At 34.2% G+C, this 72,089-nt stretch overlaps 5 protein-coding genes and 1 long non-coding RNA gene across 7 annotated transcripts; 4 read left to right on the forward strand and 2 right to left on the reverse strand.

Annotated features, from left to right (window-relative positions):
- Window positions 1-1,189: 1,189 nt before the first annotated feature.
- Window positions 1,190-8,309, reverse strand: LOC123908887 (protein CHROMATIN REMODELING 8). Of its 2 annotated transcripts, none has more exons than XM_045959622.1 (7): window positions 8,059-8,309; window positions 7,335-7,886; window positions 6,750-7,149; window positions 5,267-6,134; window positions 3,816-4,425; window positions 3,009-3,476; window positions 1,190-2,141 (listed from the first exon to the last, which is right to left on the reverse strand). In XM_045959622.1, exons 1-7 carry the CDS (start codon window positions 8,146-8,148, stop codon window positions 1,458-1,460), a joined length of 3,672 nt encoding a protein of 1,223 aa, XP_045815578.1. In that variant the 5' UTR covers window positions 8,149-8,309; the 3' UTR covers window positions 1,190-1,457. The 2 variants fall into 2 exon arrangements, with proteins under 2 accessions (XP_045815578.1, XP_045815572.1); XM_045959616.1 differs by having other exon boundaries at window positions 6,747-7,149.
- A 7,665-nt stretch (window positions 8,310-15,974) lies between these two features.
- Window positions 15,975-18,496, forward strand: LOC123902525 (ABC transporter C family member 5-like). Its single transcript, XM_045952287.1, has 5 exons — window positions 15,975-16,391; window positions 16,675-16,980; window positions 17,227-17,290; window positions 17,379-17,618; window positions 17,811-18,496. The coding sequence occupies exons 1-5, from the start codon at window positions 16,179-16,181 to the stop codon at window positions 17,921-17,923; spliced, it is 936 nt and encodes a 311-aa protein (XP_045808243.1). The 5' UTR covers window positions 15,975-16,178; the 3' UTR covers window positions 17,924-18,496.
- Window positions 18,497-19,483: 987 nt separating this feature from the next.
- On the forward strand, window positions 19,484-26,984 carry LOC123902514 (NADH dehydrogenase [ubiquinone] 1 alpha subcomplex subunit 9, mitochondrial). The gene is made up of 12 exons (XM_045952276.1): window positions 19,484-19,831; window positions 19,927-20,023; window positions 22,019-22,083; window positions 22,194-22,279; window positions 22,426-22,510; window positions 22,616-22,686; window positions 24,403-24,534; window positions 25,048-25,163; window positions 25,297-25,420; window positions 25,804-25,872; window positions 26,435-26,555; window positions 26,666-26,984. The coding sequence occupies exons 1-12, from the start codon at window positions 19,747-19,749 to the stop codon at window positions 26,803-26,805; spliced, it is 1,191 nt and encodes a 396-aa protein (XP_045808232.1). The 5' UTR covers window positions 19,484-19,746; the 3' UTR covers window positions 26,806-26,984.
- A 10,555-nt stretch (window positions 26,985-37,539) lies between these two features.
- LOC123902534 (xyloglucan galactosyltransferase MUR3-like) lies at window positions 37,540-40,335 on the forward strand. The gene has a single exon (XM_045952295.1). It carries the CDS (start codon window positions 38,189-38,191, stop codon window positions 39,956-39,958), a length of 1,770 nt encoding a protein of 589 aa, XP_045808251.1. The 5' UTR covers window positions 37,540-38,188; the 3' UTR covers window positions 39,959-40,335.
- Window positions 40,336-41,888: 1,553 nt separating this feature from the next.
- On the reverse strand, window positions 41,889-43,798 carry LOC123902541 (photosystem II reaction center PSB28 protein, chloroplastic). The gene is made up of 2 exons (XM_045952303.1): window positions 43,164-43,798; window positions 41,889-42,590 (listed from the first exon to the last, which is right to left on the reverse strand). Exons 1-2 carry the CDS (start codon window positions 43,234-43,236, stop codon window positions 42,118-42,120), a joined length of 546 nt encoding a protein of 181 aa, XP_045808259.1. The 5' UTR covers window positions 43,237-43,798; the 3' UTR covers window positions 41,889-42,117.
- A 1,186-nt stretch (window positions 43,799-44,984) lies between these two features.
- Window positions 44,985-47,307, forward strand: LOC123902823. Its single transcript, XR_006807747.1, has 2 exons — window positions 44,985-46,079; window positions 47,052-47,307. It is a non-coding gene; the product is annotated as an uncharacterized LOC123902823 (long non-coding RNA).
- The last annotated feature ends 24,782 nt before the right edge of the window (window positions 47,308-72,089 follow it).

Genomic DNA, 72,089 nt, shown 5'->3' on the forward strand with positions numbered 1-72,089 from the left:
GATATTTACCAGATACAACAAATATTTTTAAAAAAATTTAGGTGATCATAGAATTGATGTAAATCAGGGAACAATTGGTCAAATTAATGAAAGTCACAGACAATTTTGTTTAGTTGATGAAGGAGAAGTGTGTCGTTTGTTATCCGTTATTCAGTGGGTGCTTGAGACAAAACAACTAGTGGATAGTTTCAAAACCCCGTCTCTAAGTTTGGTGCTTTACTTATACTTAATTGCAGACACTTTTTCTTTTATCTTTTAATAACTCTATGTGTTGAGTTAACAGGGATAAAAATAAATGGGATAGCTTAGGCTTTAGCAAAGACAATCTAATTCAGCCTGATTTCATGAGTCAGAGCTTCGTGGATAAAAGGTAGTTGACAAAATTGACAATGCCAAGTCTGCCAACAACCGTAAGAAAAATTCTTGTCTACGTGAAAAATAAATAATACCCAGACTCAAAGTTTAACCATTACTGAAATAGACTGACCAAGATAGAAGGTAAAACCATAAATAAAACAACCCAAGATTATCTAATGTGCCCTCCACAAGTTGATATTTCCTAGAGTAATTTTAATGTCTTTACCTAGTTTTAGTGCAGAATCCTAGTTTCTTAGCTTGATAGGATTTATCTTCCTATAAGGGGAGGTCGATACCTTCACATTGATCTATTTTTTACACTCTTCCACTTGTGGTGGTGATGAACCGTAGTGAGGTACCTCTGCATATTACGCTCAAACCAACTGACGGTCTAAGAAAACAAGTCGATTTCTATCAAACCATAGTATGTTAAAGAACTAAACACATAAATTTTATCTTTGAAATTTGTGTTTAAAACTACTTTCAAAGAATTAAATACATAATTTTGGTCTCGTGAGTGTAGCATAATTGATAACTACAAGAGATATTATTGGAGGAATCAGGATTCAACCTTTGGATTTCTCATTGTGTAAGTCTAGTTATTAGGCTACTTAGAAAAATAAAAAATTACGTAATTTTAAAGATGAGTTTTTTATCTTTGCTTCTGTAACACATGCTCTTAGGGCACTTGACAACAAGACCCTAATTTAAATTGTAAAACCCAAAACTGTAGAGGTTCACATTCATGTTCCCTCCCTTTAAAAAGGTTCACATGAAACCAATAACAACGCAAGTTCTTTTTTACGCACACGCATTTTTTGTCTACTTAGAATTATCCAAATTAGAACCAAATAAATAAATAGAAAGAGGCTTTAGAAAACTACTATTTGCAGTTTGTTCTCCAGTACAAAATTGTGGCAAGAAACCACCAATGTGCATTCTTCTGACCGGTATCCCAACAAAAACTTAATATTAGTATACAAAAAGTCAACCTGTTAAACGCAAGGAAAGGCTTCAGACTACGTAATGAGTATTCCCTCAACTTATGTGACTTGTAGTGTGCAGTCAGCACTCGGCATCGAATTATTGCAAATAACATACTATTCTCGATAGTCTGGCTTCAGAACCCAATGGGAACCATCTGATCCTTTCTGCAACGTTGCTATTTCCTTTAACATATTCTTGAACAGGGCAAGATCTTTTGAGGGGATCCTGTCCTTGAAATGCTGAACTATGCTGTCTGAACTACACCTGCCACCTTTCTGTTCGAAAAAGGTACAGATTTTCCGTATCATTACTTCAGGTTGGAATCCAGATGAATTTTCAGGAGCCCTTGTAGTTCTAACATTTATAGATCTTGACTGATTTGTGGAACTTGACGACATACCAAACTGATTCTCAAGCCCGGCACTGATGGCTTTTTCTTGATTACCTCGAATTTTAGATAATATTTCAGCAGAAGATAATGCCTTACCAGAAGATGCCCCAGCAGCATATCCATTGAATTTGTTGGATCCGCTGCTTGGTAATTCATCAGATGCTTTGCTATTGTTTAGCAACAGGGGTTTCACAGTTGAACCAAACTTCCGCCGAACAGATGATGGTGCACCAGCAGTTCCCGACCTTCCAGTCCATGTAGGAACAGAGACGCTTTCATGGCTTCGGATCATTCGTGACTGACGTAAAGCTTCTGCAGCTCTTTGTGCAACCTGGGAAGCTTGCTCATCAAGTCTCATCTTCTCCTCATCATTGGCATTCATGATCAACTCATGGTTCATGGCACTCTGTCAAATCATATAAAGAGTTAATCACAAAGGAAAACAGTAAACAGACCAATATGTGCAATATAGTATAGTTTGGATATCTTGTATTTCTTGTACAAATCAACACTACCTTTGTCCTTAATTATTGTTAAGTGGACTTGGATCTCATCCCAAAAGCTAACTCAAAGGAAGAGGATGCCCAAACACATTTATACACCCAACAGCTCGGGAACCTGAGCAATGTAGGACTCCAAAAACAGACTACAAACAATCTAAACACCCACCCTCACGCCTAGCGTGGGCCTGGATCCAATTCCCACATTGCAATATTTAACCCGACTCTGATACCCTGCTAAATGGGTTTGGATATATCTCATCCCAAAGTCTAGCTCAATGGGTGAGGGGGCCCAAACACCAAACAACTATCAGACCCACTATTCACATTTGTAGTCCCGTAATGCGGGACTCCAAACAAACTACAAATAACTTCAACAATTATAAGACCCACTATCTACATTTGTAGTCCCGTAATATAAGACTCTCCAAACTTTCACATGTATTAATCACTTCTCAACAAAACTACCCCCATTAAATGTACAATTGGGAAACACAAGTTTATTTTCTCTCCCATATTATATTATTAATTGCAGGGGTAACTATTGTAAAAGTAACATACATTTTACAAATTTATTGCTACAACCACTTTTCTAAATATGGGTAAAATTCGTAGGTCTTATAATAAGGGATGGATATAGTATATGCTTGCATGTTTCATAATCATCTTAATTCTTGAATAACTACTCATGCAAAGACTGTTGTTTCCAATGATATGCTTGTAATGATGCATGATAATTTAGATGCAAGTTGAAAAATACTGAAGAAGCTTACATGTATCCCATTAGCATCAAAAAGACTTTTCAATATATCCGCTTCTCCATCAACCTCATTACTTTTGTCAACCTTTTCTTTCCATTTTCCTCTTGAAGATCTTGTGTGTGATTTGTCATCATTATCAACTGCAGCATCTTCAGAACCCAGTTCAGCAGTTTGACTATATTCAATCTTATCCTGGTTATCTTGATGTGTCCCAGTAATATTTACATCTTCAGATATTTGACTGAAAATATTTGATGTTTCTGTTGAGCCAGTTTCTCCATCCACATTCAATACAAAAAGGTCCTTCATATCTCGGGCTTTAAAGAACCTTTTCTGCTGTGGGTTCTTCAAGATCTTATTGGTAAGAAAATGTTTGTAAATCTGACGATGATACACTTTCTCCTCTATAGTTCCACGAGTGATTAACCTATATATTGTGACATCCCGTTTCTGACCAATTCGCCATGCACGCTCTCTAGCCTAGAACATTATTCCCCATGAGATTGAAGTTGATACAATTTCACAAACAAAAAAGTAATCTGAAAATTATCAGAGGCATTGAAATTCAGAGTGTATTTAGATTGATGGAAAAAGAAGAGGAAATTGAATGAGGTGATAAAGGAGGCCATTGTTCATGCCCCCTTCGATACCCATTCATTCCTCTTGTTTTTTCCTTCCTATTTTCCCCATTTTCGTTTCCCCTTAATAAAACATCCAGACACAACTAACAAACCGGTCATGAAAAAATGGTGAAGTAAAGGTTTTCAGTCATGTTTCAACCACTTAAAGAGCAAAACGACATTTTAGATACAAACATACCTGCATGTCAGTTGAAGGATTCCAATCAGGGTCAAAGATGATCACTCTATCTGCACCAGTAAGATTTGTCCCCAACCCCCCTACTTTGGTTGTTAAAATGAAAACAAAAATCTCAATCGAGGCATTAAATTCATCCATTAAAGCCATTCTCTGTTTTACAGGAGTGAGACCATCCATTCTCCGGTAAATATGACCAGAAGTGGTCAAATATTTCTCAAAAATGTCAAGCATTTGTTGGGTTTGAGTAAAAAGAAGAACACGGTGGCCCTGCTCCTTCCAAACATTAAGCACTTGAGCTACAACTTTCATTTTCCCACTACGTTCTGGATTTCCATAATCTGGATTGCTGAAGGCATGTTCCCTTTCAAGTAGGTCTGGATGGTTGCAGATCTTGCGCATCACATCAATTCCATAAAGCGAATTTCTGCCTCCATCCAATATTTCCTCCACTTCAGTGCTTGCTAAAAATGCTCTATAAGCAGATATTTGCTCTGATGTAAGGCTGCAAAACAGAACATGCTCGGTTTTCTTTGGAAGTTGGGCATTTACATCAGCCTTCATTCGTCGGAGAAGATAAGGCATAACTAAATCTCGTAGCATGACAGCACACCTGCAACATAACAAAATAATTAAATTATTTGGTAAATATATGGGGGTGACATAGAAAATAAACTCAATCCCTAAATGGAATATGCCAACAATCAAATTAAAAATATTCATCTACAACCCCTTCGTTTTTCCTGTACATCCTAAGATCTCAGTAGGTGAATATGTTGTTATTATAACCAATTAAATTTTATGTTTGAAGGATTATAATTTGATGTGTTTGGACTAATGTCGGAAAGTTTGAAACTTGTTTTGGTCCCTTAGGACTACGTAGTTGCTTTGGGGTTTTTCAACAGTTAAGTACAAACCAAACATACACATTATTGACTAAATTAAAGTATTTTGAGCAAGAAATATTTTTTATAGGAACTTCTAAGCTGCAGCTCTCCATTTTTTTTTTTGGACGGTATGCTTCTCTTCTCTCATAATCATTGTCGCTTGAACTATTGCTTTCAGAGTCTGTTCCATCGGATTCAGCTCTCTTCTTTTTAGAAAAACAACTAACCACCTTAACCTTTTTTAACTAAACTTTAAATTGGAAGATTTAACACCCCTAAATCTATCAGAAAGTGCAATTTATTTCTTCTAGCGTTATTAAAATTGGTTACGGAGTTCTATAGTTGCCACTTGGCAGGGTAAATACACCAAACAGAAAAATTATGGGAGCAAGTTTCTACAATTTTGATAGAAATTCTAACTGACTTCTGACAAATGTCTTGTACATATAAGACAGATCACGGGAAGATGCTACAATAAAACATTTAGCACCTAATTGCAAATGTGGTTAAGCTGATTTTTTTAATTTACCTCCCTCCCAACCCAAAATAAAAGAAATATTGCCCCACCTGTATGCTGTGGATACTTGTAATGGAGAAGCATTTGAATATCCGCCAACTGCTATAGGAACTGCAAACTCAGCTTCAAATACAGGCAAAACACCCAATTTTCCAGGGAAAACAAAATCAAACAACGACCATAACTCACTCAGTTTGTTCTGAATAGGTGCACCAGTCATTATGATGCGGTGTATAGTTTGTAGCTGTTTGCAAGCTAATGTAACTTCTGCATTTGGATTTCTTATTTTATGCCCTTCATCAAGAACAGCATAGCCCCAATCAATGTGAAGCAACTGGTCCCCCAATATCCTTAGCTGCTCATAAGTGGTGATGAGTAATCCAGATTCTGATCTCATGACACGATTTATCAGGGTTTCCCATTTTCTTGTGTTTTTAGACGGTACGCTTCTCTCATAATCATTGTCGCTTGAACTATTTCTTTCAGAGTCTGTTCCATCGGATTCAGCTCGCTTCTTTTTAGAACCCAGATCCCGAGCAGAATCATGTAAAAGTTCTACATGAAATTTAGGATACCACTTTTTAGCTTCCCTTTTCCACTGCCGCAGGAGTGTAACAGGACAGACAATAATGCTGGGTTTATACATGCCACTAAAATGCAATGCAGCCAGAAATGATAACACTTGTATAGTTTTACCAAGACCCATCTCATCACCAATAATTCCACCAGTATCTTGGCAGTGCAACTCCCACAGCCATTGAACACCAACCTTTTGATAGTCAAACAGAGCTTCAAATATGTTATCAGGGATTTTCAATCCACCTTCTAATGTTACATAAGATTCATGTTCAGAAAGTTCAACATCATGCACTTCTAAACTTTCACAACTGGAAGTGTCCAAGCAACCATTTGCATTTTCTGCAATAAATAAAATTAACTGAATTAATTGAATATGAGGACATAAACATAAATAAAATAATACTAAACCAAGCAAAGTGGTCTAGAGGAGTGACATGAACTGAAACCAGTGCATGATGGATCATAAGTCAACCTTCCCCCACAATGACAGACAGAGGGCTAATACATATCTTTCAATTTATCATTATTAGCTATCAACATGCAAATTACCGACTTACATATTACTCAGAAAAAGATCAGATACAAAACTGACATTTTAACGTTGCATTGCATGCATATACACCCAACAATAAAAACAGAGTTATAACAAAAGATGACATGTCCATATAAACAAACACCAATAACAAATAAAAGATATTTATGTGAACCATTACATTTTAAAATTATAACCAATTGCAACTATTAATGGTAAAGGCGTTGTAAACTTTCATATAAAGTAGATATATGAATATCCAGAATCAGTTTCACTTATGAATCCAGATATACCATCATGCCTGCAAATCTTTTACTTGCTAGGAAGTCTATTGGAGGTATAGGAACACAGAACACCCACTACCTCAATTTTTTCTATTACTATTCTTTGTGCCTTAGATAAATAAGAAATAGGCATACCACTTCCTTCCAGTTTTCTATCCTCAGAAGAAATACGCTTGGTCCATTTCCTACCAGGCAAAGGTCGCTTCTTTTTCCTTTTTGAATCTGTATTAAGATCCTCGTCACTGTCTATAGGTTGGGGTAATTGTAGTGGTTTTTTTAGCCTGCGAAAAGGAATAGTGGGTGCATCAAGCTTCGGTAACTCTTCAGGCTGAAGCAGCTTGGAGGTTGGGCGAGCTCTTGCTGCCTGAGAAAATGATCTGGCAGCTCTCTCAACACTGGGCAAAACACGATCGTCAGCATTTTCTTGCTCAGCTGCATTACGACTAGTTGATGCTTGAGGTTGTTGAATGCCACGCTCAAAGCCCTTTAACTTATGAAAAGGAGTGAAAATTCCTTTTCTAACCAATTCATCCCTTTCCTGAAAAACAACCGGTATAAATTAGTTCTTTTATTTACAACCACCAACTACATCCTTCAAATTTGATTCTTTCCTAGCACATTATACCATCCAATATATGAAAATTATTTTAGAACAACAAATAAGTAACATGATAGGACAAAAACCTGTAATAAACATTAATAACAACAATTCGTGTAACTTACAGTTTCTACAAATCCCGCAGAGGCAGCATCCAGAACAGCATCAAAATCAGCATCGTCATCAAATGAAACCGTCTTAAACCGCTTCGCAGGTCTTTTACTTAATTTCTTATCATCTTTAAGCTTCTTCTTTGGTCTTCGATCCTCCTTAACTAAACTAAAGACAACTTTTTTACGCTCAGTACTTTTCGAATCACCATCCTTAGAAAATCTCGAAAGCTCTTTCTCCAATTGAGCCTTTGTATTCTTCAAACTTCTCAACCTATCAGCAGCAAGAGCAAGCTGAAGCTCCGAACCACCACCCTCACCAATCCCTTCCTCCACATTATCATTCTCCTCACCAACATCGCCATTTTCTTCACCCTTATCAACATCTCTAGGCCGTTTAATGGTGGAAGAAACCGCACCAATTTCAAATTCGATCGCTCTCAACTTCTGATGAAGTTCAGCTTTTGCAGTAGATAACGGATCAACATTTTCAGGTAAAGTAGAACCTTCTTTTTCATCAGTGTTCCCTTCAGCTTCAGTAACAGTAACTGAATCATTCCTAGTAGCCTACAATAATCAACACTATCTTAAATTTAATTTCAACTTTTGCAAGTAAACAAAAACATTAAACAACACTATAATCTATATTATTGAACTTCAATTTAAATTTCAAGACCTAGTTGAAAATTAAATTGAATTGAAATAGAATAAGTGAAGTTGAATTGAACCTAAAAATTACCTTTTGGAGAACGTGGCGTTCGATGTCTTCAGGATTGGCGGATTTAACGCCTAAAGTAGTAAGCAAAATTCGATCCTGTTCTTCTTCCATTGAATTAAAGTGACGTTAATGGAAGAGAAGATTCTTCGATTGAATAATGTAACTCAGCGCAGCGGCATTTGATTTTTTTTCCATTCCAAGGTTCTTCGTCCCAGTTTCTCACGGAGGACAGGTTCTGGGTAATGCTTTCAATAGAATACCAATAACTTAACATTACAAAAGAGTTACTATATAATATATATAGGCTTAATTACTTAATTGGTCCCTTAAAAATATTTATAGTTTTAAATTGGTCTCTTAAAGAAAAAAAGGGCCAAATTGGTCCCTTAAAGACCTGCCGTTAAATATTTTGGTCCTTTCCGTCCAGAAACTGTTAATTTTTACAGGTGGCGAACTAGATGCTTACATGGCTGCTCACATGGGTGCTTACATGGCTGCTTACTAGGTAAATCATTTAATTTTAAAAAAAAAACTTAAAGTTAAAATTTTTTTAAAAAAAAAATGGCAAATTAAAAAACAAAAGAGATAAAAAAGAAAAGAAAACTCAGAAAGGAAAAAAAGAAAGAGCTTGCGAACTCAGAAGCTTTCGAACGGCGAACGGCGAACGACGGCGACGCGAAGGCGAATCGAAGGAGACAACGAATCGAAGGTGAATCGAAGGCTAATCGAAGGAGACACTACACATCCAGGTTACAAATCGATCCTTTTTATGTTTAACTTTGTGTTTCTGTGTTTACAAATCGAATCGATTTAGGGTTTTGTATTTGTTTCTTTTCTGTTTTAGATTTCGAATTGTTTTAGATTGTTATTGGAATTTTGTTGTCTTCTTCTTGTTGCTAGTTTATTTATGGTTTTAGTGTTTGTTTATGATTTAGGGTTCTTAGTTTGTTGTCTTCTTGTTGTTGTGGTCCGTCCGTTTATTTTGGGTGTTATTTTATTAGGTGTGGTGTGTATTATTCATGGATGATAGATTGGAGGTGGTGGTACATCATGGGGGTGGTTTGAAGAGTTTGATCACAATGGGTATGTTGGAGCAGATGTAAATTGGTTTGTTGATGAAGATTATTTTTCGTATTTTGAGTTTGTTGGAGAGATTAAGAAGAAATTGAAATACCCAAGTATAGTCACAATGTGGTTTTATGACCCACAAGATGTAAATGAGTTGGTTTTGTTGGAGGATGATATGGATGCAAATAGAATGAAAAATATAGCACGAATGGATGGAAGAGTCCACCTGTATCTTATGCATCCAATGGCTGAGCCTGAATTCATTGAAGCGATTGAATATGGGCCTATTGAGGGGGTAAATGAAAATGGGCCTGCTGAGGGAGTAAATGAAAATGGGCCTGCTGAGGGAGTAAAAGAAAATGGGCCTGTTGAGGGAGTAAATGAATATGGTCCAACTGATGACTTAAATGATAATGGGCCAAGTGAGGGAGTCAATGAAACTGGCCCAACTGGCCCTACTGAGGGAGATAAGGTTGGCCCAACTGCTGAAAAAGGGAAAGGTGTGAGAATTGATGATGATGTTATTGATGATTTATTAAATGAAGTTGAGTATGATGAAGACAGTGAAGATAGTGCCCTGGGAATATACTTTGATGATTCAGAAGAAGATTGTTTGCTTGAAGATAACTTTGACACTGTTGCGGATGAGACTGTTGTGGATGAGACTGTTGTGGATGAAAATGTTGTTGATGAACCTGTGACCAAGGGAAAGGGAAAGAAAGGTAAGAAAGTGAGGCAAGAGTGTAATGTTTGCAAACCAACAAGCAAGAAGGGAAGACCAAAAAAGAAGAATAATAACTCTAATATATATACTGTTGTTCAAAGTGCACAACAAACTGCACAAGGTGATGAGTTATTTGAAGAAGATGTTGGGAATATTGACAAGAGTAAATATAAAGCCTTTGTTGGAGGATTGAGTGATATTGAGGATTATAATAGTGAGGAGCTAGATAGTGGAAGTGATAGTGACATTGAGAATGAAGTTGAGGATAGTGAGGATGAGACCAAACTTCAACACAACCAACATGGAGAATTTGAAGTTTATGATGTTTTGTGTCTGTTATATTTTGTTAGCTGATATGTTGTAATTGAGAACCTAGTATATATGGTCTCGATCTTTTGTTTATATGCCCTCAATCTTAGTATATATTTAATCAGCTGATATGATGTAATTGAGAACCTAGTATATATGGTCTCGATCTTTTGTTTAATGGCTATCATGTATCTGAGAACCTTATTATATATGGTCTCAATCTTTTGTAGGATGGTTATCATGTATCTGAGAACCTTAATATATATGGTCTCAATCTTTTGATTAATTGTGCCTAATTGTTATGATGTATTTGAGAAACCAAATTAATGTAATTGAAAGTCTTTGGTCTCAATATTTTGCTCTCAATCTTTGGTCTCAAAATTTTGCGCACATTTGGTTACAGGTCTCAATATAAGCAATGTTTATTGAAGATTAAGCACTTCTATGGATAAGAGTATAGGAAGATACTGAAAACTACCATTTTTTAATTTGAATTCCATACATAAACCTCATTACATTATGCATAAATTACTTCATAAATTACACAAACTCCATTCATTACATAATGACATAAACTACCTCAAATACATAGATGGGTTGGAAATGAATCTACCACTAAACAAGATAATGGTCACTAAGACCAAGATAATTCCAAAACATAAACACCCAAAACCAGTTGAAATCTTTAGCCATTTTTGAGTTATGACCAATTCATTTTTGAGCACATAAACTTCATTCTTCAGCTTTCCATTTTTCTTCTTTTGCCTTGCAATCTTCAAATCACGTTCATCAACAATATCATCATCAAACCACTTAAAGAAGTTGCAACCTGCATCACCATCATGTCTCCAATTTCTACATCCCCAAAACTTTTTCCCAAAATTATGACTTGAAATGTCTTTAACAGTTCGTAATATAGCAACTTCATCACATTTGCAGTGTTGTGGTTGTCTCCTAATGACTGAACTTATAGATCCAGTGTTCCCAATTGAACTTCTTCCACTTGTTTCAACCTTCCTGCGTTGTGCAAACGAGCTATCACTGGTGCTTGTCATTTTTTTGTGGGTAACAAGTCAAGTTTCGATGAGAGAAGAAGAAGAAGAAGAGGATTGGAATGTAGAAGAAGAAGAAGAGAATGGATGAAGATGAAGATGAAGAGGATTGGAATGTGAAAGAACCCTAATTTTTTTTGATTAAAATCAACAAACAAAGTTAAATACACAATCACCCAATTTTTTTGCCTAGTCATAGCAGCCACATAGCAGCCACGTAAGCATCCAGTTCGCCACCTGTAAAAATTAACAGTTTCTGGACGGAAAGGACCAAAATGTTTAACGGCAAGGTCTTTAAGGGACCAATTTGGCCCTTTTTTTCTTTAAGGGACCAATTTGAAACCATAAATGTCTTTAAGGGACCAATTAAGTAATTAAGCCATATATATAAAATCGAATAGGTTCTGGGTAATGCTTTCAATAGAATACCAATAGTAATGCTTTCAGAGTAAATTTCGGTTTTTAGAAACCGAAATTTATTTTCAAGGCAAAAAAAAACTTCGATTTCTACGAACCGAAGTTTTCTCAAGGGCAAAATTGGAAATTCAAGGGGATAAAAGATTCATGGGGGTGGGAAGAGAAAACATCTATATATAAAACCTAATAGACTCTAAACTAACAGGCCCAATAACATAACCTATTATTTTATCATCTAACACCTACTCTCTCAAACTCATTATGCATCAACAAAAAGCATTATGAGTTTGTCAAACAAAATACGAAAATAAAATAAACTACCAAATAAAATAAACTTCTAACATCACCCCTCAAGCTAAAGCTTACTAAGCTTTAAGCTTGTTACAAATTAGCCCCGACAATAAATCAACCCAACTAAGATCATGATCAACTGAGAGCGGCCATTCACAGTCAACAGAGAAACCATCAAAGAGAAGAGCAGCCATAAGTGCATTCAAACAGAAGAATAAACAGAGGAAAGTGCAATAGGGAGAAGTGCAATACAATCAGAAGAGAAGTGCAATAGGGAGAAGTGCAATGCAATCAAAGAGAAGTGCAATTGGGGGAGAAGTGCAATACAATCAGAAGAAGTGCAATAGGGAGAAGTGCAATACAATCAGAAGTGCAATGCAATCAGAAGTGCAATAGGGGGAGAAGTGTAATACAATCAGAAGAAGTACAATAGGGAAAAGTGCAATACAATCAGAAGTGCAATAGGGAGAAGTGCAATGCAATCAGAAGAGAAGTGCAATACAATCAGAAGAAGTGCAATAGGGAGAAGTGCAATACAATCATAAGTGCAATAGGGAGAAGTGCAATGCAATCAGAAGAAGTGCAATAGGGGGGAGAAGTGCAATAAGGGAGAAGTGCAATACAATCAAAAGTGCAATAGGGAGAAGTGCAATACAATCAGAAGATATCAACCATTGTTACTATAATCCAGTAACCAAGAGCCTTCCAAATTCCCACTGAAATCCTTCCAAATTCCAATGCCATAATACCAACAATTTTCCAAACAAACTAATTTCTTGAAGAGAATTGAGAAGACTACCAACGCAGATGCAAGAAGGTATAATTAAACACAAGACCCAATTTTTTTCTTCTTTCAATAGAGCAAAGTCAGCCAACCAAATCCAACACAAAACTTACCTTAAAGTGGCATAACACCACGGTCCACACTACCCATTAAAAAGTCTACCTGAAGCAAACTATCATTAGGGCACACATTCAAAATTCAACAATATAATAAACTCTCCACTACAAGAAAATCTGGGGTTAGCTACGACTCATTCCCCAAAGACCAAATAGTACTCCAAAGACCAACCAAATTAAAGCTTCAACTCATTCCCAATTTTCTTGGGAACTCAACAGCGGAAAAGCGGCAAACCGTTTAAGGAGGATCGAACATAGCTCTAGATACCATGTTAGAATCAGAGATACAAATAGGAAAAGAGAAAGACGACTAGGGTTTCAATAGAATACCAATAGCTTAACATTACAAAAGAGTTACTAGAGACTATATATAAAACCTAATGGACTCTAAACTAACAGACCCAATAACATAACCTATTATTTTATTATCTAACAGATAATACTATCCTTTGTAATCCAGAGAGTTGAATTTCTTCTAGTACTAGAGAAGAGAATACTATCATTTGTAGCAGTATTAATAGTAACTTTTAGCACTACTATGATGAGGTGAATATTTGAATTTGAATCCAATCAGACTGTCCCCCATATGAAGCGATAGTTTTGATGTTACTTGTTACTCCTTTCGTTCCAAAATGAATGAGTCATTTTGACTATATGCACTATTCACATATCTTTGTTTTGATCATATTTTTCTTATTAATAAATAAAAATAAATATAATGTAACCAAAAAAAAAATTAATATATAAGATTTTGTTCGATTAATCCCGATGAGTATTTTTAAAATATCATATTTTTATATTTTTTACTATTATACAATTAAAAATATTAATCGTCAAAGTTATGTATTGACATGCGTGACGCAGTCAACTGACCTACTCATTGTGGGACAGGACAGAGGAGTACGACGAAACCATTTCAACCAAAACAAACATAAAAAGGAATTTGGTTAGGCTAAGTCTAGGGTGGGAAAGCAACATAGGTCTCCCACCATGGTTGACTTTGTTTTAGCCTTAGATTCATTTAAGGAGGGTGTATTGGATTGAGATTTTATGAGACAATTTTGCCACAAAAAGTCTTGATCATTTTAGATTTTTAACACATGATTTGAATGGATTTTGAGAGATTTTTTTCAAAAGACTTTTTACAATCAAGATTTCATAATACTTTATATATTAGGAAACTTTTGTATATTTGGAAATTTTTTAAAGAATCAATAAATTTTAATAAAAGAAATTATATTTTTTTCGGAATGCAAATATTTAAACAAAAAATAAAAAACCCTTACTTTTTTTTACGTATATGTTTCTGATCATCAATAAAAAGGTCACAACCACCACCACCATTGATGGGAAACAGAAGTAGATGAATGTGGCAAAAATATTCGTTTGCTGTAAAAAGTTGTAATGAATCAAAAGTTTGTAAAAAAAATGTAGAATTTGTTAAAATATTTTTTTTGCAAAAAAAGATATTTGATAGGTAATGAAGAAGAAGAAGAAAAAAAAACTGGTACAATGATGATGAAAGTAAAAAGTCTTGGAGAGTTTGAAAAAGTCTGAAGGCTTTTGAAAAAGTGAACAAAAAGAAAAGAAGAAGAAAATCAGTGATGATGAACCGAGAAAGTAATAAAGAAGAAGAAGAAATTTGATACAGTAATGATGAGAGTAAAAAGTCTTGGAGAGTTCAAAAAAGTCTGAAGGTTTTTTGTGAGATTGTTGAAAAAGTCTATCAAGTGTAATTTCAACTAAAAATTCTCTCAAAATTCATTCCAAAGAAGAATCTATCAAAATCGGTAGACTTTTGAATACCAATAGACATTTTAAAAGTAGTAACAAATCTCAATTGAATAACAACGAATTTTGTTGCTCTGGAAAAAAAAATCATGTTTGTCTTAATTGAATACCACAAGATTTATTGAACTTTTGTAAAAGTCTTGATTGATTACCTCAAGATTTTTTTGTCATAAAAAAGTCTTTTAAAATCCAATGAAATCTCAATCCAATACACCCCCCTTATATTTTCAACAAAAAAGTCCATCAAAATCCATTTCAAAGAAGAATCTATCAATATATATATAGACTTTTGAATACCAATAGACATTTTAAAAGTGGTAAGAAATCTCAATTGAATACCAACGAATTTCATTGCCTTAAAAATATCTTTTAAAATCCTTTGAAATCTCAATCTAATACACCCCCTTAATTTCGGTTACATTGTTTTGTTTCAACATTGATCCCTAGCTAGTTTCTTTAGTTGCCAAGTCTTATTTATCTTTGTCTATGTTTAATTCTTTCAAAGACTAGCAAAAGTCCTTTTATTATCTTAGGTCTTAAAAAATGTAGTTGATATCAAGTGAAAATAATTTTTTGAATAATTTTTTTCCTCCAATTTTACAGGTTCTTAAAGAAGGCCAAATCATACAGGCAGGAAAGTATGATGATCTTTTACAGGCAGGAACATATTTTAGAACTCTTGTTTCAGCTCACCATGAAGCAATAGAGGCTATGGACATTCCTAATCACTCCTCCTCGGAAGATTCAGATGAGAACGAGTCCTTGGATGCATCTATTATGACGATGAAGAAATCTACTTCTTCTGTAAATATTAACAGTTTGGCGAAGGAAGTTCACGAGGGATCATCATATCTTAAAGAAATAAAGGAAAAGAAGACAAAACGCTCAAGAAAAAAACAGCTTGTTCAGGAAGAGGAGATTTACTTGCCTAAGCAGAAAAAAACAGCTTGTTAGGGCGGGGTAGAGTCAACATGAAGGTTTACTTGTCTTACATGGCTGCTGCATATAAAGGCTTATTGATTCCCCTCATAATCATTGCACAAACATTATTTCAGTTCCTTCAGATAGCCAGCAATTGGTGGATGGCTTGGGCAAATCCTCAAACAGAGGGAGACGAACCCAAAGTAGCTCCCACAACTCTTCTTCTCGTTTACATGGCCCTTGCCTTTGGAAGCTCATGCTTCATATTTGTAAGGGCTGTTCTTGTGGCTACGTTTGGCCTAGCAGCAGCACATAAGCTATTTTTCAACATGCTTAGAAGTATTTTCCATGCACCAATGTCTTTCTTTGACTCTACACCAGCTGGAAGGATCCTGAATCGTGTAAGTTGTCTTGTTTTGTCCCCTCTCCTCTTTTTTTTGTCCTCTTGTTTTGTCCCCTCTCCTACGGTGTCTATACTATTTTGTTTCTTTCTTTACTGTTTGAATTTGTTTGCCATGTCGTGTGTGTATGGTTACTCTTGCATTTCAATTCTACTTAAAGCAGGTGTATACGGTATTAGATTGTGTTATAGGAAAGGGCGTAAGTGATGGTTTGGAACCAGGCAGTATCCAGTATGAAATATTCTTTACGTTACTAATCGCTGTTGTATGGCTGGACTTGCTGTGACATATGGCCTGAATTTAAATGGACGATTGTCTCGCTGGATACTTAGCTTTTGTAAGCTAGAAAATAAAATTATATCTATTGAAAGAATTTATCAGTACAGTCAAATTCCTAGTGAAGCACCACCAGTTATTGAAGAATCTTGCCCTCCGTCCTCATGGCCCGAGAATGGGACAATCCAACTAATTGATCTGAAGGTACCATCTCAGTTTCACATTAAATATGCTCTTTGTTCTTTGTTTAGCACCAATTAGTCCATGCCTATTCTACTGTGTTTAATTTCGATTTTAGTCATTTTATTGTTTTACTTTTTTTGAGGGGATAAAACTCTTATGTTTTATTGATGTTGCACAACAGTAGAATCTAATCCAAACTCTTAGTAATGTGCCTTGCATCAAAATCTTTATAATGATTTTTCTACTGCAATTACCTCTTTCCGGCGATGATCCATCTCATTTCCCTCTAATGTCTCTCTTGAAGGTTCGTTACAAGGAAAATCTTCCCATGGTTCTTCATGGAGTATCCTGCACATTTCCTGGTGGGAAGAAGATTGGAATAGTCGGACGAACTGGCAGTGGCAAATCTACTTTGATTCAGGCATTATTTCGATTGGTTGAACCAGAAACCGGGAGAATCCTTATAGACAACATTGATATCTCAGGAATCAGTCTTCATGACCTTGGCATCCATTTGAGTATCATACCACAAGATCCAACCTTATTTGAAGGCACCATTCGAGGCAATCTTGATCCTCTTGAAGAGCATTCTGATAAAGAGATTTGGGAGGTCAGTTTAGTAATATTCTTTCGATAGTTTCATTTAAATAATTGTGCGGAATTTGTGTAATTGTTAACCAAGTATTGCTATTTTATTGTTAGATGATTGATTAATTTCCAAAACCATTTTATATTTTCACTCCTTATCTAATATAAGAGAATAATTGAATAGTCCTTGTTATTTGAAAATTATGTATATCTTAAGTAAAAGTGTGGTGGTTCTCTTTTTGATTGCTTTGTGTTTAACTTCTATCAGGCACTAGATAAGTCTCAGCTTGGACAGATCATCCGTGACCAAGAACAAAAGCTTGATACACCAGGTAAGAATTCCCCAAAAACTGGAATATTCCCTGTATCTTTTCTTCACCAACCCCTCAAACTGGAATACTTAATATTTGTTTGACGCAGTGCTAGAAAATGGTGATAATTGGAGTGTACGACAGCGGCAACTTGTTTCTCTTGGTCGAGCCCTACTCAAGCAGTCAAAGATACTTGTACTTGATGAAGCAACAGCATCTGTTGATTCTGCAACTGATAAGCTTAACCAGAAGGTTATCCAAGAAGAGTTCAGAGACTGCACTGTGTGCACTATTGCTCATCGTATTCCTACTGTTATTGACAGTGATCTTGTTCTGGTACTCAGTGATGGTACGTATTGTTGTATGCTATTCTCATGGATTTATTTAAGTCTTTTCTCTAAGTCCCTATTTGATGCACAAAATGAAAAGGAAATAAAGCTCAAATGTGTTTTTAAATTGTGTGATTGGGATGGCTGGAAATGATTTATTTATGTTTCACTACTATGTGCTCACAATGTTATCTTTTGACATTTTTTTGCAGGTCTAGTTGCAGAGTTTGACACCCCATTGAGACTATTAGAAGATAAGTCATTGATGTTTTTGAAGTTGGTGACTGAATATTCATCGAGATCAAGTGGCATGCCGGATTTTTAAACAAGTTCAAAATGTCTCAAAACCTTCATAGTTAGCGGCAAAAAGAGATTAAGAACCTTCAGAGGTAGCGGCAATCAAAAGTTGAAACAGTGACGATGCTTGAGTTGCTGCCACTGCTGCATTGGCACACGCAGAGACATAAAATGAATAGACGTGCGTTGATCAACTTGATCAACCGCTCCAGTGGAGGAGTAAATGAGTTTCCTGTTTGAAAGTGTTATAAGTTGATACATCCGTTTGAGAAATTCATGCATGGTTGAGATGCTTGGTTACAAAAAAGATCGGCTGTTACAGTAAGGTAAACACGGGGCATCTGCATCTGAATTGATGGGATCAATTATGTACAATAAAGAGTTCTGAGAATGAGGTAGTAGAGTTTTTTGCTTAGAGAAGTTTAGAGTTGGAAATAGTCTTGTGTATTCCACGGTTTTCTTATAGCAAAGTAATTCAGAATCAAGGCTGTTCTAGGCTGAAAATTTGACTACATTTCATATCCCACAAGAATGATATCGGTTATATTTTTTATCTACCACATATTGATTAGCTTTCTTATATAATCTCTGATAATGTAATTAACTGTTTTGTACAATATATCATAATTCACTAGTGAAGTATCCTTTGCAATATGATATTATACACCGTGTTATGTACTAAGCCAGAATAGATTACCATGAAGTATGGCAGACACTTCTATGCTATGATCTCTTAAAATTCCCCTTGCATCATAGGGGGTACAGACTCTTTGCTGGTTTAAAATTAAAAAAACACCAAAAAGCCTCGTAACTGATCCTTTGGAACAGATCAGGGGGGAATGATTGTGTTATAGCATCTCCTAATTCTAAGTTCACTTCAAATATCATAAATCTTGTACCTTAAAGTTATGATTATCAACCACATCTAATTCTCTGCACAAAGGTTGTTTTATCACCTATTGGCTATGAAGAGGATATAACACGTCCTCTTCATGTAGTTACCATTGTTCAATAAGAATGAATGGTTAAAACTATTATTTTATCTACAAAAAGGAAATTGTAGTGTTCAATTATAGCAAGGGTTGCTCGCAGTGCGGTTTGGTTCAAGTTTGAGCATAAAAAGTCATCATAACCGCGAGATAAAGATGCATGTGGTTCGGTTGGTTTTTAAAAAGTCATTCAAACCAAACCAATGCGGTTAGGGTTGGTTCGGTTTGTGCCGTTTATCGCGATATATAAAATATGACGCTATTATCAACTTGTTATAAAATAAATATAGCAAATTTTAACTTATTTTATTGTTTACATGAAATTGCATATACATAAGAACTTATTTTTAACATCAACAGTATAGTTTTGGATCGCGTGAAATGATATGTTTTGACAGTCTACTGTTTTATGGACTCAATTTGGGTTGGGATTGCTAAGTTAGACAAGGTAATAGGTTGATTGCTACTAGTTGATAGAGTTAAGTTTAATATTGCGGTTTTGATTGGTTCTATTTGCGGTTTTACTTTTGAATTTGTTCGGATAAATCACCCCCTAATCTAAAGTAATTTAAGAATGCAAGTTGATTTTTTTTTTTTTTGTCAAGGAGTTCACCATAAAGTGGATAAAGTGAGATGACCTAAGCTATAAGAGATCTGTGAACTCCTGAGTGATGGGGGTGTATTTAAGAATTAATTAGTTGCTAATAGATTTAGTCCCGATACAAAACGAGCCCAACAAATGAAGAGTTCTCAACTCTAGCGTGCACCCTCCGGTCTCCATAATAGCATAACTTCATTTCTGTGTTCTCTCTTCTGCTTCGATTCTTCTGCGTCGTTGTTGTTGTTGTTCTGGAACGGTAAGATGCAAGCCATTACGAGACGCTTAGGTCACCAATCATTCAAGTCTTCAGCTTCGCTCAAATCTATCTATCCAATTTCCGATCACTGTATGTAATCTCGAATGTAATGCTTCATCTTTATATTTATCTCTCAATTCCCTTTTTCAATTAACTAATTGTAATTTTTATCATCGTAATTGCAGATTATGGAATAGATCACGAACGTTATGTATCAACCATAGCTACCAAGGGCGTTGGTCACCTCGTCCGCAAGGGTACTGGTGGAAGATCTTCCGTCAGGTTAATCCCATTCATCATTCTCCTCTTTTCTATCGGATAAATAACACTACTTCAAATTTTTTAGGTTTATTTATTTATTTAATTTTATGGCTATTTATGATAAGATTGACAACAAAAATGTTCATTTCTGTTGGTTTAGGACCTACATTTTCTAGGTAAAAATTTTAGGTTCTTCATTTTTAGTTTAGACTGTTGGGTATGAGTTTTGAGCTAGCTCTCAAGTGAGGTATTTGAATTTGTGTGTGGAAAGATATGAGTATGGTCTCAAGTCCTTCGATTTATTGAATCAGCTCCTGTAGAGAGATATATGAATGGTATAAATGGGGCTTGAGAATTCTTTTTCGCTTAAGGGCTATGAAGCACGGACACCAGAAACTGACACGTCGACACCGATAATAATTTGAGAAAATTTTATAATTCAATGGAATCATGTGTCGTGTCAGTGTTGGACACCAACGCGTGTCCGTGCTTCATTGCTTAAGGGTGTTGCTATAGATGAAGACCTAGTGTTTTGGCTGGGGTTTGATTTTGACCTTACCGGCCTTGCCTGATCAAGAAACAAAAACTAAAGCTGTAATCATGACTGGCAATTTGTGAAGCACAAACACCTCTCCTAAGTATTGTGGCAATGTGTCAGACACATTTCGGACACTGAGACACTGTGGATGTGTGTCATATACGTTTTAATCATGGTGTCCAATTGAAAAGAATTGGTTCGGACGCCTGTTAGACACTTCTTGGACAAATGGCAAGAGACTGAGCCGACACCTGCTCTCGGCCATACACCGACACTTATTGAACTCTCCTAAGTCCTAACCTTATATTAGATCTTTTACTTTTCGAGACAAATACCAAAATGATGTCTCTTATCCTTTTTTTATGCTCGTTATCATAGGATTAACTAGTTCTTATTAAAGACACAAATCATCTTCATATCTCAGGATTATTTATGTAAAGATTGCATTATAAATTATTCCTCCTAATCTTAATATTCTTGTTTGTGAGAGCCTTAATCTTAAATCTCAGTTTAGATTTTTTTGTCACTGTGTCTCCATGTTCTATTGTCGTGTCAGAGTTCGTGCTCCATAGCTGGCAAGTGAAGCCAACTGCTAATGATTTCACCATTAACTGTTAACTTTGGACCCTATAATTGTAGAGGGTGTTATATATAGGGACAAACTTTTTTCCGTAAAAGGGCCTTATAATTAGGGGACAAAGGGAGTAGCTGATATTTTCATCTCTTAACTTATCCATAGGAGAAGATTGGATAAATTTTTGTAATTCAATGTAGTTCCTGCACTAGAGAAAATCTCAAATAAAATTTTCAAGAAATGAAGTTGCATTGCTTAGTACGAACTGGCATTCATGAAATTGTGAAAATATTGTAAGATTGTTTGGATGAAACTGTAGGTTGATTTTGCATGTTTAGGAAGGACTAGACACTGTAAATAATCTTTTATATTGTCACCAGTTCATTGCTTAGCATGATATATGATGTTTAATATTATGTTTTCATGAAGTTATATCATGGATGTTTCTCGCTTATCGAATATAGGTCTGCAATTTTAAGGCTAGGGTTGCCTTTTCTTCGGGAGGTGTTCAATTTTGTTCTTTTGCATTCTGATTGAATAGAAAGCGTTATTTGAAATTTCTTCTTGTAGTATGAACTGTAGTTTATTAACCTCATTAACCTAAAGATTAGGATCATGCTGAGGATCAAAATCTTCTTTTGACCTTTTTACTTGGTTTACTTGTCTCTAAAATTCTCTTTTTTCTGTTGCTTTTTTTGAAAAATCTAGAGATTAGTGAGTTGGATAGAAATATGGTATATATAGAACATTATGGCATCGTTTGTTTCATCTAGCTGACCCCGCTTAGTGGGATAAGGCTTGGTTATTCTTGTATAGGGTTCAGAAGGTTTTGATCTGTGTTAAATGTTCTTATAAATGGCTCGTAGATAGTTAAAGTAATGCTTGAAAGCAATTCCTTGTGCAGTGGTATTGTTGCTACAGTATTTGGGGCAACTGGATTCCTTGGTCGTTATGTTGTCCAACAACTTGGTAAGTTTGTGGGTTATATAATTGTTTCAAAGACATTTTTTCCTGAATATTGTTAACAAAGCTAAAGTATTGTATTGCTTGTTTTTGGGGATGCCGTTCTCCTCTTCCAGCTAAAATGGGATCTCAAGTCTTAGTTCCATTCCGTGGCTCTGAAGATTGTCCTCGTCATCTCAAATTGATGGGAGATTTAGGACAGGTATCATTTGATGATGTTTTAATTCTTGTTAAGAGTCCACTTTTGGTTTTTCTTCCTTCCTGATCTAAAAAAAAAGTAAATAGTGCTATGTCGTTGGCTATTTCCATTCACTATTTTGCTAATCTTCCAGTGATTAATATGCCCAGATTGTACCCATGAAATTCAATCCAAGAGATGAAAGTTCGGTTAAGGCTGTAATGGCTAGGGCCAATGTTGTCATCAATCTTATTGGTATACATCTCACGTAATTCCGCAACTTGAATTTGAATATTTCTGACTGTTGGTGATTTTTTGTTTAAATCACATACTCATTTTGGTTTATTTGTTTGTTGGCAGGAAGGGATTATGAGACAAGAAACTACAGCTATGAGGAAGTGCACTATCACATGGCTGAGAAACTTGCAAAGGCATGTACTTTCACATTTGTTAATTTTGATCTCATCCTATATCACCATGTTAATATCTTAAATTATGAATCAGTCACTACTCTCTAAGAATTTTTTTTGCTTACATGTTTGTACATTGACATTTATTTTCAATAATAACAGAATATTCTAAATCTTAAAACAAAATGAATTTAAATGTAGCTTCCAATTTTGATAAATATTGCTATTAACTGCAAAGTTTGGGATGTTCATGAAGTTGTGAGAGAAAGGGACAAAAGAAAGTCAACTTGACTTGGTTACCGTAATGTTTTCTCAAGAGTTTGTGTTTTATGCAATCTGGTCAACTAAAAATAATACCGAGCATCAAAACTGTAGCATGTCCAAATTGTTCAGTGTCTCTCAAACTGCATATTGACTCTTACCTTTACTGACTGGGTTTCAATTATTTAAAAGAAAGTTTTCCAAAATGATTATTGAATCCATTAAAAACTGTATGGTTCACTTGGTTGAATTATATTCAGGTTAGAGGTTCAAAGCAGTTTCAATGGGCTCAGAAGCCTCTTTCAAACTTTAAGGCTCCGTTTATATTTATGGAATCTGATGGAATGGAGCGGAATGGAATAGAGTGGAATGGAGCGAAATATAATTTTTGTTCCATTGTTTGGATATAGTTTACGACGGAGCGGAACAAAGTTCTCATTTTATAACTTTTTATTCCTCTTTTGCCCTTATTTATTCTTATTTTATAACTTTTTATTCTTCTTTTGCCCTTACTTAAAAACACTACTATGTTAGATAAAAAAAAATATTATGCAAAATAACATAGCCTGTGTTTTATAAAATGATTAAATTTTGCAATTTATAACTTTCATCTCTTATTTACAACTGGTAACAAATTGTGGTTTGAACCCATGAAATATATAAAACAATTTACCAAACATAGCTTTGTAAAAAAGAAGTAATCAAACATAGCATGGAGTATAAATATAATTGTTCATATGAAAATGAAAACGATTTCAGAAAGATAAGAAATGCAAGACATGCACAAGAGGGGTAATAGAAGAGGGATTATTATGTGAAGAAACACAACAAGAGACGTAATGAAGAAAATAGGGATAAAAAAATGGACAAAAGAGTAATTATATAATTAATAAGTTTCGTTCCATTGCATATATCCCAAATTGGATGGAATGAAAAATAGAGAGAGATAGTGTTATAGGACGGAATAGGTTCCATCATGTTACATTCCACTCTATCCATTTTTAAGAAATCCAAACAATAGAATTTAACTACATGTCATACTAGTCCACTCCATTCCATCATGTTCCATCAATCCAAACATAAGCGATATTTCCAATGGATTTGAGTATTGGTTTAGTCATATGACAATGTGAGGTTTAGTGCATGAAAAGTGAGCTAATATGAAGCCTTGCAAAGCTTAACTTGGCTTGGCTTAGTTTGAATAATTTTTATTAGAGTCATGCTAACAAGTTCCCTAAGGGCACTGTTTAAGGAATCCATAAAAGGAAATTTTATCTTGAAAATACAAGGCAAACACTTGTCAAAGTAATAAATTCATAATTATCTATGAAAAAGTTATACATCTTTTGATTCTTTAAACAATGCCCTAAGGGCACTTGTTAACATTTTATTTTTATTATTCTAATATCTATAATTTCCTAATTTGATCTGATATTCAATTTTTCTATTGGTAAATCATAATCTGAGTCATTGCAGATTTCCAAAGAGCATGGTGGTATCATGAGATTCATTCAAGTTTCTTGTTTAGGGGCATCTCCTTCATCATCTTCCAGGATGCTTAGATGTAAAGCAGCTGCTGAAGAAGCGGTTTTAAGAGAGTTACCTGAGGTACATTTAGTGTCTCACTCTTTAGGCCAGTAATTGATTTCCAGTTCCATTTTCATCATGTAAAAGGTGCAACTATTCTCTAATAATTTTTTATATTCTTTTGGGTGGAATCGAAAAATGATGAAGGATTTGGAAAAAAAAATCCTGAATGATAGAGATAGGTGTCAAAGACCATTGAATAATACACTTTTTACCACCCCAGTATTGACTCTTCATTGTCTTGGTCTTCGCTTTTATTATTCTGTGAACAAATGGTAAATTTAAAATTATTGATTCATTATTTGTAAGGTTTTGGGTTTTATCTAGCAATCTCTTTAATATTTGAGTAAAAGGATAGTTTGATAGCATTTTGCTACTTTCTCACAATGTCACAACAAAATAGACATTTATTTTTTTCTTTGTGAATGGTGAAATGAAAATTATTTGCACTCTTACAGTTGAATATTGTGATCATCATGCTTTGCTATCTTGCAAGAGCATTAATTTGACAATTCACAATATCACCCTTAACAGGCCACAATCTTCAAACCTGCTGTTATGATTGGTACAGAGGACCGGATTTTAAACCGATGGGCTCATTTTGCAAAGAAGTATGGCTTTCTTCCGTTGATGGGGAACGGGAACACAAAGTATGAATAAACCTATCAAGCAATTACTCTAAGCTTCAGTGATTTTCCAAAGTGAATTGTATTGTTAAGTGATTCTTCCTCGTGGCATTGAAATTCATGTTTCTTATTTATTTTTGACATGCAATTGTTGCAGAATCCAACCTGTATATGTTGTTGATGTCGCCTCTGCACTTACTACAGCCTTGAAGGATGATGGCACTAGCATGGGAAAGATTTATGAGTTGGGTGGTCCCGAGATCTTTACTGTGCATGAATTGGTAATCTCCGACTTTGTCCCGTTACTTGTGCATGTTTTGTCAAAACAAGAGATGATATGGCATGTTAGTTGTTAGGGAAAAATGTTCCAAGAAATCAGTGAAATGAGGTATGATAGAAAATGAGGAAAACTGAGAAAATCATATCTGTGTTTGTAATCTTTTTGTTTCTGAAATTACAAAAATTACAGAATCTACAGTGATTAGAGTATTTATAGAGAATTCTATCAAACTGACTTAATTAATCAGAGCACTAACTGTTTAACTAGAAGACAGAAGCATTTAGAACAAGCTGCACGAGCGTAACATCTCAGCAATTCACAAAGCTAATACTAGCTAATAGTATTTCCCTAACGATGTAGAATCTTTTTATGTTAAAAATGCAGGCAGAGATTATGTATGACGTGATTCGAGAATGGCCTCGATATGTGAATGTGCCTCTTCCAATTGCAAAGGTGTGTTCATCACTTCTTCATTAGTTGATTCCTTGTCTACTTACTAATGAAATGCCCTTTGATGGACATATTTTTGGCCTGGTGGGGCTATTATAATGATTTCAATATTTATATAACATTCAATTCTAGAAGTCTCACATTTATAGAGTTTCAAGCATGCTTAGTTCATTTTCTTAATGCATCTAATAATCCAATACTAAATATGTAATTGGGTTTGTACTTGGGTGGGATATCATTTCTTTCTGGCAATGAAGCTATCTTCCCCAGTTGAAGTAAGATTAGTCAAAGACTCTCGTATAGATTTGTGTTAATTTGCTGTGCTTTATCATATGTATGCTATTTGGGGATATCTGAGTTAGTATCTCACAGTCTTAACTATGATTTGAAAGACAACTATTAGTTGGTCCTCTTCTGTTTTATTTTAGTACATGGTCCCTTTTTCTTTTAGCTGTGCATTATTAACTGCTCATGGGAGGGGAATACTCAGTTTCCTACTAAGAGTAAACTATGTCACTCTAATGTCATCATTTGCCAACATTGTGTGGGGCATGATTAATTTCAGGCATTGGCAACACCAAGGGAATTATTCTTAAATAAGGTTCCCTTTCCACTACCCAAGCCTGAGATGTTCAATCTGGATCAGATCCATGCTTTTGCTAAAGATACTGTTGTTTCAGAAAACGGTGAGTTCCTTACTTTGTCGCAATGTCTTCATATTGTGTTCCAATACATTATTATAGAATTTGCTTTCACGGTCTTGTGTCCGACATTTTCTGTTTGATGAAATTTGCAGCTTTGACATTCAATGATCTTGGAATTGTTCCTCACAAGCTAAAGGGATACCCTATTGAGTTTCTTATTTCATATAGGAAAGGAGGTCCACAATTTGGTTCTACAATCAGTGAAAAGGTCTCTCCAGATGCTTGGCCTTAAGATTCTTTGGATATTTGGTCCTGAATCATTTTTCTCTTTTTGTATCTTCCTTTCATAATGTAGAGTGGGTAACCATGTTTGTTGATGATGAAAATAAAATCCAGATACCTGATTTCTGAAAACGCCTTTGAATCAAATTCAAAATCATATTTCTAATTGTAATATTGAATGTTATCTTATGACCATGTACTTTAGCCCTGAATTAGGTTCAAACTTGGAATCAACCTCTATTTAACCATGTCTTCAACAGCTCCGGGAAAAACAAATTGTGCATTTGAAGATAAACAACTAATAATAATTCAATAAATTTAAATATCAAAACAGGGAGAACTGGAGAGGGGAGAAGTTTGGCACTGCACTAAGTGTCTTTTAAATATCTTACCTTGCATAGGCCAAAGCAAAACTTCGATAGGGGAGATAACTTCTACAAGATGTACCAAGAGTCTTACAGGTACACCGACTCCCCTTACATCAATATCATTTTTCAGCTTCCTTACAAATACAAAGAATAAAACACTTCCCCTCAACTCAACCACGGATTCGATAAAGGAGGTGAGAAATTGTGGATATATTTATTTTATTTTTTATTATTATTTATTTATCAATATAATTTCTTATACCAGTCGTCAATAATTTAATTCTATCATGGTTGACTGACACCAACGTTTTTTTTTTTTGACTCAAAATAAGGATATTCATTCATTCCAATAATTGATACAGTACATCACATGCAAATACAAATTCAACATAGCTAAAAACAAAAAGGATGAAACTGCAAACAATCTCACAGCATCCATGTTAATAGCATACAACGGCAATTGCAATATGCCTACAAATAATATAATATGATAAAAGTCACCAGAATGTCCATGCTTCCGGATCTGCAACGATGATGCCCAAATCATTGATCGAATCTGCAATTGATTGAAATCTACCTTTCAAAATGAACCAAACGAACACCGCAACAAGACGGACAAACAAACGCCGTAACAATGACGACCACCAACAAAGCGCCGCACTCAGACGACGAAATCACAAAACAAGAAAAACAAAACTAAAAAACTTAATCTATGTGAAATCACTTATTTAAATGGAAAGAAAATAAAAAAACAACTTAGAGGGGTGATTTTGGGTCAAAAATTGACCCAAAAACCACCCCTCCTTGGTGGATGATGAAGAAGAAAAGCAAAATAGGGTTAGAAGAGAGGGGGAGCGGCGGCTGTAACTAGACTGACACCAACGTTTTAAAATGATGATTTGAGAGCGTTGTTGTATGTGTGTCGGCTGCATATTTGACAAGTAGACTATGACGCGAATATTCATATTACAGTTTCCGTCTAGGCATTTGCAACGTGCGGGATGAATATTGCATTCCTTTCCTCAACCCTGATGGAGTTTGGGTATCTTTGTAACGGTTCCCACTTCCCATTACTTATGAGTTAAACTTAAATCTACTAATGAATTGATCTAGGCGACAAGGTTTTGTCCCTTAAACATATAGTCAGATATTCAATTTCTAGTTCAAGAAGTAACGTATGGATTTAATTGATATGCACCGACAGTGTAAAATAATATTACACTGTCAACCAATATCAACCATGTTTTCCGCCACATCACCCAATTTCACCCCACTTTCTTGACATTACAAAATGATGATTATTTATTAGACGATTATATAAAATTATTTTACACCGTCAGTGCATATCAATTAAACTCATAACTTATTTAAGGTCCACCTCAAACAAAAAAATTGAGGAAATTGCTCACAATAAAATGTAATGAGACGTAGCCACTAAAAAAAATGTAAGGAGACGTAAAACTATAAATTTTCTTTAAAAAAAAACAGAGGAAATAACTTATTTAAGGTCCAAATATTCACGAATATGGATTATGGGTTTTGTGGTCATCCCATGTCACAAAGCAATCCCTTTCATATGCCTATTTGCATCTCAAATGCAAAAAAATTGGCTATCCTTAACCAAATTACTAACCAATCCATATCCAATTTTAGTTTACTTCCATTTTAAAAAAAAACCACACCACTCCAATAAAAAAACACCAATTATAAACCATAACCACATTTTGTAATTTGGTTTGAAATTGGTTTGAAAATTCAGGCCCAATAGCTAATTCAGGCCCAATCTTCAATTTTTTAAAATTCTTTATTATATAATAAAATAATTAATTAAAAGAGGTGGTGGAGGACCGGTGGTCAACACGGTGGTCAACGCCGGACCACCGGTGGCCGGCACGGCGACGCTCCGACCGACACGGTTTTCCGGCGGCGGTGCTCCGGCGGCCGGCCACACCAACCACCCATACTATTTTATTATTATTATTATTTTATTTTAAAAATCAGATTTTTAATAATTATTTTAAAAATAATAAAAAAATCAGTTTTTAATGTTTTTTGTTTTTAAAAATAATTAAAAAAATCAGTTTTTTTTTAAAACAATTAAAAAATCAGTTTTTAATGTTTTTAGTTTTTCAAAAATTTAGTATTTTAATTTTTTTCCTATAATAAATATTAGTTTTTTTTTGTATTTAAAAATCAGATTTTTTAATTTTAAAAATTACTCTTTTTTTAAATAATAAAAAATATTTTTAAAACAATATAAAAAACAAGTTTTCGGCTAAGTAAAAAATAATTTGGGTTTAGAAAAAATACTTTGTGGGTTGATTATAAACCAATTCAATCATAAAATTAATGAAAAATTATGTTTTTAAAATAATTAATAAATCTATTTTTTTTAATCAACTAATAAAAAAAAATAGTTTAAATAAAAAACCTATTTAAAATTGGATCATGTGAATAACTTAAATTTTATTACAAACCGGTTATAAATTGATTTCGATCCGGTTAATAACCAAATCCAAATTAGTTTTAAAAAATAACCGGTTTGTCATTGAAATGGTTTTGGTTTAGAACCAAGACCAACAATTAGGTGTGGTGTGGTTTCCAAACCATGCACACCCCTGAAAGAAATATAATGCTGATATGTAGTTATTAAGTGGAGTAAGTCTCCGCTTACTCCTAGAGTCAACGGATCCCTCCTATATATATATATATATATATATATATATATATATATATATATATATATATATATATATATATATATATATATATATATATATATATATATATATATATATATATATTGTTGTTTTCGGGATTTAAAAACAGTTAAAAATAATTTTTACAGCCACCGAAAATATTACTGGGTTGAGTCGCGGACTAGGTCGCTCTCTTTAAGACGTTTCGTGGCACTGCCCAAAATCGTGCAAGCAGACTATCAGCCACGCCGTCCCCAGGATAAAACAGCCCAGTTACAACTGTATACCGATATGCTACTGCACGGTAGAAATCGGTCAAAGAATACACCTTCTTGAATGGTACTACAATACCACTCGAATTGATGCTACGACATCAATCTATTACTCATCGGTGATTCAGTGGTACTACAATACCACTCAGATTGATGCTACAACCTCAATCTATGAATCAACGGAACTACGATACCACATGTGGTACTACAATACCACATGTATTGATGATACTACAATATCTATCAATATAATGACACTGAGGTCACTCCAATATGGTACTAAGACCAATCTTCAATCCAGGGGATAATGGTGCTAAGACCATTATTTATTTAAAGGAACTAGTGATATTTTTATCACTCTTAAACCAAATTAACAATAATAAGGTTTCTCTTTTATTCAAAGTTTCAACTTATAAAAAATTATAATATACACAAGCTTTTCTTACTTTCTCTTTTCACGATAAAAGTTTTGTTAAAATTATATAAGTCTAACAAAACAGTAGATCAAACGTCATGTAGAGACACCAAAAATAAATTCTACATCATATTCAACATTAGCTTCTAAAAGGTAAATATACGGCGAATCACTGAAAAATAGTCTCAACAACAATACTAGAGTTTGGTCTAATACCAATCATACATGAGTTGCTTTATTCAAAATCAATTATCATTTGTACTTACTAATTAGACCATAGAAATGATGAAATTAGTGTGAGGCCGTTAGCCTCCATCTTGGCACTATTTACTTGCCCATTATTTGTTTCAAATAAAAATAAGAAGGTAACATACCTGTTAGTATCCACGAGCATCATTGCAGAATATAATAGGATATAATCATTAGATGAATTTGCTCATAATTCAATTCCTGATAGATAATATTCAAGCCACACTACTACCCACACTTGTGGTCTTTCCTGTTTATGTGATAGATTAATCTGAACAAGTGTTCCCGGCTCATGGTTTCTTAGGTTGTTCTCAACTAGGCTTATCTCTTTTTAATCAAACTTTTTCAGTGTAGCCATCAATAAGATTTATTCTCCCATAAATTAACGGTTACAAAATGATGAAAAATAAAATCACCATAAAATAAATAAATAAAGTATGTAACCGATGTGAAAATTAATTAATTTATTTCCTCAAAATACACACTAGTATGCGACAACATACTAGTATGTTCTAGTACCCGATATGAGACTCAATTTTATTTTCAATTCACACACCAATGTGAACTTTGTTCCAACAATCCCCCACTTGAATTTAAAAGAAAATTCCAATATATCGTAGGACACTTCTAAAAGATTGTGCATAAGCAAAGGTGTCTATGACTTGAACCTTTACATAGCAAGTAAGAGCCCGATTTAGTAAGAGTGACACTTGTCTTGAACTCTATCTCGGATTTTTCTCAAACCCGCACACAACCTTTTCTTAAGGTGTATCTTTATAGCCCGTGCTTTAATAGCCCTGCACGTGTATCCCAGTTTCATGAACGCTCTAGGAATTCGCCTCTAAATTCCATAGGAACCGGCCTCAGTTCCACATTCATATAGGTGAGTCTATCAAGAGTACTCCTGAAGCTCAGTACTCCACTCATACAGAGTATAGATCTCATTAAGAGTTTTATTATCTCATCCTTTCACTTTCAGGAATCATGCTTTTCTTATTTTTACTTGCATGATCATCTTTAACTCCTCACAACTTGTTATTACCCATTGAACCTATTTCTTGGGATCTCCAGTCATTTAGGTTGGGTTTCCATCATGAGAAATTCATTTAGGCATTAGTCCCATCTTTACAGATGTATTATGGACTTCCACTTTAGCTATTCCTTTCGTCAAAGGATCTGCTAAATTTTTTCATCAGTGTGTTCATGATCCATTCTTACAACACCTTTAGAGACTAGCTATCTCACTGTGTTGTGCTTTCTTTTTATTCGACGTCTTATACCGTTATAATAACGGTTCTCAATTTATGCAATAGCCGTGGTACTATCGCAATGGATCAACACATCTGGCATAGGTTATTCCATAAAGGAATCTCAAATTGCAAGCAACCAACTTGCTTCTTCACTAGCTGTGGCTAATGGTATCATTTCAGACTTCATATTGTATTAAGCCAATATAGTATGTTTCTCTGATTTCCAAGATACAATTTCTCTACTATATATTCCAAATATATAGTCACTAATTGTTTTGGAATCATATAATAATGTATTCCAATCTACATCATTGTATCCTTCAAGAATATCAGAAAATCTCTAATAATAATATGATATGAGATTCATGGTCATTTTTATCTCATGAATCTCTCAATAGCATACCAATGCTAGTTCTTCGGTTTACTAACAAACCGGCATAACAGTACCACAACATATGCAATGCTACGACTTATGCAACGTCGGGTCAAGTACAATCAGTGACATATCAAATGCGGCAACATATATATGCTTTCATATTCTGATTGTCTTACACTTTCACCAGTGTTCTTCCATAGTTTTTACACTATGATCGTATAGTATGCACAAACAAATTTGCTTCCGTAAATATATTTCTTTAAAACTTTCTCATCATAGTGAGATTGATTTAAGGAAATTTGCATTCATGGATCAATAATCTCAATATCCAAGATTACATTTACTTCGAAATTCATTTGACAATCATCAAATTGTCAAACTTTTCATGTCATTTCATATGGCTTGTTTAAGACTCTACAAAGTCTTATCCAATTTATCGACTTTAGTTTTCATGCCCATGAGTTGGAAAAAAATATTTAGGTTGTTCCATAAAAAATTCTTCTTCCAATTCACTATTTAAAAAAGTAATTATAACATCCATTTGGCCTTATGGATATTATTCTTGTAATTGGAGAAAACATGTTGAAAAGATATATATTTGTTTTCATTTCTAAAATTTATTTATAATCATTCAATTTGTACTCATGAGGCAAGTCTACTAAATGTCAAGTCTTATTAGACAATAGATAATTCATCTCATTTTTTACGGCTACCACCATAAATCAACATAGAGAATCTATCTCATCATTTACGGCTACAACCATAAATCAGCATTCAAGAAAGACAGTTTCTTGGAGGTTCGTTGGATCCTTTTCTAATCTATAAACCATGTAATCAGGTTCATACTTTTTAGCAACTTTTGCTATCTTACCTCTTCGAGGTTCTATTACATCTTGTTCGATGTTCTCATTACAACTTCTGATCACTGGAATGTGACCAGGTACAATGCCCCCACTAGAGCCCCCACTATTTCTCAATTTTAAAGAGAAATTCATTTTCATAGAAATCATTTTTTGATTCTATGACCATTTTAGCATTTAGGCAACAACCTATAAGCTTTGATGTTAATTGTGTATCAACAAATACACATTCATAGGCTCTACTAGTGAGTTAAACTCTTCTTGGAGTTGAGAATTTGAACCTACTTCAAATTACTCCAAGTTCAAAAAATAAGACAAGTTAAATTGTCTTTTCTACAAAATTTCACAAGTGAATTTTGTTCTTGCACTTAGGCACTCTATTTAGCACAAAACAATCAATTAATTGAATTCCCCCCACTAATGAGACGCAATGCCGAAATTAAACATGACTGTAACAACTAGCTCGACAAAAGGTTCTTTATTTTTATTTTATTTTTCTTTACCGTTCAACTCGAAAGAGTAAGTTGTAGTTGTTTCATGTATAATTTCATTCTCATTAAAAAATGTGGGAATCATATTTTGTGCCTTATAACAAAATGAAGTTACTTGACTTTCTTATTGAACTAATTTTCAATTTCAATTCCAAAGAATTGAAACATGTCAAGAACATCATTTATCACTTTTATTTTCCATAAGATTTATGAATAATAATCTCAACATTCATCAACAAAAGTGATGAGTATCTTTTTCTGTTTCTAGTGTTGTTGTTCAAGACAACAAGCACTTCGTTATTTTTCTGATCTTGCTTTACAACTTTTTCTTTCAAAAGAGACAAGTTATCAGACTTTCAAGTGCATCTTCTTTAGACTTTTTATCATTTTTAAACTTGTTCAATTGTTTCAAATACAATTGAAATATAATCCTTCAATACGTTAGCAACTCTTTTATTGTTCTAAAAATATGATTTATTTTGTTGCTAATGTTTGAAGTGATTCCCTTTAAACCAAAATGGTTTGCCATAGTCAGCGACATAATAATATGAACCAGTAATTTCTTCGGTAGTCATGGCAGAAAGAAACGTCTTAAAATTGTTGTTTTCGAGATTTAAAAACAGTTAAAAATAATTTTTACAGCCACCGAAAATATTACTGGGTTGAGTCGCGGACTAGGTCGCTCTCTTTAAGACGTTTCGTGGCACTGCCCAAAATCGTGCAAGCAGACTATCAGCCACGCCGTCCCCAGGATAAAACAGCCCAGTTACAACTGTATACCGATATGCTACTGCACGGTAGAAATCGGTCAAAGAATACACCTTCTTGAATGGTACTACAATACCACTCGAATTGATGCTACGACATCAATCTATTACTCATCGGTGATTCAGTGGTACTACAATACCACTCAGATTGATGCTACAACCTCAATCTATGAATCAACGGAACTACGATACCACATGTGGTACTACAATACCACATGTATTGATGATACTACAATATCTATCAATATAATGACACTGAGGTCACTCCAATATGGTACTAAGACCAATCTTCAATCCAGGGGATAATGGTGCTAAGACCATTATTTATTTAAAGGAACTAGTGATATTTTTATCACTCTTAAACCAAATTAACAATAATAAGGTTTCTCTTTTATTCAAAGTTTCAACTTATAAAAAATTATAATATACACAAGCTTTTCTTACTTTCTCTTTTCACGATAAAAGTTTTGTTAAAATTATATAAGTCTAACAAAACAGTAGATCAAACGTCATGTAGAGACACCAAAAATAAATTCTACATCATATTCAACATTAGCTTCTAAAAGGTAAATATACGGCGAATCACTGAAAAATAGTCTCAACAACAATACTAGAGTTTGGTCTAATACCAATCATACATGAGTTGCTTTATTCAAAATCAATTATCATTTGTACTTACTAATTAGACCATAGAAATGATGAAATTAGTGTGAGGCCGTTAGCCTCCATCTTGGCACTATTTACTTGCCCATTATTTGTTTCAAATAAAAATAAGAAGGTAACATACCTGTTAGTATCCACGAGCATCATTGCAGAATATAATAGGATATAATCATTAGATGAATTTGCTCATAATTCAATTCCTGATAGATAATATTCAAGCCACACTACTACCCACACTTGTGGTCTTTCCTGTTTATGTGATAGATTAATCTGAACAAGTGTTCCCGGCTCATGGTTTCTTAGGTTGTTCTCAACTAGGCTTATCTCTTTTTAATCAAACTTTTTCAGTGTAGCCATCAATAAGATTTATTCTCCCATAAATTAACGGTTACAAAATGATGAAAAATAAAATCACCATAAAATAAATAAATAAAGTATGTAACCGATGTGAAAATTAATTAATTTATTTCCTCAAAATACACACTAGTATGCGACAACATACTAGTATGTTCTAGTACCCAATATGAGACTCAATTTTATTTTCAATTCACACACCAATGTGAACTTTGTTCCAACATATATATATATATATATATATATATATATATATATATATATATATATATATATATATATATATATATATATATTGAAGCAAAAGGATGCAAGAAGAAAAATCTCTCCACCACTCCAAATAGAATAAAAATACAAAATAGATTAAAAAAACTTGGGGACATCGACCTGATCCATTTAAACTACACAAAAATGCAGCAATTAAATGTTATACAATTAAGTCCAATTAGCAAACACTAACTCATCATACACTATCCAGCCAGCGAACCAGCTTACGGTCACCAAACGAAATAGAAAGAAAAAAAAAATGACGTGTGAGTGTTTGGTAAGGTATGAAACGGCGAATGAACTGACCACCAACACGGTCAGAATCAAGTACCACAAATCATAACAAGCATAATTGACCCTTTCAAGCCGAAAAACTCAAACTGCCGCAAACTTCCTACTAGATCAGACGAAAACGAAAATGGGAAATGCGACAAGGTAACTAGAAAAACAAACCAAACAAGAAGGAAAATAAAAAACCCTCTTCAAGTCTTCAACACTTTTAAAAAAACCGACATCACCAACCTTTTCACTACTGTAGAACCACCGGCGACACCACCATGGCTCCGAAACGGCGACGAACCGAAACCTTAACTTTCTACTTAGAAATCAAAGAGAACAATGCTTAAATCGTCTGAAAAGAAGTGAGAATAAAGCAAACTGACAACCACTAGACGATGGCGGTGCATGTTGAACTAGATCTGAACCAAAAGTGACGAATCCAGGAAACCCCAAAACGTACACCGCCGTTATAGATCCAGACAGGGGTGATGCGGAGGGCCAACACCACCGACATTAGATGTCAACATCTTCGACTGAGACTTTTGGCTTGGGGAAGAGAAAGACATGTATCGGTTTGTAAAAAAAATAAAGGTAAAATTACACTACAGGTCCTTTATCTTATTTTTTTTAACAATTTGGTCCTTTATTTTTTTTTTGTAACAATTTGATCCTTTATCTTTTTTTTTTGTAACACTTTGGTCCTTATCTTATTTATTTATAAAAAATAAAGGACCAAAGTGTTACAAATAAAAAAAGATAAAGGACCAAACTGTTAAAAAAAAGGACTAAAGTGTTACAAATAAAAAAAATAAAGGACTAAAGTGTTACAAATAAAAGATCAAGGACCAAAGTGTTACAAAAAAAAGATAAAGGACCAAAGTATTACAAAAAAATAAGATAAAGGACATGTAATGTAATTTTGCCAAAAATAAATAAATGAAAGTACCATACATTTATGGTATTACTAGATTAATACTCATAAGTTACTATGAGAATTTTTTTTTAAGTCGCTTTACTATACAAATGAAATATTTAATATTATTTTTTCTATTTGTTCTTAATTTTTTTATCACTTTTTTTTTCAATTGTTCAATTTTTTTTTCTTATCATTAATGAAAGAAAATTTTATAAACCAATCGATAATTTATTTCTATATACAACATTAATTATGAGGATCAAGATGATTTATATTTTGGTAAAAAATGATTATATACTCAATACTCACAATGAGCTGAAAATCAAATCTAGAATTTATATCATACTACCTAAACCTAGTGACTTTATATAACACAATTTTTTATCACCACTAGTTTAATATGGTTCGGGAGTTAGTTATGGCATCAAGTGGTTCTAGCCCATCCGATTGCAATTTCGGGGATCGAATCGCCGTCTTCCCTACCAAGTTCAGCACATTACGATATATATATATATATATATATAACACAAATTTTGATGCAGTACTCCTCCTCCATCCGGTGTCTATAACACAATTTGATGCAATGTAAGAGGAGAGGAGACACAGTTTCCCATCCCAATAAACCACGCGTCAAAATCCAACAGGACACCGACACGTTAATTTCCGAGTCAATCCCGGCGCACGTTGCTAACCTGCACTCTCTTCTCTTCCCCCCTCGTTCATTCATTTCATTTTCTAATATTTCATTCTCTTCTCTCTCTCTCTCTGCAAAATTCCCTCCTTCATCTTCTCGATCCCTCTCTCTCTCTCTCTCTCTGCTGATAATTGTTGCATCATTCATTTCAGTTTTTCTATTGCAAAATCTCGTTGTGATTTCTGAATGATCATCAAATCCAAATCAACACCACCCTTCATCAATCCATTTTCATTCCTCTATTAACTCCACAACGCATACTCTTCTTATTCTTCAATCCATCACAATAACACCAATCTCGTTTCAATTACACAATTCCTATTTACTTGCTTAGCTGCAAAATTGTTCCATCTCAGATTAATAACTAAATCACAATCTTAGCTTTTAGGTTTAGGTTTAATTTTTTTTTATTTTTATGTTTTTGTTTTGTGCTGATTGATTGTTGAATTGCAAAATTTGGCAATTGGAATGCAATGAGACGCCGCCCTGCGGCAGGGGTTCTCCCTGACCAAATGGAAAAGGGAGGAGCTAAGAATCAAAATTCACGCCTTTGCTGTTTAGCATTCCTATCTGCATTCCTTTGGTTGTTTCTCTTATACTTCCATTTTGTGTTTCTTAGAGGAGATAATAGTAATGCAACTATTAGTGATCAATTTGTTCATGATCACACAACCGAATCAACATCTGTTTCTGTTAATCATGAATCTGCCGAAATCCATGTCCCCGAAGTGAAACCCCTTCCTAGAAAGATTGGGTTACCGAATCCGGTGGAGATCAAGAATTACAACCCTCCCCCTAACAATAAAAATTACCCTTTTATTAAAGCTTTGAAAACTGCTGAAAATAAGAGTGATCCTTGTGGGGGAAGGTATATTTATGTGCATGATCTTCCCTCCAGGTTTAATGAGGATATGTTGAAGGAGTGTAAGAGTTTGAGTCTTTGGACTAATATGTGTAAGTTTACTACCAATGCTGGTCTTGGACCTCCGCTTGAGAATGTTGAAGGGGTTTTCTCTGATACTGGTTGGTATGCAACAAATCAGTTTGCTGTTGATGTCATATTTAGCAATCGGATGAAGCAGTATCAATGCTTGACTGAGGATTCTTCCATTGCTGCTGCAATTTTTGTTCCATTTTATGCTGGGTTTGACATTGCACGTTATCTTTGGGGTTATAATATCTCAAGAAGGGATGCCGCTTCGCTTGATCTTGTTGACTGGCTTATGAAGAGACCGGAGTGGAATATAATGAATGGGAAGGATCATTTTCTTGTTGCAGGGAGGATAACTTGGGATTTCCGGAGATTGTCTCAGGAAGAATCAGATTGGGGCAATAAGCTTCTGTTTTTACCAGCAGCGAAGAATATGTCCATGCTTGTGGTAGAGTCTAGCCCATGGAATGCAAATGATTTTGGGATTCCGTATCCTACATACTTCCACCCTGCAAAAGATGCTGAAGTGTTCAATTGGCAGGACAGAATGAGGGGATTAGAGAGGAAGTGGCTTTTCTCATTTGCTGGAGCTCCACGTCCTGGTAATGCCAAATCAATCAGGGGTCAATTGATTGAGCAATGCAGAAGTTCATCGGTTGGTAAACTGTTGGAATGTGACTTTGGTGAAAGCAAATGTCATTCTCCTAGCAGCATAATGCAGATGTTTCAAAGCTCGCAGTTCTGCTTGCAACCTCAGGGCGATTCATATACACGAAGGTCTGCCTTTGATTCAATGTTGGCTGGCTGTATACCCGTCTTCTTCCATCCTGGTTCGGCATACACACAATATACTTGGCATCTTCCTAAGAATTATACCAAGTATTCAGTCTTCATTCCAGAGGACGACATTCGTAAGAGGAATATGAGTATAGAAGAAATACTTGGTCAGATACCTCCTGAACAAGTAAAAATCATGAGAGAAGAGGTCATTAGTCTCATTCCAGGACTAGTATATGCTGACCCTCGCTCTAAGTTAGAAACTCTCAAAGATGCATTTGATGTTGCTGTACAAGCAGTGATTAACAAAGTTACAAATTTGAGGAAGGATATTATTGAAGATCATATCGATAAAAACTTCATTGAGGAGAACAGTTGGAAATATGCTTTGTTGGATGAGGGAAAGCATGAGGTAGGAGCTCATGAATGGGATCCTTTCTTCTCAAAACCAAAAAAGGATGGTAGTGGAGAGTCCACTGATTCATCTGCTGAAGCTGCAAAAAATTCTTGGAAGAATGAGCAAAGAGCTAAATGATAATATACACTGGCTGCAGTGAGGTTTAATACAGATTGAGACATGCTTCCCCTGAATTCAGGAAGAGGTGCAAATTTTTGCTGGGATCTTGATGTGAACTTACTGTTGAACATGTATCCAAGCATATTGAGTACTTATTCTTTTGCTTTACACTTTTTTTTATAGGTTTTCTTGCTTTCTGTTTCATGTATTCTACTTAGTGGTTCCTAGAATGCGTTTTAGGAGTTTTAATAATTTATTTTGTAATATTTTTGTTCATTTGATTTATATAGGAAAAATAAACAAATTTTAATCACGGTTGAGTGTAAACTTGAACGAGTTTAATCATTGAAGTCTGGATAGATTGCTATCTGTCGATAATAGCACATTCATTTTAATATATTTGTTACTTCATTTTCTGTATACACACTTGCGTGAATGTGTTATATTGTCTATCTACTTTACAACGAGTGCAACTAGAGAAAATTGTGAGCTATTTCTTTCCTCGCCCCTGCTTCTGGTTTGCAGAATTAACTTTTCTGCCACTTTGTTTTGGTAAAAAAATTAGTCACTTGATTAATTAAACTTTTCTTTAGTCTTTGTTAAAACTCTAGCCAGTTGATATTATTGAATAATGATTTTTAAATGGCTGTTAAACAATGGATGGTAGAAAAGAAATTGCAGTGAAATTCTCTTCCAAAGTATGTACGGTTCATTTCATTGATGTGCAATTATGCATGAAATGGACTCCTTATTGATGATGAGATTCATGTTTGTGAAATGATTCATCACATGGTCATAGATGCAAGAAGTTTCTTCACCGACAAATCTTGTAGCATTATTTTTGGTGAACTTTTCTTCCTCCGCAGTATGATTATTTTATTGTGCAATTTTCTCCTTAAAAGCACCATTCGACTAGTCTAAATTCCAATAGTTTGATTCATTCAACTAAAATTATTATGCAAAAACTATGGTTAGGTATAATCAAAACCATTGTCTGCTTAATCCTTAAGCGTAGAAAATCAACTCAACATTGAACTATCTGAGGTCATTTTCTATACCGCGGTGACACAGAAGAAACAAAAACCATTAGGGGCCCGTTTAGATTGGCTTTTTTTGAGTTTATGCGAAACAATTTATACAAATAAATAAGCTTTTATGTGTTATAATAACTTTTTCAAGGTAGTTTATGAGAAAACAACTTATAAAGATACAATTTTGTTAGTGAAAACTTATGAATTAACATAAAAGTTTATTTATTTGCATAAGCTTATTTCTATAAGCTCAAAAATAAGTCAAGTCCAAAAGGACCCTAGATGAATGAAAGAAAGGTAGAAAACTGACATTGATAACCTCTGTTTTTAGCAGGGGCATAGAAATTGAATAGAAGACAACCAATATGAAAGGGTTAAATTTTATTTTTTTTGCCATTGTCATTTAATCATAAATGACACCGGGGAGATCAGTGATGCTGTATGTGAAAAATATAACTCAACATCCTTTGATACAATCATACAATATCCCATTCCCTTTCTCCTTCCCCCTTATCTCCCCTAGTGGAGATCCATTATGCAGCATTTTATTGGCGAATTCCCTTTTGAATCCAAGTAGGGTCAAATACTAAAAAAGACAGATGGTTGCTCTTCGCCCACTCCCCCTACTAAATTTATCAGAATTCCCCCCATGTCCCCCCATCTCCCGGTAGTGCAAATCTTACTAGGAAATATCTTCTGATAGTATAAATCTTACCTAGAGATATCTTTCGGTAATGTGTTTTCTAGTGTGAGCAATTCAGGGAGGCGAAGAGCAACCCTAAAAAAAACATATAAGTGGTATCGTTCCAATTTGATATAATCCGGCCAATGTATCCAGACCAGATATTTCCCTCTCCTTTAGACAGGGAGACATTCTACTGTGATAAAAGATAAATAGACACCACAAATAAGGTAAGTAGAAAAAACAACAGACAGAACATGCTTATAGAATTGCAATGCAGCCGCATGCGTATTACAATATTTACTAACAAAATTTCTTGCCTTTTTAACATAATAAAAGAAATCCTTAGGACAATGAGCTTTGAGATCTATAGGAAATCAGTTACATACTGGTAACTAAATTATAGAAATCAAACTTCTTGACAGAGGACAAAAGAATAGAAGGGAAAAAGTTAGTACATTAACTCAATATTTTATGAATTGCAAACCATTAGCATTAGAGTACCGCTCCATGAATCGCATGAACCTATCCCAGTCCCGTGGAGTCCGCATTATATACTTGGCTTCAATTCCAGAGGGTTTTCCATTGACAAATTTAGCATTTACATCAACAGATTGAAGGACTCCTTCCTCATCAATCATGTAAAAACCTGTAATGTCACCTACTTCTCCAGATGAATCAAAAACTGAAGGTTGATCAAACCTGAAGATAGCCATACCATTTGTTCCATCTTTAGATTTTGTCAGCTTCACATCTGGTATTGTCAGTTCATCAGTTCCTTGAATGAACTGTATTTTGGGTTTCCCCGCCATCATGATAACCGGCATATGCAGTGGAGTTTTTTGAGTTGTCATTGGTAACCTTAAACTTGGCACATGTAAATATTGACCATTGAATGAGGAGTTTAAGTTCAAGCTTCCATGGACAATTGAAGGGACTGCATAAACAAAGAGTCTATAATGTTCACCACGAACATGAGATCATATTCATCACTTTTTAATTGCTATAATCTTCAAAGAAATCACATGTTCAATGTTAGGGGTCAAGGGAAGATGATACTAGAAATTGCTTATCTACATGTATAGAAAATACTGAAATGTAACGCCAAACTAATTGGACTTCCAGGATTACTTCATATTCTTAACAAAGATTGCAAAAGTACAATTTTGTCATTAAATTGTAAATTTGTTGGAGCAAATCTGGCTACATTAGACCTTAATCCTAAACAAGTTAAACCTACTGAAATTATGGAATTCCAGGGGTAAAACTTCATATATGAACTAAGTCACTAAACCACCACTGAGAACCATGCAAGTTAAAATCCCCAATCTTACTGAGGAGAGAAAAATACAACAATTATTTTTTAAAAATCTGACAAACATTATAAAACTCAATAGGAGTCCAAACAATGTCCAACATAAGTTGTCAACACATTTCACAGGAACCCCAAAACAAAAACAAACGAAGAAAGTGATGTTGGGGGAGATAATGTTGAAGAGGGTGATTGTACCTGAGTATGAGCGTGGCTTCTGTACTGACTTGTAGAGCGGAGAGGAGAATGCAAGAGAGTGCAAAGTTGCCATTGCCAGGAAAAAAGAGAGAAGCAGTTCTTCTCAATACTTGCCTCTCTAGTTGTCATAAAATCACAAGATAGAGTAAGTAAAATTGTGGTCCACAAAATGTCTATTGTGTCACAAACACAACCATTCACTTGTGATGATAATTCTTTGCTTTTTGCAATTTGCAAAGGATGAGAGTCCACTTGATTTGTGACAAACCATTGGTGCTGCTGACATGGCACGAAGCGTTTTCTTTCACTAATGTCTGTCTCACTCTATGTTGCCTAGGCGTGGGTAGGGCCGGTGCGGGGTACAATATTTTTAGAAAAATCAATATACGTGGTGTATGAGCATAAATTAAGGTATGAGTATGTACCCGCTAGTGGTATTTTCCCTCAAATAGAGTACCATGCATATGTTTGAACACAGGTACATCTTGGGTCTATTGATCCAATGATGATAAACGATAACAGTACACTTTTAGCCCAATAGGCCTGTATAACCTTACTGATGCTCCCATGCATGACTCAACTTTTGTGTTGCCTTTTGTGGCATGCAAATTTCTTTCCCCTCTAAGCCTCTCGAGTCCCCCTAAATTTTAAAAATACTCTGCTAATATTTAAGAATCTGAAACGTATTTTGCTTATTTCGGATTATAGAATCCGAGCACTTCTTATATATGGTGGCTAATGGTCAATTAGTGTTGGCTAGTGGTCTTCTTTGATTGGTGCTTGCAGAGGTGTTGCCTCTTATCTAGCAAATTGGTTGACTTTGTCAAGTTTATAAATGCTTTCCTTCATTTTCCGCCTAACTTGCATCATCATTCTCCTTCTACACTAAATTTTTATCATTTGTTTGTTTTCATGTCGGTTCTTTTCAAAAGTTTATGGGTAGATGATTGCATGATCTGTCATTGATCAATCATAATATTCTAATCATTGTTCTTTGATGATGAGGTGTGAAAATGTTATGTTGATCAACAAGGGATTGTTGAACTGTGATGATTAAGAACATTATGAACTTCTCAATTATTAAATAAAAACTTCTCAATTATTAACCACGACACATATGTAGCTTTCTCGGCGGTTGATGATTCAGCCACCTTTTTGAGTTGAGCTAAAAAGTTTCATCTATTTTCAATTTCCCTATAAAAAGTGAAAAATTGAGTTGCCTCGTCTTTTATTCTTAGGGGTAAATTTAAATGGCAAATAGGTGTACATGAATTGAGTAAAATCAAATTAAAAAAAACGACCAAATCGGTCTAAATCGGAACAATTTGAAAGTTTGGATAATGGGGTGGAGGTACAACTACAAGCGATTTGTAAAATTGGTGATCAAATCCAGGTAATAGCTTTATCCGGGTTCAACCCACATAAAGCATTCAACCTATATAAAAAAGACAACTAGTATAACTTACCCGTGCATTCGCACGGGTTAATGTTCAATGAAAAATATGAATAATTAAACTTTTAATATTTTGTTATTTTTTAATTATTGAGTCAGAAAAAATATTTTGTGATTTTTTAATCATTTGTGTAACATCCCGATCTTAATTAATAGGAAAATTATTAATTAAGATTATATATATATATATATATTGAAATTAATTAATTAAGAATGAAAAATAGTAGAGAAACACTTTGACAAACTAGTAATAAAGGGATAAAAGATATGGCAATTTAATGGCATTCGGTAGGGATGGGCCACACCCATAAATTATAACAATTAACAAGCCAAGAGAAATTGAAAAGCAAACTTTTCCTCTTCTCTCACGTCAAGAGCAACAACACCAAGACTAAGTGGGACCCAAACTTTCTCTATAAACTACATGAGTCTAGTGGCCAACCAATTGCTTCATTTTATACTTGATGAAATAACAAAGTCAGGGAGCATCATTTCTCTTCTTCCTCTCTTCACGCAAACCACATACACACCATAGTCTGGAGCTCAAATCTTCAAGTTTATTCCCTAAATCCATGTTTATAGATTAAATCCCAACATACCCTTATTTTGAATCTAATAGAGAACAAATTCATAGAGAAAAACAAGCTTTTCTTTGTTCTTCGTAAAACAAGACCACCATCTCAAACTTAACCCATTTTTCATGATTAGATCTTAAGCTATTATCAACAAAGCTATGGGAAGAAATTATGGAGATTAAATGTAAGTGTAAGCAAGAAAAATCCAACCTTTCTCCTCTTTTTCACTCCTAACAGAAAACCCTTTCTTTCCAATGCTTTACCCAAATAATCTATTCTTGTACCCCATGTTGGAAGGCTTTGCATGCACGTAAATCAGGAGTTTAAATCTCTTGGCTATGTTTGTAGATGCTACTAGTAGAGCATGTGAAATTCTATGGAAGAACTGTTTTGGGTACATGAATAGAAGCAGAGAAATAACAAGATTAAGGAAATATGGGAACTTGTAGAAGTTGGAAATGACTTGGAGCTAGTGAGTAGCAAAGCTGCGTTTTCTGTCCAGTAGCTGTTCTGTTCTGCTACTAAAGGTTGATTGTTCCTCTTCTGATCAGCTACTCTTGGTATTGAGAACTCATGGTAGGAGAAACAAGAATTTGGAATGGTTGTGCAAAACCAGTATTTTAGGACTGACCCTCACTAATAAGGTGACTGTTCACTCTATGTACATCTGTTTTGTATGGGGTTTGTTTCTATGGTTAGCTAACGAAATTTCGGTCGTTTCGACGCCAATTTCATGAATTTTGGAGCTATAACGAATCCTATAGTCGCGTTTGAAGTCCAGGGTCTGATGCAGAATTTTGGTCTGCAGGTTTAAGTTTTGTGGCTGCAAAATCTGTTTTTCGGCTAGCTCTGAAGATGTCATTAGCACGGTTCAGGCGTCATTTTCAGGTGGGTTCCTTTAGAAGCTTAACTTTTAGATTAGTTAGCACCTTTAGTTTCCCCAAATTCAATATATGTATGATAACATTAGTATTAGTTAGGAAATTAGTCTCCCCAAAATTATGCACGACAACAATAGGAAAATTAGGAAATAATTATGTGAGAAGGTTTAATCCCAAAACCATCTCCATTCTAATTATATAATAATATTTTAGTTGCCTATGACTGGACATGAATGAGATTGTAGGTGGAAACTGATAAACTCTTTTAAAAGTAAAAAGCCGAGAATTGAACTGGTATTATCGCATAGCGAGCATCTTGCTTCGCTAAGCGAGCGTATCAGATCAGGACTTTGTAGAATCAACATTTTAAATAAAAATCCACTCGTTTTATATCCCTGACTATTCTGGAATATTTCGTAAGCAGCGTAATAATTTTATGTGATTAGAATGTTTATCACGCTCAGGAACTTAGGTTCAGGAATTAGGACTGTTAGAATTACCCCGGGAAGGTTTTCTTTCTTTTGGGTAGGATAACCATTCAGGATTAGGAATTATGTTTCAGAATTTATCAGGATGTTTGGTCAATAGTACCAATATCAGGAAGCGTGGTCATTAGTACCATGTCAGGTGATTCATTCAGAATCCAAAATCATATAATAAGAACTGTAAGCTCATGTTGTATTCCGACGTACATTATTATCGGTAATACCAGGCCAGACACTCCGGGACCGGCTTACCCGGAGTGATCCTGTTATGATAAAATTGACAAGATAATTATTATGTGTGTTACACCTTATTGCTTTATTATCATATTGTGAAAACTTCAGGATTATGTTAGGATTAGACTATTAGATATTCAGGTTCATGTTAAAGTTAGAAACTATTAGTTTCAGTTGTCCCGGTGTAGTCACCAGTAGTTGGGTAGTAGGAGCTCATTGAGGCTTAGTAGTCTCATCCCACGCCTTTCAATTTTTTTTAGGTAAACAGGTTAACCGGAGCAAGGACCAGGCAGGAACTGATGATCGAGGCCGAGCTTGGATTATCGGATTAGAAGACTTTCGTCTTCTTCTTTGTTTATATGTTAAGCTGTTAAGTTAGAATTTAATTCTCTTCCGTTGTATTTATACCGGATTATCACGTTATTCTTGTGATATCTTGTAATTCAATCAATTTATTATGTTATTTTAATGTACTCAGATTCAATTATTAATATATCGACTAAATATTCTAGACAATTTAGTTAGGGTGTTACAATTTGTAAAATTAATTTGAATTTAATTTCTATGCATCGTCGGTGTAAAGTTATTTTGCACATGCATCCAATAATATACCGACACATCATATATAGTAATTAAAAACACATGATGTGTCACATTCATTAAATGATGTGGCAACGCGTCATTAGATGCATGTGTAAAAAAAATTACACCAACGATGTACAACAATTAAACTCAATTAATTTTACATTTAATGTAATAATTTATTTAAATATGAAAAATATTGTTATCAATTTTGGAAATTTTAAAGAGGAATGACGGAATGGAAAATGATATTCCACTTAAACTAAATGTTATTTTTTCCCCCGTTTCATCAGTCTCTGCAAGGACATATACAGATATGTCCTTGTATATTTGTTCTTTTATTTTTGCAAAAGAAAAAAAAAGAAAATTACTACGCAAAATTAATCTAACGGGTATTATGCATCTATTCTTAATCGTCATCTCTCTATTGTTGACCTTCGCTTTCTTCTGGGAATTTACTCTCACGTCCCCGTGTGGAAAAATATTCTCATATGTGGGAATAAAAGAAATCTATAGAATCTTCAAAACTCAGTATCTATTTCAACAATAAATAAATGCCAGGATTTTTTTTTATAAACAATAAATGCCAGAATTTCAATCTACCCTAAAATGGCGAGATTAATCCATATTTGACACCACAAATAAATTCACCAATAACAACTATCTCAAAGAGACTGCACTTCCACCATCACTTAACCCATTACATTGTTCACAACACAAGAATGGTGAAATTTTTAAACATTTAGTCTCTTGTAAAATTGTAAATTATGTGTAACTAAAATATTTCTTCACCTTTTGGTACAAAAATTAAAATGTTTGTAATATAACATATGAACACCTAATTACTCAATCTGTTGCAATTTTCAAAAACAAAATCCAATATAATATAGATCACGTTGTTCAAAACTAAAACATAAAAGAAAATTTACAATAGAAAAAAAGATAAGATAAAGATAAACTTAACATTATTGAGAAAATACATCATTTGATCAATTTCTTAGTATATCCAACAATTAAACATATAGGCCACATTTTAGCTCATATGTACATTTTTATTGATATTCCAACTTTCATTTTGTGAGAATGTGATGCATTTCTTCCCGTCTTTCAATTGAATTCCCTGTCGAAAACAAAAAACGGATTAATAAAAAAAATGATAAACATCAAAATAAAATAATCTAAATAATAAAAAAGAAACATAAAAAATCAGGCAAAAAAGAAACATAAGAAAAGTTGAACAAATCCGTCAAAAAAATTATTGATCAAAGAAGAAGAAATTAAAAATAAAATAAAAGGGACAATAGATAGAAAAATTAGTGAGTATTAGAGGAAAAAAGAGAGGAGAAAATGAGGATAGAAAAATGTGATTTATTTTATGTTATAGACCTTATATATATACACACCGAATAAATGAATCATATTTTGATTTTATATAAGGAAATTTCTAAAATAAGCCAATAATTAATATAAAAACTTCTCTAAGAAGTGAAGACTCTCATAAAATATCAATCAATTTAATTCAATTAAATGCTAATAAGGTGGGATTAAAAACAAAAATAATGTATTCATAAAAAAAGGAACAAAATAAGAAATTAATTTATAAGAATAAAAAATTTCTATATATGTTTATAATTGAGCATTGATGACTAATACTTAAGAAATGTTTGACTTTTAATTATTATTAATATTTAATACTGAATGCAATGTTCAAGGAAAGAATAATCAATTGATTTGAATCAACAAAATTTATAATAATAATAGAGGACCAAAATAAAAATTAAGGAATCTATTAATTTAATTTTAAAATAAATTATTTTCATATTTTTTGTGCATGTATATAATGTAAAAATAATTTGTTGTAAAACTACTCATTTATGTTAAAGGTAATTTAGACAAATGCACTCAAATAATAATCCAGTTTTTTTTTTTTTTACTAATCAAATAATACAGTTAAAAAATAAGAATTGAAAAGCATTGTTGATATTTTTCAAACGAACAAAGAATCTCAACATTGAATGTTGTTCAAATTAATTTATAAGAATAAGAAATTTCTATATATAATTATAGTTATAATTGAGCATTGATGACTAAAGAAAACTCCTAAATATATTTAAATAAAAAACATAAAAGGTCTGGTTAAATGACACGTAAGACATAAATAGCTGGTTAATTGACATGTAGGATGATTTTTTTTGACACCTAGTAGGGCAAGAAATAAGGCATTAAATTCGATTACGGAAAAATCGTGCATTTGATGATATTAGGGTTAAAAGAATTGGGTGTCTGAGGCGGCACAATTGGTCATGTCTCAAAAAGATCTTAAATTGAATAATTTTTTTGGCGCTAAAATTTAATTTCAAAAGTATCTGCCAGAATTAGAAGTCAACTATTTATGGTGTCATTGATTGAATATTTGATTTAATATGGTGCATGTATTCACAATCGAAAATCATGGGAAATATTAATGAGGTCAACCATGAAGATTGAAGTGAATGAGAATAGAATGTCCATCAATTTAGGGCTTATTTGAAGTTCAATGTGTGATGGCAGAAATCAATCATCAAAAAAACGTGTATCAATCTGCACATTGACATATGATGGCAGAATTCATCATAGAATGTCCATCAATTTACTATTAAATTAAATTAATATTATTCCACTGACAAATTATTATTACTATCAGAAGAAGTAAAAAAACGTGTATATAAAATTATTATTATTATTATGATTACTATTTTTTTTGCTACAGAAAGTATTATTATGACTATTAATTACCAAAAAAATTATATGTTTATTGTTTCTTTTAGTGCAGTAATAGTATACAATTATTCAAAATAGAAATATTATTTTTTATTATATACAATTTTTTAGAATAAAATTATGACCTTTATAATGTGTCTTTCATCCGAAAAACATGTATTAATTATTATGCAATTGACAACTAATTCAAAATATCATATACAATTTGTACCAAAAAAAAATTCAAAATATCATACAATTAAATATTACTATACATTTAATTTTTTTTTTGACAAAAATACTATACAATTATTCAGAAAAAGAAATTTATTTTTTACTGTATACAATTATTTAGAATTATTTAGAATAAAAATCCGACATGAATGTTATATATTTATAGGTAATAGAACATTCTAATTCAAATTCTAAGTGCATTAAATACTAATTTGTCTTGTGGAAGAATTAAATGCTAATTTGTCTTGTGAAAGAATTCATAAGAAAGAACTCTTAAGTATGTGCCACATAGGAAATGTCCAACCATAAGAGTGCCACCTATTACATAGATTAAGGAGAGGTTGTCACTTAGGAGAAAGATCATGAAAGAGAAACTCATAAACATATAAATAATAGATAACACATGTCCATTCACCAAACTCATTAAAAAACAAAATCAAACCAAACCTAATAATTTTTTTCACTTTTTACTATAACATATCTCAATCTTGAACATTATTATATATATGAGTCATAACTTTGTTTAATTTACGGCCTTACGGTTGGTTAATTTGTTTTGATGTTTGTAAGATTTTATGCAATTTTATGATTTGGCATTCTCATTTAGCTAAAAAAAAAATAGTCAAAATAAGTTACACCATGTTTTAAGAATAAAAGATAATAATCAAATTGGCTCGATTCATTATCACTTTTAATGGGAAAAATTCCGAGCAAATTATCATAGAGAGAAAAGCCGTATTTTTAATGAATAACTACATAAATGAAGGATACATGCACTCTACCCAAAAACATATGGCCAAGGCCAACTAAATTGAGGCCCAAAATATATTGTACCCCAAGCTGAGATCTAGATTTCATTCTATGTGTGAAGAATACTAATATCACACTCTCAAACAAACTCTTTCAATACACTCCTATTACATCAAGTCACAAGTCATGTCACTCAATCATTTAATATCGGTTACCTTATACTGGATGGATACTTCCTCTATTGAAAAACCTTTTTATATTTTATTTTTGGGTAAATAGGGTATTACCCCTGCAATATTCTTTTTGTGATTACCCTCTGTAATATAAAGATTCCCTCAATTACTCCACAACCTAAATTATCAACTAGATGTGAAATCTTTATTTTCGATGATGTGACACGCATATGTGAATTTTATTTTTATTTTAATTTATTTTTATTGTTATAATGATTTCAAATCATTTTTATTTAAAAAAAAAATTAAAACCAACAATCCCTAAATTTCCCAAATTTCTTCATCATTGTTTATCCCAAACACTCTATGTTTTTCTCTCTCAACCTCTCATCACCAAAAATCCTCATCACAATTTCAGTGGAAAAATAAAGTGGGTTCGATTTGTGTAAGAAAAAGGAATAGCTTCGAAATTAAATCTGTTGGATCCAGAATTGTGAAATTTGTTGTTGATTTCAAAATAATTGCTTGTGTGAGAAATGGAAGAAAACACATAAAGACCATGTTTTTTTGGTTCCGTAACACTGCCATCCTATGGGGTGGTTTTTGTTTTGCAAAAATTGGGTATATGGATGCATGAATTTAGGATTTAAGTTATGATGATGAATGGTGAAATAGCTAGTTAAAGTTGTGAACGTCGTGAGTGATGCACGGCACCTACCACTCTCAGTTTCTCTCTCTTAAAACCTCATCACCAGAGTCTTTTTTCATGGTATGAATGATTTTGGATTTGGAGATGAACACGGCGATTATGATGATGATGATGATGATGAAATCTGAGTAAAATTAAGGATTATTTTTTTGCAATAAACACTATGATGAGGATTTTTGGTGATGAGAGGTTGAGAGAGAAAAACATAGAGTGGTTTAGGCAGTGGTGGTGATGATTTTGAAGCAACCTGGATTTGGAGATGAGATGACGGATAAAATTTTGAAGTTGATGATAAACAATGGTGAAGAAATCCGTGAAAGTTAGGGATTGTTGATTTGTGACAGGAGTTAAGGAGGGTGTATTGAATTGAGATTTCAAAGGATTTTAAAAGACTTTTTTGTGGAAAAAGAATCTTGTGGTATTCAATCAAGACTTTTATAAAATATAAACAAATTTTGTGGTATTCAATTAAGACAATTAAGATTTTTTTTCAGGGCAACGAAATCAGTGAGTATTCAATTGAGATTTCTTATGACTTTTAAAATGTCTCTAGGTATTCAAAAGTCTACCGATTTTGATGGATTTTTTTTGTGAAATGGATTTTGAGAGACTTTTTTGTTGAGAATATAAATACTTTTGTCATCCAACAATCCCACTCAAACCCTCAAGACTTTTCTTTTCTTCCATAGACTTTTTTCTGCAGGCAAAATTGGAGTTCACTTTCTTTCTTTTACAACCTCCTATATATACTTTTCAATCATCTTGTTGAATGACTATTATATATCACTCCAGTTTAAAATCGTTCATCGTATACATCCATACACAAGAATAAATGTAACACCCTAACCCATACTACCCTTAAAAACGTAATTTTAAAAACTTTTTAACAAGTGTAAAGGCAGAGTGCCACGCGGTAATTAAAACACAAGCATACACACAGAGCGTCATGAAATTGAACATGAAAAGCAACAGCGGATTCAATCAAACCAAGCATGCATATATATACATATATATATATATATATACATAAGCCATATTCATCCCTAAGGATGTCACTTATACAAGAACTAGCATATCAAAAGGTAACACCGATATACGATGAAATCCAAGCGTAATCCCCGACTCGATGTTACATTACCAGAGCATTTACTATTTACAAACTCTAACCAAAAGCTAGTACTAAGAGGAGTAATCTATGCTAAGTCTCCTCACCAAAAGGTATTTCAACGCCCGGCTAAAACAGCAGTCTAAACGTCGGCACAGTCCTCAGCCTGAATATCTGAACCCCCAAAGGTCCAGCAAATAACACAAAGCAGAGAGTTAGAAAACATAATCGCATATCATACGAGCATAAGAAAGGTCTTGCACTTTCGGACTACATCATACATATTCTAACTCACGCCAAAACATCGCACTAAACGATTATCAATTAATAAGGTTCAACACCATTCAACCAAATAATGTCACTTACCATTTATCAAATATATGCGCATTTACCCTAAGGTATCTAATGCCAATTAATTCACTGTCATGCCATCCCTAGACATAACTAAATGCATGTGGTACCAAGGTGTCTCACCAACGGTGGACCAAGAACAGTTTTATATCATGCTGGATATGTCGGAACTTACCGAACCATCTTATCTCCCTTGGATAAGCCAACACAGTTTTATATCCTGTTGGATAGCAACTCCGGACTCATGGATTCATCTAATCCGATCCTCGGCTTCATTATGGACATATAATCCATTTTCGTTATTGGAACCCAAGTTTCCAATGTTCACATACAATCATGAATGCATGTATGCATACACATATCAATCATATGATATTCTCTAGCTCGAAGCTACTCTTTTATGAATGCGGGAACACAATCCTAACACATTCACTTAACATTACAAATTAATGTCAAAACATCACATTGCTCACTTTAAGCTACAACTTATTGCATACGCGTTTATCAATCATATAACGATTAACAATAAGCATTAACAGTATCAACATGTATCAACCATCATGTAAGGATACCCTTAAACCATGTTACAAGTGCCTAATCACACTTACAAACATTAACAAAAGTTGCAGGTTCAGTACTGTTCGCTAAGCGAATCCATAGCGAACAGGTAGCGAACTTATTCGCTAAGCGAAGCTCAGTTCGCTGTGGCGAACTACATCAGAGGATTACAGGTACATGGTGAACAGGTAGCGAGCTTGTGGCGAATAGGTTCGCTGCAGCGAACTCCTGTTCGCTAAGCGAACAACACCAGAAAGAAAATCTGTTCTTGAGTTTTCTAAGGCGGTTTAACATCAAATCAACTCAAAAATTCATCCAAACATGTTATAAATTCTTATAAACAGCCATTCCAAACATATATGGTATCAAGGAACATTAATCATCCCTTCCAAACATCCAAATACCTCAAATAATCAAAATCATGCCAATTTCTTGGGTTTTAAGTAACTTTCATAAACTTTTCAAATATGATTCAAACACATACATATTTTTCATGAAATCAATCTAGTGATTAACACATACAAAGTGATGATGAAGAACATCACACTCACATACATAAGCTTAATCAAAAGTCTAAAAGAAATTGAGTGGGAGAGTTCGGGAATGGAGACATAGACAATCTCCCCTCTCCTTGCCACTCAAGAATCATGAATTCTAATCTCTTACCTTAAGCAAAGATGATGATCCAAGCCTTCTCTTGCTCAAGCTTTCTCTCTTGATCAAACCCTAGCCCTTGCTCTATGGTTTTGCTCTTGCTCTTACTCACTCAAAGTTCAAAGAAAATGAATTGTGAAACTATTCATATGTTTGACTTGCTACTTATACTACTTCCCATGGTCATGAACCAAGCCCAATTGGCTTAGGCCCATTACCTCTCACGCCCATAAGCCCAAAACGAGTGTTCTCGCGTCTAATAACTTACGTTCGGCTAAATAATTATTCGTCGCTCACTAAAATAATAAAAGCCAATTTAATAAATAAAATACATTTAATAAAATATACGAATACGAAAAATGGGTCGTTACAATAAACAACCAAACTATATGGTTCATTTCAATCTATGCCTGTGGAAAATTTCTGTAACATAATTTGAAACTTTTTGCAACCAAAAGAATAAACGATTCTTAAGATAATTTGATACAAATTTCTCATAAAAAAGAAGTCTTTGTTGTTTTTTTTTTCATTGTATATTGATTCGTTGATTCTGGTATATTGCAATTTCTGATAATTCGATACAACCTTCTTTTTGCAATTTCATCATCGTTGTTTTTTTTTTTTTTATGATTCATAGTTTTTTTTTTCCTTTTTTGTTTTGTTTGATTCATTGATTTTTTTAAGGAATAATTCATTTTCATTGATTATTAATTATTGATTGATTCATTATTTAGAAGAAATTTGTATCGAATTTATTGAGTCATTAAAATCTTAAAAGTCAATATAGTACCTCGAAATCTCAAAAGTTTGTGTTATAAAATCTCACGAATTCTTGTGTTAAGAATCTTGATTGTAAAAGTCTTTCAAAAAAGTCTCACAAAATCAATACAATCTCACAAAGTCTTTTAAAATCCTCAAGATTTTTTTTGTCAAAATAGTTTTTTGAAATCTCAATCCAATACAACCCCCTAAGTATCAATTAATAGTTTATTTTAAATAATAGTTTATTTTATGTCATTTTATATTTTTATCCTTTAGGGTTATATTTAAAGGCATTGTGTCGCACTTTGAAAATCAATCAATGAATGAATGAACAATTATCTTCTTCTCTCTACAAACAAGTCTCAATTTATCTTTACATTTCTCATTTGTACCGAATTCTATTCAATTCATTAGAATTCCTACTTTGAGACTTGATTTTATCGGTTTCATCCCTAGAATCAATTTATCCGTTACAATTGGTATCTAGAGCCTTCGATTCGGCGCTAATGGGTGCAAAATACAAATTGGTGAAAATTTGCAGTGTTGAGGAAGCTGAAGAAAAGATGAAAATGGGTATATGTTTCATATGTGATAAACCTTTTTCAGTGGAACATCAATTGCATCATCACACAAATATTCAAATGATAATGAAGGAAAATGAAGAAGAAACTAATTATTACTGAGTAAAATTTATAATTGACTGAGCGATCCAACAATATGGTGGTTCACTTTTGTATTGTACTTATAATTTGGTTTTTAAGTTTGTTTACTCTTTTGGATGTAACAATGCAATTTACTTCTTGATTTTATTATCAATGATTATATGAATGATTTTTAATTTCATCATGTAAACATACTACTCATAAGAAAATTTGACCAACTTAATTTATACATGTCACGGGTCTTGAAAGCTCCACTGTAAAATTTGGCTTGACTTTTGTGAACCTTTATATTATCCCTTGAATATTACTATTTAGTCCACTTAATTATGTTTAATTTAGCATGATCAACAATATCCATGATTGACAACAACCATGATTGACATATAAATGACGTTCCACAAAACCCCGTGCAACGCACGGGGAGCCGACTAGTATAATTTCATTATCTAATGGGCTATAAATCAAACATCTTGTGTAGTTTCATGTGTTATTAAACTTGACCCTCTTTGCCATTTTATTTGCTTGTACTAAAATGAGTGTATTTTATAAATACTATTTTTTTTGTTTGTTGGATGTTGTTTTTCACACATTCAAAATATTGTTTATTGCTTAATTATAATCGGATGGTTTAGATTTAATTTTGATATTTAAAAATATAAAATAAAAAGTAAAATATAATTCTTAAATTGTCCGATCAAGATTCAATAATCGTATATATACTCTGAATGTGTGAGAATACAACAATAACAAGGAGTCCAATTTCTGAAGTTGTGAGATATATTGTGTCGAATAATGTTAAAATAACTTGAATCTTTTTTTCTACACGAAAAGTATTTAGACATCAAAAATATAAATAAAATTAGAGATAAATTTGATAATTTAAGCACAAATAAAATTCAAGTATGTGTGTACAACTTTCTTTTAACTAACTAATGAATTATTTTGGCTAACTTTTCATTAAATTAAATCACCAAGATATAAACTAATGTTGACCACTATTTTTTATTTTATTTTAGACTCTGACCACAATAAAGTTTCATCTTTTTCTTTTTAATTGTCGTATCTATCTTTTTATTTTATTTTTATTTTAGACTTTGACCACTATATATTTTATTTTAGATTTTAGGTTCATTGAATCATTGTATATTCTGTATCCGATCTATAATACAACTTTCAGTCATTTTTATAAGAAATTAAACAATTAATATTTTAGGTTCGTTAAGTAAAATATGTATCTAGTCTATAATATAAACTAGATACATTAATTATTCAATGAATCTAAAAAATAAAATGTTTCTTATAAAAATGATAAGATGGAGTACTATAGATCATATACATTAATAGATAAAAAGTATAATTTTACTTATAAAGTGTCACGGAGGGAGTACTGTTTTATACTCCCTTCGTTCCAAAATGTAAGTCATTTTGGTCAAATTACACAAATTACGAAATGTAATTAATGTTATATGGAAAAGAGAAATTATGAATTAAGTTACAAAATTGTCTTTTCATTAATGGTATAGGAAAGATAAATTGAATAATTGAAAGAAGAGAGAGTAATAAATAGTTAAGGATATAATAGGAAAAATAGCATTAAATGTTTCATTGGTAATGTAAAGTGACTTATAATTTGGTACAAATTTTTTCTGAAAGTGACTTACATTTTGAAACGGATGGAGTATTTAAGATAGATGTAGTAGTGTCGGCTTCATGAGACGCAAAACTATACACACAAATTTTCAAAACTGGCGAATGTTGTATAGTGACACTCGAAAGTTCCGGATTGACCGACACTAATATCTAGTGACCGTCTCATGTGTGCTCATGAAATCGTTATGGTGAGAAGTTATGCGACAATCTCAACTGACTTAAAGCTTGTGCTAATATGCATGTAGCGTCAAATGTTTTCTATTTTTCGTGGATTTTAGCTGACGCTACAAATAAAACCGCACGGAACATCAAATTTGGAGGAACCAATAAAACCAAATTTACAGACCAAAAATAAATCCTATATACATGAGTAACATGACAATTCTTATTTGAGAATATATATGAATTACAAATTAAATCCTTAGAATAATAATATGCACGTTAGCGTATATTAAATATATGAATTTATTAATGTGTGATTTTTTTATTCTTTTTCCTAATAAGTAAAAATTTGACAAAATAGTTCACGAATTCCAGCTTAACCGGCAGAAATACCGAAATTGCTAGTGTCGGACGTCATTATCTGAGTTCGAACTTCAGTCATTCCACTTTGTGTGTTTGTGAATTTTCAACGACTTTGTCATTTCGTCTATCAACAACAACAAAAATTGACAAAATATATTACAAAAAAAGATAAATATTTGCATAATTAAAATTAATGATATTATATTACATATGTAAATAATTTAAATTTTCTTTTCCTTGGCATTGTCTATATAAACGTATCCTCGAATTTACTTGAAGATAACAATTTTGTCGGATCTAAGGTTAGAGGGGCGAATTTTCGTTTACATTTTTATAAGCTAATAAATATCAAGCTTTTTGTGAGGTTGCTAATTGCAATATCGTATAATTGCATGTGCTTTCATTTATCGATTACTTACTGATGTTGTACATTATGGTTTCCTGTTGATTATATATGTATATATTCTCTTTTAAATAACATGTTTGAAATTATGGTGGAATTCTTGCGTATCGTGTAATAGATCATCGTTACCAAGTGAACTTCTACGAGACACACGACACCATTGCTCGTGGTTTCTTCAAGACCTTGTCGCCACCATGTTGTTTTATTTTTATGTTGTTTTGCGGTGCTTCTTGTGCCAGATTTTGCAGTGCTGCTTGCTATTTTTCTACCCTTGCTGGGCCAGTTTTTTTATGCATGTTTGCTGTTTTGTTGTCTTGCAAGTTAATGTTTTTATTCATTGAATCTGTTGCTGTTTTTTTTTTTTTATGTTGCTGTTTTTTTTTTTACTGCTATTTCATGTTTTGTAGCTAATTATTTATGTAGCATAATTTAATTTGATGCTTGGTGCAAAAATATAGGATATTTGTTGCTATTTTTTAGTGTTGCTTCCTAATTTTTTTTAGGCTTAATGTACCAGATTTTATTTATTTTTATGCTTACTGTTGTTGTTCTTGCTTTTTCCCTTTTTTTTCTCTTTAATCTGTTAATTATTTATGATTATTAATAATTAAAAAAAAAAAACAAGAAACTGAAATTGGGGGAGGGGGCAGCGCTGCTTCTGCAGCTGCTGTCTATTTTTAAATTTTTTAACATATATTTTAATCAAATAAAATATTATAATTATTATATAAATTAAAGTAATATTAATTATTATGATGTGTTTGTTATGCGAATAGTTTCTACTTATTCCCTCACCACCAGAACCAGCATAGTTCCTTCTAAATCACAAGGTATGGACACATTCAACCACAACACAAATGTTCATAAACTAGAAACAGACGAGCAAATTTAGAAAACCCCTAGTTCAACCACAATTCCACCAAAATCTCCTTCCCTCACCAATTCAACTATGTTTTCCGTCGACCCATTGAAGTTCGGTGACAACAACACTGATAAATTGCACGATAAAGACAAAACCATGAAAATCAACACGAAAATGGAGTGTCTCGACGAAACCTCGTCTGTCTCAAGCGATGGTTACGCCACGCCACCCACTGTGTTCTCCCTGTTTCGATTCCGACAATAATTCCGCTGCCGGGACTACCAGACAAGGTCGCCGCCTCAGTTTCATCAAGAAACATCCACCGAGCTGCTATTGAGGAGAGTTCGCCAAAGACCAACCACCGAGACTCCACGACATGTGAGAATCCATTGCAGTTACAGGCAAGACTCGCATCAACATGTAAGATGCAGCTATCATGGTTTTGGGTAAGGGAGTTGAGAATGGAAGACCCAATATTGGATTGGGAAAAGATGAAACGTTCCATGTCTGATGGGTTGCTTCTCAAGACACCAAAGAACAACAATTCAAGTGTCACAATGAGAACACTACTTCCAGATTCATCATGGGAAACATATTTGTTTGATAAAGAAATGCTTCTAGCAAGAATACCATTCACACAGTGCAGCAATACGACTTGGACACCACAGCCAAAACCACCATATCAGTATTTTCAGAGGAAGAAAGTGTTATTCCAGGTTTTTCACTACCATTTTGTTATTAAAGGTTGTGATTCTAGATGTGTTTGGATGTATTATGATGAAATGGAAAAATGGCTTTTAAGAGGAATGTGAATTTATATATTGAATGGTACAAATTTGTTTATATATTGTGCTTACCATGATCCACTTGAAGACCATGATTATCCCCTCCAAGTGTTTGATCAAATGCCAAAGAGTATGGTGACAGTTTGGGTTGCCTCCCCTACTGTTGAGTGCACTATTAATGGACCTGAATTTGTTGATTTTGATTTTTCCAAAGGCATGAATAGCATGTGTATTGTTCCTGGTCACTATACCTTATTCAACATGTTGTTGAGCTTGTACTATTTGGAGTTTTGCTATTTTGGAAGACACACTCAATTTGTAGATGAAAAAACTATGCAGTTTATTTTAGAATTAGAGGTTGTGAAACATGTTGGAAAACGGTTTTACTGAGTTTATAAAAACAGGAAAACGAATTTTCAAAATTGGCAAAGAAACAAATTATTGGCTGAGTCGCGTACTATAGGTCGCTTTCTTTAAGACGTTTCGCGGAACTACTCGAAGAAGTGCACTGTAGTATATCAACCCGAAGTCCCCAGGATAAAACAGCCGTTTATCAAATAAATACCGATGAACTACTGCACTGTAGTATCGGCCAGAATAACACCAAATATGGTACGAATTTTCGAACCACTCTAATTGATATACGAATATCAATTCTACGGTTTACAACCGTTCAAATTTTGAAACAACAAAATAATTTCGAAGAAAGAAAAGGGAGAAGGAAAGAAGCAGTTTTCTCAGAATGCAGAGAAAAAGAAGTTAGTAAAAACTGAAGAAATGAAGTGGTATTTATAGGCAAGTAGGGAGCTGGAATCAGAGAGTTTTCAGGAGCTGAAGTTGCTCAGTCAAAGGCAAAAACGTGGCAAAAAATCAGGGATTTAAAGGACACGTATTTTGACCGTTTAACAGAAAAGAAATCCGTTCAAGACTTGGTCTAAGCACATTTAACATGTGCGAATTAAGGGACACACTAAAAGAAATTTAAATTCAAAAATTTCTTTTTCTTAGTATTAAAAAATTAATATATCACCCAAGCCCGGCCCGTCCCGAGCCGGCCGGTCGGACGGCGACGGCGGCGCGCGCGTGTGATATTCGACATTGTGTGTGGTCTCCCTTTCTTACAAAAGTGGGTACCCCAAGGGCACACCCTTGGTTGCCAACTTGTGATATATAAACACTACCAAGTAGTGTGATTTTTCCAATGTGGGACTCAAAGAGCTTTTTTTCAATTCACACTACACATGGTTCTAACAAATGTGTTTACTTCAATACCAAGTTTCCTCTAATTCTTCATCATGTTCCAACAATCCCCCACTTGAATTTAAAAAAGTTGTTTCAGTCATAACGTTAAACGTTTCAGTAAGATTGTGCATAAGCGAAGGTGAGCTAAGTCTTGGAACCTTCACGTAGCCAGTAAGAGCCTGATTAAGCAAGAGTGACGTTTAGTCTTGGAACTCTATCTCAGATTTTCCTCAAACCAGCACACAACCTTTCTTAAGGTGTTTTCTAAGGCCCGTGCATTAATGGCCCTGCACGTCTATCCCAGTTTCATGAATGCTCTAGGAATTCGCCCCGAAACTCCAGAGGAACCGGCCTCAGTTCCACATTCATATAGGTGATTCTATCAAGAGTACTCCTGATGTACTCCACTCCTATAGAGTATAGATTTCATTAAGAGTTTTGCTAACTCAACCTTTCTCATTTCAGGATTCATGCTTCTTAATTTGCATGTTCATCTCATATTACTCACAACTTGTTGTTTACCCATTGGAACCTAATTCTTGGGATCTCCAGTCTTTTAGGTTGGGTTACCATCATGAGTAATTCACTTCATAGGCATTAGTCCCATCTTGACAGATGTATTTTGGACTTTCTCTCTAGCCAGTCCTTTCGTCAAAGGATCTGCTAGGTTATCATTAGTGCGTACATGATCCACTCTCACAGCACCTGTAGTGATGAGCTCTCTCACTGTGCTGTGCTTTCTTCTAATTTGACGTCTTTTACCGTTATAAAAACGATTCTCAATTTTAGCGATAGCTGCAGTACTATCACAATGGATCAAGACAGCAGGCATAGGTTTTTCCCATAAGGGAATCTCAGATAACAAGCATCTCAACCAGCTTGCTTCTTCACTAGCAGTTGCTAGTGCTATCATTTCAGATTCCATAGTGGACTGTGCCAAAATGGTCTGTTTCTTAGACTTCCATGATACAGCTCCACCGACTATACTAAATATAAAGCCACTAGTAGCTTTGGAATCATCTGACAAGGTGTTCCAATCAGCATCACTGTACCCTTCAAGTACAGCTGGAAATCTCTGATAGTGTAATCCGAGATTCAGGGTCCTTTTCAGGTATCTCATGACTCTCTCAATAGCGTGCCAATGCTCATCACTGGGTCTGCTGGTAAACCTACACAAGAGTCCCACGACATAGGCGATGTCGGGTCTAGTACAATCAGTGGCATACCTAAGACTACCAATGATGCTCGCGTATTCTGTTTGTCTTACGCTATCACCAGTGTTCTTAAACAGTTTTACACTGGGATCATAAGGTGTGCAGGCAGGTTTACAGTTAAAGTAACCGTATTTCTTTAGGATCTTTTCCACATAATGTGATTGATCTAGGGATATCCCCTTCTCAGACCTAGTGATTTTTATTCCAAGAATCACACTAGCTTCTCCGAGGTCTTTCATATCAAAGTTGTTACTCAACATTGATTTCACATTATTTATGGCAGAAAGGTTTGAGCCAAATATCAACATGTCATCTACATAGAGACATATTATAGTGCAAATGTTGCCATCACATTTATAGTAAATGCATTTGTCACTCTCATTGAGTCTGAACCCATTCAATATCATTAAGTTATCAAACTTTTCATGCCATTGTTTAGGAGCTTGTTTAAGACCATACAGAGATTTATCTAACTTGCAGACCTTAGTTTCTTTTTTTTGAAGAAAGACCTTAGTTTCTTGTCCATGTATAACAAACCCTTCGGGTTGTTCCATATAGATTTCTTCTTCTAAGTCACCATTTAAAAAAGCAGTTTTAACGTCCATTTGGTGTACAATTAAGTTATAAATAGCTGCTATTGAAATAAGTACTCGAATGGACGTTATTCTAGTGACAGGTGAAAATGTGTCGAAGAAATCTATATTTTCTCTTTGTCTAAAACCTTTGGCTACAAGGCGAGCCTTGTATTTTTCAACCGTGCCGTCGGGTTTTAGTTTCTTTTTCAAAATCCATTTGCAACCAATTGGTTTGCAACCGGGAGGTAAGTCTACTAAGTGCCATGTTTTGTTAGATTCTAGAGAATCCATCTCATCATTAATAGCTTCTTGCCAAAGATCTGCATCCATCGATGACAAGGCTTCTTGAAGATTTGCCGGATCTTCATTCAATGTAAAGGTCGCATAGTCTGGACCATAGTCTTTAGCAACTCTTACACGTTTGCTTCTACGAAGTTCATTTTCTACTTCGTCATTGCTATCCGCATTTGGTATCACTGGTACGTGACTCGACTCAGGAATATTATCCTGTTCAGTGCCCCCACTATTTCTTGATTTAAAGGGAAATTTATTTTCATAGAAATCTGCATCATTAGATTCTATGATCACTTTTTCATTTAGGTCGAAGAACCTATATGCTTTACTGTTTGCTGCGTAACCAATGAATACACATTCATAGGCTCTACTAGCGAGTTTAACTCGCTTCGGGTCCGGTTTACGGACATAGGCTAGACATCCCCAAGTTCTTAAATAAGACAAGTTTGGTCGTCTTTTCTTTAAGATTTCATAAGCGGATTCGCTTCTTTTAGATTTGGGAATTCTATTCAAAACAAAGCAGACAGTCAAAATTATTTCCCCCCACCAATGTTTAGCGGCACCAGAATTTAACATAATAGCAACAACTAATTCAGTAAGAGTTCTATTCTTTCTTTCTGCTTTACCATTCATTTCAGGGGAATATGGTGCAGTCGTTTCAAGTATAATTCCGTGTTGTTTATAAAAATCATTAAATAAACTAGAATTATATTCGGTTCCCCTATCACTACGAAGTCTTTTGATTTTCGTATTAAATTGATTTTCTATTTCTTTCACAAAAATTTTGAACATATCAAAAGCATCACTTTTATTTTTCATTAAATAAACAAAAGTATAATCTGAACAATCATCAATAAAAGTGATAAAATAACGTTTGTTATTCCTAGTCATGGTTCCATCTAGTTCACATATATCAGAATGTATAAGGTCCATTGGTTCAGATTCTCGTATTACTGATTTATGTTTGCTCTTTGTTATTTTAGCTTGACTACAAAATTCACATTTTTCTATGTCATTAAAACTAAGTTTAGGAATTAATCCTAAGTTACTAATATTCAAAATAGATCGTTTATTAACATGACAAAGTCTAGAATGCCAAATATTAAAATCACACAAAGAGTAAACAGAAGGAGAAATTTTATTCATAACATTAAAATCAACATTGAGTTTAAACATGCCATCTGAGGCGTACCCTTTCCCAATAAAAATACCATTCTTAGTGATGGTGTACATATCAGCCCCAATAGTTTGATTAAACCCAGCCTTATTTAAGAGGAAACCAGAAACAAGATTGAAATTCTGGTATAGCAGAACCAGATGTTGTATAGAATGTCGAGACATCTGGTCTGACATGAATAACACGGCAAGGCATATAACATTAAAACGGATACTGAGGAATAATGTTTGATCAGATGTTCCAACATTCAACTTAAAGAGAATGTCATACTTAATGTTGGAACATCTTACGAAACATAATAAAATCAACAAGTAAATAAACTGCACAGGAAATTGTTAACCCAGTTCAGCCAAACTGCCTACTCTGGGGGATACCAATCCAGGAAGGAAATCCACTAATAGCTCTAGTCACTAAGACCTCCAGCAAACCCTTTGAATTTACGTCTTACACTAAGACCTCCAGCAAACCCTCGGTTTACGTCTTACACTAAGACCTCCAGCAAATCCTAGGTTTACGCCTTATGACCTCGACACTACTCATGCAACTTCTGCCTAGGAACTCCTAGACATGAGATCCCATCTCACTTCCACACAGCCAACACAACCTGTGTTGTTCATATAATGTTGAATAAAATGTGGCGACAATCACCGTGACATATTTTACTCTTGCTTAAAAGCTTCGAGTAAATCACACATAGTTAACTCCGTACTTCAAAGCTTAGGAGTAACCTTAAAACATTACAACTCAATAAAACACAGTCCTACTCAAGTATTAAATCAATACGTGAGAGGCTCACAAACATTATCTCCTTGCCTAAAAGCTTCGGAGATATTAAATACTCTACTCATTACCTAAAGGTTTCTGAGTGAGGACATAGTGACCATCTCACAACCCGAGTGGTTCACTTACACCAACTCTCCTAGAGAGTGGCTTAAAGACACGAAACCCTAAAGACTACATCTTTGATGAAACAATGGTTTCGGTTGATAAAATCTTGGTCTTGAGTCTTCTTTATATAGACAGAGCTAGCACACTCCTGATCATCCAAGATAAGCTTCAGAACACAGCTGGTCTTTGAGTCACGTCCAGCTAAGCAAATCAGACCTTAATAAAAACTTTCCTAAAATGGTTGATCCTCTTTAGGAAATAAATAATGTGTTGAATCATTCCATTAAGTCTTGATAAGAACATATCTTCACTGATAACGTCTTGATCAGATCAAATCTTGATATACACGTTTGTAGAGTGGATTTCCATATATAGCAGATACGTGTAATAAATGCGCGAGATTTGGGCAATCTGACTATCGTACTCAAACATGTTACAACATTTGGTCCAACATCTTTTGTACCTAACATGTTGAAACATTTGGTCCAACATCTTGCTTGTATATTTGTTTTAGCAAAATGAGGCCAACACACAAATATCCAACAATCTCCCCCTTTGGCAATTTTTGGCTAAAACAACTTCAGCCCATTAATTAGCACAGAGAGATTTAAAAACCATACAATCCTTCAAGTCAACGTGAGCACACAAATATGAAGGAAGGTAGAACGTCTTCTATGTTACTTCCAAAAGAATTCCTCAAATGAAAATAACGCACAGGGTAAAGAAATAAACTTTACCATAAACCATCAGAGGCATACACAGCAGCGGAATCATAACCAACTTAGCTTCATCCTTCAGTAGAGAGAAATAAACTCTCACAAGCACACTTGGGAAAAATAAATTCCCACATCAGCATCAAGATGTTTCAACATTTTGTAGCGCATCATAACATCCATACATTAAGCACACATAGACAGAGAAATTGATATTGCATTACTCTCCCCCTTAATATCAGATCAGAGAAACTTTACTTTTGCTCCTCCTGAATACATCAGCTCATGCATCTCATCAGGCCATCAGAAAAAAAATGGTTCTTACTCCCCCTGAATTCATGCATGTCACAACACACACTACTACTTCTTCATAGACAGGCTAGACTAGCATGTCACAACATCAGATACAACATTGTAAAGTAGCAGACAAACACAAACATACTACTCCCCCTTTTTAGCCACAAAATATGCCAAACAAAAACTTCGTGCATTAACAGCAATAGTAATGAACATCACAGAAATCCATAGTGCAGAATATCAGAGCATAACAGATCCATATATTAGTATCTAGCAATCCATAGTCTTGAAATAGCAGAAGCATTACATCACGTACCAACAGAAAAGGCAAATGTCCTCAACATTATGTTCCACATCATATAATCATTAGATACAATACATCACATATTGCTACCGCACACAAAACACATCACAGATCACAGCTCCTTAAGCAAACCACAAAATAGTAGTTGGGAAGAGTAGATTCCCACAAAGCTGAGAAAAATAAGTTCTCATGCAACCAGGATGTTCCAACATATGGCAGGACATCATCCAGAGCAAACAAATAGATCATTGCACAACATAATAATAACTACTTACTGCATTATGCTACTCCCTCCAAATACTTTGGCACAGGCTTATCAGAATGATCATCAGAAAACAATTCTTACTCCCCCTCAATTTTATCATCCATATCAGCACATAAGCATACAACAGCACATATTCAATACTACACCACTCAAGATTAGCAGATGTCTAAGCATCAGACACCACATCATATAGTAGAACACATCCAACCACTAAACGAGCATGCATATGTTTCAACATCAGGTAGCACAACAGACATTAGCAGCAAAACATATCATGCCTACCAACTACTAAACTACTTTCCTTTTTAGTCAGAAGTTTAGACAAAATAGGGTCTTCATGCATTAATCAAAGAGTACAATAGTAGAGATATCCAGGAACATAGTGCACAGAGCTACTACAAACGAAGACAAAACCATGGGATACATACCTCATCAGATATAAATCAGCAGTGGAGTCATCATCAAATAGCCTAAAACAGATCACACTTCATCAGCACAAAATTTTCAACATGATGACCAAGATGTTTCACCATCTAGTAGCATATCAGATAGCACAGGTTCCTCCTGTATGGTATCAGAGCATTGACAACAAAGATGTTTCAACACATGATAGCACAACACATAGCACATGTTAGCAAAGATGTTTCAACATGTTTATCTAGCGTGGTATCAGAGCGAATAGGAGCAATCACAAAATACGTCACATGTTAGCAAAGATGTTGCAACATATGGTAGCAGAGCTTCTAGCACATGTTCTTCCAGCATGGTATCAAAGCACGTTGTCTTCCAATCAGGGCATTGAGCATCCATCTAGCAAAAACTCCTCCTGTACACATGATCCCATCTTTGTGCAAAGGAAGCATGATGAAAGGAAACATTGTCACAGGGAGCAACAGACACATTATGAGGGATCTTTTTCCCACCAGACTTTTTCTTTGAGGCAGAGGGTGTGATGTCTGGTACATCCTCCTCAACATTATACTTAGAGTCACTTGAAGATGCTTCCTTTCTTTTCAGACTTTGTTTCTTCTTACTAGCAGGCACATTAACCTCATACATATTCTTTTCAGAATCAACCACTTCTTCATTAAGTGGCACAGTTTGATGACTTTCTTTAGACTGAGAGACCCTTCTTCAATCTCAGTAGAATTCTCTTCATCAGATCCTGTTTCTTCATCAGATGAGTCAGATGGGTCAACAGATGTCCCAACATCTTTCACCACAGCAGTTTCTTGAACAGGTTTCTGGACAATAGTAACATCAGCCTTAGGTTGGACCACAGATATGCCAACGTCTAGCACAACATCCTTTTCATGAACAGTTTATTTTGGTTTATCAACAACAGAACCAATAGCATCTTTTGTCCGAGATACACCAGCAACAAGAACATCTATAATTGTGTTTGTGGAATCAGCAACATTCACACCAGCAGAGATAATAATGTCAGGAACTAGCAATACTTCTCATAGCTTTTATCTCCTTTAAAGCACAAAGGGGGAAATAAACTCCAATATACTGAGGAAAATAGATTCTCACACATCAGAGAAAAATCAATTCTCAAAAATCAGATCAGGATGTGTAGACATCATGGGTGACATCATAGCATAACATATTTTGTGAGAACATAAAGCTAGAGGTTTCAAAAGAAGATCTGAAACTGTCACATATAGTAGTAGTAATCACATTTAAGTATCACATATCTGACCATTATCACATCTGATCACAACACATCTGAACACATATAGTACTTCTCAGCAGAATGCACATCCACACAAATAGTCATAACATGACCAGATCTCTTTCAGTCATACTTTGAGCAATAGCTGAAAGATCATCAAGATCAGTTTCTTCCACCACAGTCTAAACTTCAATACTCCAAACCACCATCAGGTTTAAGACTCTCAGAACCATATTAGCATCAGTTTGGGGAATTGTAGAACAGGTTTCAACAACACGAACAGGTTGGTCCAAGATGTTTCAACATCTGATGTGACATCAGACTCAGGTGAGGTTTCTTTGGGGGACACAACCACAACTTTAGTGGGGAATAACAAAGTGACAGAATCAACAACTTTGAAAGATGACACATGAACAAATTTTAAAAAATTTCATCAACAACCACAACATTCATACTAGACTGACCTATGGTTTTAAGAGATCTTGGTCTATCTAGAATTACAATTTCAGAGGCAGATCTCACAGATGTTTCAACACTACCCACAACATTTGAACTGACAAAAACCTTTAACAGAGGTAACAACATTTAATTCAACATTAGGGGTGACAACTGAATCAATAAGATTATCAAAACGAGTTTGGTAGGTTTATTAACATCATCAACAAACATAGATAGACTTTTCTAGGACTTTTTGAGAGATAAGATTAACCTGGATAATGGATTTAGAAATAGGTTTCCTAGATGATGCACATTTTGTTGACTAAGCAAAATAGAAGTAGATTCAGATGGATTCAAAGTAGACCTTTTATGCATTCCCTTCTGACATGTGGTTGATCAAACTGTCCATTTCACTTCCTTGTTGATCTTTACAGGAAACATGTCTCGAATAATGTTCTAACATTCAGTCAGACATTGTCTTCTTTTACTTGCATTGATCAACACATCTTCAAACATACTGTCTTCCACTTGATTCGAAGTGTTCTCCTTTCACTTAGACTTAGTGACACACACCAAGACATATGAATATCACATTTATGACATCTCTCAATAATGAAGACTCTTGGAAAGTCCTTCCAAAAAATCTGTAGAGAAAAATAAATTCTCCCAGACTCAACCATTTAATCACTCAAGAGATATGTGGATAACTGATATAATTATTCAGCTTTACATGATTAGAATCAACCATGCCTTGTTAATAATTTCATAATGTCACAGCATGTTGTCTGACATCATATTCTCATATGAGGCATAAGATCTCCACAAGCTTGTACAACACTCTAGGCAATATATATGTACCAATGCAATCCACAGATAAACACATGACTCTACCTGTCATAGATAATCAGGGCTCCAGCTGAAGATGAAAACTCGAGCACTAAATGAAAACATGTGAAAGACTTCATGCTTTCATGTTGAAGGGCAACACCAACTCCCTCAGTAGAGTTGATTATGAGTAGATATTCTCACTTCTTGAGAATACATTCAAGCATTCTGACCTCTTCAGTTAACAAGGACACATTTGATCAATGTCCTAGCAGAACCACACTATGTATCATGACCTTTTGAATAGGCAGGATGTCATGCATACAAGGTGTAAAGTCACTCACAAAGTCCAAAACATCTTAGTTTGCTTAAAAGCTTGACTAAGATCCTGATTATCAACCATTTTCTAGAGTGACTTGCAACAGAAGAAAACCAAAGACAATTATCAAACCTCAGTATTTGACAATATTCTTCTGCCCTTACATTCACTAGTAGTTGTTGATACTAGTGGAATAAACAGTCATGCATTGCTAGAGCATACTATTAAAAACAAGATCAGAACCTCCATATTCTGATTCACATAGTCAGAAACACGTCTTCTGACCACACAGCTTGAGCACTCCCATGCAAAGTCTCAAGCACCTTCCACAGAACAGCCATCAATAAATATGATGTTACAACATCATTTGGGACACCAGCTTCTGATTTTGGAACCCAATTACATTGATTCATAAATCACCATTCAAAAGGACTCATTGTGCATAGACATCCTTCAAGAAGCTCCCAATAGAGTACCATCAATGCAGATCATCCAGGTTTTTCAAAACACCTTCTCACACAAGGTAGGACATTAGATCTGACATCATTCTTCTGCACATATATGGCACCAACAGATAACATCCACTCATGATAGTTATTCTTACAAAAAGGTCATTCCAGATTAGGTCAGTTGCTTGACCTTGTACTCCACCCTGAGTAGAACCAGCTTCCTTGGCTGAAAGAGCAGATGTTGTAGAAGATGTTTCAACATTAATTCTGACATCAATCTCAATCCCATCGGTTTCATCCTGAACTATGGTCTGAAGATACCATAGTAGTCCATAACTCTTGCAAGGGGACACAGGAGAATCAACCATCGGTAGTTGATCAACCTTCAACATCAAATCATCCACACATGCAGGGACGTGCATATTTTACATCTCAAAAACTTCTTCTAATGTTCCAACCCCTTGTCTTACTTTGAGATGTTTGATGCCATTCTTCTGAACCTATAGAGGAGATTCCCTCTAACAGGTATTTGGAACACTTTGATCCAACATAATATCAGGTACCACAGATGTGACAGTACTTAGCACAACATCAGTCTTAGGTGCTAAAGATGTACCAACATTTGACACAACATCATTTTCAAAGACAGATCCTTTGAGAGACTTATCAACAAACTCACTTGTGACCTTAGTGGACGCATTAAATACATCAGATGGATTTCCCTTGATTAGTGTGCACCAGACAATGGAGAGAGGGATGCAACATATACTTCCTTTCACTTCAACACAAACACACATCTTGAAGGGAAGTAAAAACTTTGTCAATCTTAATTCAAAAGATATCTTTAACGCACAAGGTAAAGAATTAACTTCACCAAAAATACCAGAGAACCATAATCCTTTGGTCAAAAAAAAATAAATCCTCCTTGTTTAATCATGCATTCATACAACTAGATATTATCGCAAGAATATAACATGCATGGTTAAAACATCATATAACACATCAACACTGCACACAACTTCAAGTACCACTTACTTGGATCAGACATGAACTAACCCGAGAGGTCAACCATATGTTGATCGTGTCCCAACAAACTTATCTAAGACATGTTTCTAA

Source organism: Trifolium pratense, linkage group LG1 (genome assembly GCF_020283565.1).
Source record: "Trifolium pratense cultivar HEN17-A07 linkage group LG1, ARS_RC_1.1, whole genome shotgun sequence".
Lineage (NCBI taxonomy): Eukaryota > Viridiplantae > Streptophyta > Magnoliopsida > Fabales > Fabaceae > Trifolium > Trifolium pratense.

Bases quoted from the DNA above. Each gene is read 5' to 3' on its own strand.
- LOC123908887 (XM_045959616.1), bottom strand. From the start codon at position 8,148: ATGGAAGAAGAACAGGATCGAATTTTGCTTACTACTTTAGGCGTTAAA. The intron at 6,135-6,746 runs GTATGCCTATTT...TATTTATTGCAG, and splicing joins TAGAAAACTGGAAGGAAGTG to AAAATGCAAATGGTTGCTTG. The intron at 2,142-3,008 runs GTAAGCTTCTTC...ATGATTTGACAG, and splicing joins TTGATGCTAATGGGATACAT to AGTGCCATGAACCATGAGTT.
- LOC123902525 (XM_045952287.1), top strand. From the start codon at position 16,179: ATGGCTGGACTTGCTGTGACATATGGCCTGAATTTAAATGGACGATTG. The intron at 16,392-16,674 runs GTACCATCTCAG...TCTCTCTTGAAG, and splicing joins TCCAACTAATTGATCTGAAG to GTTCGTTACAAGGAAAATCT. The intron at 16,981-17,226 runs GTCAGTTTAGTA...AACTTCTATCAG, and splicing joins CTGATAAAGAGATTTGGGAG to GCACTAGATAAGTCTCAGCT.
- LOC123902514 (XM_045952276.1), top strand. From the start codon at position 19,747: ATGCAAGCCATTACGAGACGCTTAGGTCACCAATCATTCAAGTCTTCA. The intron at 25,164-25,296 runs GTATGAATAAAC...CAATTGTTGCAG, and splicing joins ATGGGGAACGGGAACACAAA to AATCCAACCTGTATATGTTG. The intron at 26,556-26,665 runs GTGAGTTCCTTA...TGAAATTTGCAG, and splicing joins TACTGTTGTTTCAGAAAACG to CTTTGACATTCAATGATCTT.
- LOC123902534 (XM_045952295.1), top strand. From the start codon at position 38,189: ATGAGACGCCGCCCTGCGGCAGGGGTTCTCCCTGACCAAATGGAAAAG.
- LOC123902541 (XM_045952303.1), bottom strand. From the start codon at position 43,236: ATGGCAACTTTGCACTCTCTTGCATTCTCCTCTCCGCTCTACAAGTCA. The intron at 42,591-43,163 runs GTACAATCACCC...TTGTTTATGCAG, and splicing joins GAAGCCACGCTCATACTCAG to TCCCTTCAATTGTCCATGGA.